Here is a 72,089-nt window from a genome sequence, read left to right as displayed (position 1 = left end):
AGTTTTGTACCGATTCTTAGTGACTTGTTTAGCATCTATCATACTTCAGTACTTGTTATCTGCAAATTATTAATCAACACAGGTATCTTAACGAGTGTCTCAAATGGCTGTATTTAAAACCAAATTCATACATATTTAATAGTCACATTTGTGTGATGCATTTTACATGTTATCAGTGTCTATAATCTCGTAATTCGAATACTTGATACACTGATGAGATAGCTGACAGAATTCTACTTAAGGAACTAAATAAACACGAAGTCTATATGTTGCAAACTACAAAACTAGTTACATATGCGGTGAGCAGTTACAACTATCGCTAACAACTGAGCGATGCTGTCACAAAACAATGAATCGTAAATAGAAGTAAAATGTTAGTGTCACACTATAATATATCAATATCATTTATTTCATAACCTATCAATGATTAACACCGAAGTACACTTGTAAAATAATAATTGAAACTCATATATTTTAAAGTGATAGATACGTTTAATAGTTGAGATCGTGAGTCAATTGAAGCTAGATCATCATGGAAAACCTGATAGCACTGGACGGCCGTCTCGTTCAGTGCTTCCAGGTTTTCCATGGTGATCTAGCTTCAATTGACTCATAATCTCAACTACTGAAATTACTACAATCTCCACAAAACCCCTTCTGATAGATAAGTGTTAAAACAAGCACTTTATTTCAAAAATAACCAATAGAAGCAAAGTATAACATGAGAAACATAATTTTCTACGTAATACCACATTCATTACGTAACCTGTGTTCTAATATATTTATAATAAAGGAAGATATTACATTTCTTTTATGTGAGTAGATTTATTTCGTTTGTTAACTGTACTTTCCTGTTTTTCTAACGATTTTGTAGAAACAACTAGACAAACGGAAACAACATCAACACCGACCGACCAATCAGGTTCATTATATGATTTTTCTAACGTATTTTATGTTAAAGTATTGTTTCAGGCCATTAGTGTATCATTTTCAGGTTTCTATGAATCTATCTAGTTGCAAGTTTATTTTATATTTTTGAAATATGTTAATCCAACTGCAAAACTGACACTATTTCCTGTCATATAAATCAGGACATAATATAGGAATCAATTGATAAATAACGTTGTTGGGTGCCAAGTTGAAATATTATTGGTTCCCAATAATTTACATGATACCAGTTCCAATAGTCTATATGAATTTCATTCCTGCATATCTATCAATATGATCGTCAAGTTTCACCTATTATGGTTGAATAGTTGACACTTCAATATATCTTATGCTCAAATATAAATACAGAGGATTCCATTTTTGTTGTAAATGGTATTGTAGAGATATTTAGTTAGATATTATAAAATGGATAACTAATGTCATTTGGGAATACAATTTCAGTACTTATGGTGCACTAAAAATCACCTTCCCTTCAGGATTCCAAGTTAGGGCTTGCCTTGTGATGCAGTTTGATGATTTGCGTAGTGTATGTCCTATCCATTTCCATCGTGTTTTCCTAATTTCTTCCTCAGATGGAAGCTGGTTTGTCCTCTCCCACAGAAGGCTGTTGCTGATGGTATCCGGCCAATGGATGTTGAGTATCTTGCGTAGACAACCATTTACAAATACTTGCACCTTTTGGATGGTGGTTGTTGTAGTTCTCGAACTTTCAGCTCCGTACAGTAAAACCGCCTTGACGTTCGTATTGAAGATTCTCACTTTGATATTGGTTGAAAGTTGTTTTGAGTTCCATATGTTCTTCAACTGAAGGAATGCGGCCCTTGCTTTGCCAATCCTTGTCTGTACGTCTGCACCTGATCCTCCTTGTTCATCGATGATGCTTCACAGGTATGTGAAGGACTCTACATCTTCCAGAGTTTCACCATCAATAGTGATTGGATTGCTGTTCTACGCTTTGATTTTGAGGACCTTGGTTTTCCCCTTGTGTATACTGAGGCCTACTGATGCAGAGACTGCTGCTACACTGGCTGTCTTTATCTGTATTTGTTCATGTGTATGCGATAGGAGGGCTAGGTTATCTGCGAAGTCCAAATAGTCTAATTGATTCTGAGTTGTCCATTGTATTCCGTGTTTCCCTCAGATGTCGAGGTCTTCATAATCCAGTCGACCACCGAAATAAAGGGGAAGGGAGAGAGTAGACAGCCTTGTCTGACTCCGGTCCTTACTTAGAATGCATCTGTCAGCTGTCATTTAAATGTAACAATAATTGATAAAAATATATTTTCTAATGTGCAGCTAATATTTGTACTAATGTCATGAAAAATGTTCAAATTATTCGACCGAAATCAAAATTACCATTCTTACTTTCATTTTTGATTATCTATTGATAGAACTAATTGTCTTAGTGTTTATAGATAAGTAACTCAATCCTAATTACAAATGATTGATACATAGATCCAACTTACCTAATCGATTCTCAGATGTGATACTATGTAACGTTTGTAAACAACTTAAAACAACTTCAGTCTAATACTATTTACCATAACTCAATGATGAACATGAAAGGGTACATTCTTTTCATGAATGTTATCTTGTACAGTAGGTTTTGTAAACTTGTAATTAATAATCTAGTTAATATCAATAATACTTAATTCTATCATTGATTTTTAATCAATTTCAGATAGTACTGAAGCAACAACCCCTACTCAGAAACCACTTGGAGTTGGTGCTAAAATATTCTTAGGTATTCTGGATATAAAAAACGGACTGTCCAACTTATTCAACAAAGTCAAAGGTGGTAAATAACATGAATATCCTCAATAATAACATATTGTATTCTTTTTTTTAACAAGTAACTAAATCATTCTATATAACAAGAATATTAGATAGATTATAATTTGATATACATGAGATCATCAAAGGAACTGAAACCACTAAATTGTAGCAATTTTCATAATAAACATGTTGAATGTCCAATAATCACCATGAAGTAATTGAACATCTTTATTGATCAATACAAATTCGGAAGTGAAAACTTTTAGAAAGAGACTAAAATTAGTGATTCATTATTGATTATTTGTAGAAGTCTTAATTGATTAAATGTTTTGATAAAACTTATCTTTTGATTATTCTTTTAGATCTAACATAATCAGTAGTCTCCAGATCTTCATAGAATATTCTAAAAATCAAAGAATATTTGAAAGAAAAGTTGTTCTCAATAACCTCATCATTAGGTTCTACAGTTTTAAGTTAATAACTATGACAAAATAAGTCATTCATAAATGAATTTGACAATGTGACATACTATCATTGATGAACGTTTCCATCTGTTACGAAATAAACACTTCAAAATACATATTAGTTGAGGTAATAATGATACCAATAATAATAATAATGACATTGTGTCAGTCAGTTAGTCGGTAACATCGTGGAACTTTGTACGTAAGTACATCAGTTCGAGTTGCCATACCACATTAGCAAAGAGATACAAGTCTCAATTCAAATTCCGTAGTGGTAGAGGTTGAAAGACTATGAGCAGTAATCAGAAACATAAGGGTTTGAAGATGTTATTCAAGCAGTATAATCCAATGAGATATATTTAGAAAGAGAAAAAAGGGACATTAAGAATTCAGAAGATTAGAATTTGTGAGAACACAAAGAGTGGATGCACCTGCGCCATTGACACAACTGACGTTGTGTCAATATATTATATAATAATAGAAGTGTTTCCAACGTAATTACGATAGAAAGAAACGTTTATGTGAATTGGGAAAGAAGAATGTGTAGATTATGTAAGAAAGGAATTGAGAATTAAATAAGTTGTTTATAATTTCAAGTTTAGGTATCTGGCGTTCCAATCTTTGATCAATGTCAATATAGAGGCTGGATATACATCTTCTGAACAAGTAAATTAAGCTTTCTGGAGTTGATTCAGTTAGCGTCAGCTAATTAGAAAAGTAGTAATGTGGCTCCTTTAGGTATTTTGTTTGGAACTTGATATATAAAACAGAGAAAGCTTCATCTATTTTATTATGGTGCTTATGACTGACTATGTGAGAAAGAATGGTGCTGTTATTCGATCTAATAACTCCTTTTCCCAATCATGTGGGCACTTGTTCACGAACACCCAATGATTAAACCATTTGAGTACGTCCTATGTAACTAGCTTCATAGAAACTGATGAATTAATATACTCACATGAAGTAGCCACCATCGGTCACCTACCATTGAATTGTTGTGTAAGTGCTGGTTTGGTTGCGAGAAAATGTTGGCTTGAAATTTTGATTATACATATTAGCATAAAGTTGAAGAGCAATTTATATTACGAAATACTATTAGATGCAATAAAAGCCCAGTATTCGGATTCGTATGATTTTTGTACTTCACGGAATTTATCAATTATCACTAACCATAACAAGTATCATTTATAACACGATTATTTTTGTATTTTACTGTGATAAAAATGTTTTGTCTCATCTTTAAATCTCCCCGGTTTGTTCAATGAAATCATTAGTTTTAAAATGGTAATTATTGGTTACATATTTCTAAAAAGTAATATATAGGGTAAATATTCCTCCATTAATCACCTTTCCGTCAAACTATGAACGTAAATAACCTACAAAGTATTCACTCTATTGTTTCGAACGTTGTCATGGCTACTGACCACGTATTCTTGAGCACGTTGTATCTGGTAATGTTCTAATCATTTGAAGCTTTGAAGAGCACCATCATAAATTATAAAAGGGTGACATACTTCCATTATGCCGTTCTTAACTCTGATTTCCATAAGAATCAGAGGCCTTACATAAAAATCATTCGCAATGTCATAAAAAGCGTAATTTATTAATTGAGTGAGATTAACCTTAAATTGTAGTTTTAAAAGCTGCGATTTATAATTATAAAACCAATCTTCCGTCTGATATTCACTCGAAATGTGGACGGGCAAAAAGAAATATTCAGGAATAACAGTCTTTGGTAGGTTCCAAAGTTATCTTATAGTTGTTGCCAGGTGGTTGCCATCAGACAACAAACTCTCCAGAGTCGCTAGTGATAACCATTTACCTATTCAACTCATACAGCGAAGCATTAAAATAACTGCATTCCTTTGTTCGGCATATATCAGAGTAATAATGTAGTACTGTTTATAGTTTCACGCGTAACATGGTGTACAGAAGGATGTCTTAAACTACGTTGGCATCATCCGCAGCATATGAGTTTCAGATCGAAGTCTTCAATTGCATGAATAAGTAAATGTCAGTAGACAAACAGTCTCAACTATCGAACAAATGTTGATTTGGATGTCACGCTAAGTCATGAGGAATATGATGTTTCAATACACCCGGAGAAATCCAATGACAGAAACAAAAAAGACTAAGATGATCATGAAAACACACCGTGTGACATAGCATCTTGCTCAGTCGGAATGATTAAGTAGTTGGAACGAAGAGACCAAGCGAAGCCTGTTTTTAGGGCCACGCAAAGTTTGATTTCAATCGCTAATTTTAATTAAATCAATAAATTACTGTCGTTTTCATTGCATATACGTTTTCTGTATTTTCAATGACAGTTCGGCCGTTATTGCATGTGATGTTAAGTATCCATGGTCTATTTTTACTGTTGAATCTTTTCCTTTTCTTATATTATCGATATCCGAATTGACATCGCTCTTATGTATTCAAAAACAGTCGGCATGAAAAATTCTGTGACTGCGCGAAACCGATTACACTGTAACAATTACATTTTGAGAATAACAAATCGTAACACTTGTATGACATAGTTAAATGCTTGACGATGTTATCGCAATTTGTCTGTTGGTATTATCTGGACATAATACTCGGCAGATTAATCATATCTGTTTAGCGTAATGTGAAAAATAACAACACAGTCATTTGAAAGTACTCATTTTTTTTATGTCTTATACACGTGCAACTATATGCTTTTCACGTATGAAGACATAAGAATACTTTCAGCCGTATAATTACAGAACATTTTTATCAGCGCTCAGGCTAATTTGTATTAGTAATGGTTTTGAAAATAAATGTATTGTTTGATTGAGTTATCTTCTCGTCTACTCAGAAGTACATCTAGGAAGGGAAGCTGATCGTTCTTCTCCTCTTCACATGAGAAACTAATATGGTTATGAAGAGTGTTAAATTTATTCAATAAACAATACATATCCTCATTTTATTCACAAACAACGAAGATATAATCCACATATCTTTAATAAAGTGACATGTTTTCGATTAGATCATTAGCTTAATATAACACATAGTTCTAATAGTCTTCCTCTTATTACATTCTCGAAATTTATCAAAGGAACTAATTGTTTTGAATACTGATCCATTTTAGTAGTAGTGTGGTGTGTGCTACTTATATTGACATAAATAGTATATGATGTTAGTCGTGAACAGAAGGTCTGACAGCAGAGAGACAAGAGGATCAAGCATTAGAGAATGGGAACAGAATGCAATTTGTATGAAAGTGCAAGAACAATGACGTCTGAGTCATTTTAAATACATTGAATTGTCCCCACTGGTGTTCTTTTTCATTACAATAGTAGTAGTAGTAGTAGTAGTAGTAGTAGTAGTAGTACATGTAAAATTTAATAACAGTTAATCTAGAAACTATGGATTTTTCATGATCATATCAAAATTAAACTTTAATACAACCAAAAAACTATTTCTAAAGTTAACATCATTCATATTTATCAGTTTAATTGTCGAACAACAACAACAACAACAACAAAAGAAGTCATTAATATGTGAGACATAAACCTGTTTAGTTACGATTAATACTATCTGTATTGTTCATTGTCTATCAAAGATAGTTATTATTGTAATGTTTAACTGTTACAGATCTTATATTCAATTATTCATATATGATTACAATTATGTACATAGAATATGTAAATGTCCCTTGAAATAATGTTTAACATTATAAAACAGATGACTGAAAGAAAAGGAAAAAAAATTGATTCCCGACGTCAATAATAGAAATTTATGAAATACACTACATGTCATTATAATGTTGAATATGTCTACTTTACAATAAACTGTATATGACGTAAAGTAGACAGTAATGATTTAGCCATATTCGAATATATTTTTTTCTCTTCATATTTCAAATATTATGAATGTTTGAGTTGTCATGTAGAAATAAAATTGAAAAACAAAACAAAATTAAGGTAGTGATTTTGTCTGATTGTATATTTACAAAACATTTGTTATTGACAATACATATAAATAAACATAATTATACACTTCCTAAATACAATAACTGATTTACATTGTTGCATATACAATGATGTTTTCTTATCAATAATTGTATATTGGCCAACTACATAGGTTGAACGATTTGTAGTTGAAAGCAACTTTTTTTATGTTAGAAGGGATTTTTTGTGGATATTATTAGTAATTTCAATGGTTAAGATCATGTGTCAATTGAAGCTAGACCACCGTGGAAAATCTGATAGCACTGGATGGCTGTTTCGTCCTATTGTGGGATTCACTGAAGACAATGATGGATGTGTCGGTCAATTTCGTGGATTGGCTGAAGTTAGATGTTAACACCGTTGAATGCCGAATCAGTTAAGCGCTCATTCGCGAGACTGATAGGTTCTGTGTTCGAATCTTGCGGGGCGCGGGATTGTGGATCCGCACTGCTGAGGAAAAAATGCACGTCAAGTGGTTCCACGTTTTCCATAGTGGTCTAGCTTCAATTGACACATGATTTCAACCGTTTAAACAATTTTTATGTCAATGAATTCGTGAAATTTTACAACAACTATATATTTAGCTATAGACTATTGAGATTATTGTTGATACCTTGTCAAAGCGAAACAAAATGACTTTATTGTATTAAGATTTACTGTTTGTAAATATCAAGTAGGTATTAATATTATTCGCCTTTTTCTCTTAAATCATTGTTCATTTGCGAAAGCGTAAACTTTTATTCTTTCATCAATCTTTAACGTCTTACGTTAATATTATCTACCCTATTCATTATCTTATCACGATGATTTATCCACATGTTTGCATACATATTACGATAATTATAAGCTCAGAGAAAATATTAAAATATTTCATAGAAATAATAAAATGGAAATCACTTTTCTCCTTGTGCATTAATCATTTTATCAGCTTTCTCCTCCTAAATGCCTTGTATGGCTAAGGGTGGGGGATGGAGTCCACTCTCCCTCTCGAAGCGCTCTCACATGGCCACGTGCATACAACCACTGCCAGGGCACTCCCAGTTACTGCCTTCTCGTGGCAGGGGTATTGTTTACGAAACTAAAAGGACAAAAAGCGAATGTCCGATGCTTTACCTGGGTTGCTGGATACGGAGGGTCCACATATAAGAGTTGAAAACACTAATTTCTAACTGATGGTGCTCATGAGTCTCAAGATCCTAAGGAGACAAATGGCGTATGAACCAGTCATTGGTCACCAGCTACAACGGGACTATCTCTTTTAACCTTGCTCTACTACCTTGTGGATCAGACCTTTGCATAGAAGGCTCTGGGTGTGGCACCCTAAGAAAATCACGTGATTCGGTCTGGGCATCCTAGTAGTATCACAGCGCACAAACGGATCAAGTGACCCGTATGGTGCACATGTATTTGTTGCCTCTATGTACCAATATTCATGTGTTTAAATAAATAGATAGTAAATAATTATCAGAAGGGTTTTATGGATATTTTAGTAATTTCAATGGTTGAGATCATCAGTCAATTGATGCTAGACCACTATAGAAAACCTCGAAGCACTGAACAGCCCTTTCGTCTTATTGTGGTACTTCTCAACAGTGCGCTAACACGACCTCGCCTCGCGAGGTTCGAACACAGGACCTATCAGTTTCGCTCGCGAGCGCTTAACCACTAGACTAATGAGTCGGCATCCAACGGTGTTAATACCTAACTTCAACCAATCCACGAAATTGACCGACATATCCACTATCCAGTGCTACCAGGCTTTTCATGGTGGTCTAGCTTCAATTGACACATGATCTCAAACATCGAAATAAATTATTAGCTTTCAGCTTCAGTAATTACTATTATAATTGAAAATGTTTCACATTCGACAAATAGTTATCAGATTTTATTAGTTTACTTACAATGACATGCATAGTCTGATGCTTGTCACAATATCTCACAACTTCAGTTCCATTTCTAAATGATCAAAAAGAAATTAAATTATACATATCATCTCAATATCTATTCAAAGACAGGAGTATAATTTGGTGATCGAATAAAATTGATACCCTTCTTTTGGAATTTACAACTTTATATCAAACATAAATGGAATAGTAAAAATGTAGATTTTAATCTGCAACCAAACTAATTTACAATATTTTGATTTTAACTAATCACATTACAAAGATGCACAACTTATTGAGATTTAGATGGTGGTTGGAGGTAGTCAACAGGAAACCCTGGACCTGGGTTTCGTGCTACTTGGCACTTGTCAGCAAGGTGTACCTGTAATCTTGAGGTAACTGGTGCTCCCTGGCGGACTCGATCTCGTGTCACCCAGCTTCACAGTCAGAGACGTTACCACTGAGCTATCCAGGCCTCGACCGACCCCCTGTAGGACTGAAATGAAATCACAATTTATTGATCACTGGGTGGTGATCAATGTCATGCGTGTCTAGTCCTTATTAGTGCAGATCGAATGCTATCGATCATGTTGCAATCCACCAGGGAGCACCAGTTCCCTCAAGATTACAGATACACCTTACTGACGAGTGCCAAGTAGCACGAAACCCGGGTCCAGGGTTTCCTGTCGACTACCTCCAACCAACATCTAAGTCTCAATATATAGTGTCCTCAGTGTCGAGTCACCTAGACTGGTGGACACATTGCAACATGATCGATAGCATTCGATCTGCACTAATAAGGACTAGGCAAGCATGAGATTGATCACCACCCAGTGATCAATCAATAATGATGCACAATTTATAGTTAATTAACTGATAAGTCTTGTCGATTGAACGCTATATTCGTCTCCTAAGCTATTCTGCAACCCCCAAATTAGAACTATACAGCGACCTGAATACGAAAGAGAAGACGCAAAGTATATGATTAGCACTTTACTCCCAGGTTCATTTCAATACAGAAAATATAGTGTTTTTATAATTTTTAAATGTCCTTGGGTTGCTAGAAGATTCTGAAATGCTACTAAACATAGTAGCAGTGTAGCAGCCAACCAATCAGAGCCTCTGCATGTGACGTTTCGCTTCCTTGATATTTTTTGGCAAAAACTACAAGTGAACGCTGATTGGATGAAACGCATCTTAGTGTTTCCTGATACTTGCTTGTCTTTTGCAAGCAATTTTCTGGATCACCCCAACATTAACAAAAATATGTTTATTCTTTAATACATGAGTACACACTTTCAAAAACAAATTAACCAATCACTTATTTTGTTGTTGTTTTCTCATCACACCTAGATAATGTTCATCACTAAGGGGGAAGAGATCAGGAATCATAACCGTGCAATAAATGTCAGCCTGAAAGTTTAAATGAAGTTCTTAATGTTTAGGATGAATTCAGACATCATAATGGGTGTATTTATTTAAATATATCCAAGTTACAAATAAATAGGATTAGTATTGTTAACATAAGTGATATGACTGTATGTGGTATTTTAAAATTATCCCCAAAAATATAATGAATGCTTCTAGTATTTAGAAATCATCTACATACCCGAACATAAGGGAATAAGTAGAAATGAGAAATTATTTATAATCAACTTGTGAATTCAGAGATTATTTGGAATAAATGTATTCTATGAAGTGTAATGTAAATTGCACTATGAAAACTTACGGAAACAGATTATTCAAAAATACATAACTTGTATCCATCTTTGGAGAAGACTGTGACTTATACACTGGCACCCCTACTAACTTCATTAACAATCAATTTATTCTGGTTTTATAAAACGCTGAAATGTTTAAATTAATGAGTATTCCATATAATTAAATAAAAAGCATTAAAACTTTCTTGATCGGTCTTGTATGATTTATCTTTTTGATGTTTTCGATTTACCCTTCAATTTACCTGATCTAAAACATCTAGTTCGAGTTATATACTGTGACATTTCTAAAGTTTACCACATGGGTAACTATCAGCTTCTTATCAACAAACTCACATACAACAGAAATGGAAAACTACTGCCTGTTTGTCTTAATTCATTTGTAGATCATTAACAATGATGATCTCTGTCAAATGATTAGGGGTCTACTCGAGTTAGACGAGAATGGTGTGACCAGCAGGTGAGGTTGGAGTCAAACCCCACGGTCAGCACCTGACGTGGATTACACCTTCGTCTTATCAAGGTACTATGTATGCTTTGAAGACCGTACAACAAAAAGGATGTTATTACAGAAATATATTAGTTAAAGTAGGCACAAGCGAAACTGTGACCACCACCACATGGGCCAATCTATGGCGTAAAAGTAACCGATGTGCATCGGTTGTCCTTGACCTTGACAGGGATAGATAATCCGTTCGAAATTTAATGAAGCAACTGTCGCATGATTTGGTTAGGCTTAGTGAAATTTCACTGGCCCTACACATTTTTCAGTCAGGGACACCAAATAGTTAAAATAAACTCCTTGTCAAGCATTTTTCTGGACTCAAGTAAGGTAATGCAAAGTAGTGTCTGGTGTGCTTTACTGTTTATCAGTACCATTCTTCAGACCAGAATACATAATTATATTAAGGAGCCTGAGGCAAATAAACAGTTTGAAAAATAACAATGATTGACGTGTAAAACGTAATATTTTGGTTCAGCCATTATGTGTATAAGACAAATAAAGATTAATCCTTAAAACTATTGATTTAAAAGAGGACTCTCTTCCTATTACTTGTTACCAATTGAATACCTCTATTTTTTATAGCATCGAACATTTTCGTAGTAACCTCGATTTTACTTCGTGACAACAATAACAGATTGTTTGACACTCATCATGATCTTTTCTCTTACATTTTATTATTTAGCATCACAGCTGTCTATATTGGCTGCCACAGTTTATTTTGGGATAGTTACTCCTGACTGAACTCGAATGAATAACAAGATTCATTTTCAGTTCGTCGACATCAAGAATTTGAGCTCATAGTTAGACATTAATTCTTCATCGTGATTCACCACCAGTTTCATTCTATTCAATAATGTTTAGTTCACTTGCGCCTGACATAATAATTACCAGACTCATCACTACCAACAGATGAATAACTAACAAACACAACTAGTAAATGTAATGTAAATTTGGTTTACTAGTACACTCGAGCATGTTGTTCTGCCAGTTCGGTGTACGTACGTAGATCATATGAAACAAGAGTTCAGCTAATAATATTTCTCTGAATATAACAGCAGAAATCATGAAATACAGTATGCTCTCAATGAAATTGTACTGAGATTCAATTGACCTTCAACAGATTCATCGTATTACCATGGTTCACATAAAATATTTATTAGTATCGACTTTATGAATAAAGTAAACTCCCACTGTGAGTGGATTATTAATCATTAAGTTGATCTAAATGTAATATGTTGATATTATTTCGTGACAAAATATAGAATTAGTCATTGAAAGAAAAAATGATATTTTTCCTAGACTAGGAAAATCTGTTTTATTATTCCGTTAACTTGATATATTCGACTAAACAAAGTGGTCTTTTAACATCTGTCAACTTTCTCAACAACTACTAGCACATTTCAAAACAACATTAAATTTGAATGAAGATCAATGTGAAAATAACAAATTTTGCCTCAGATAAACATTACTCCCATTTGTTACACAATGACCAATTTATTTTAAAAACAAACATGACCAATCACCGTCAGTTAATCAACGGTTAACAAATTATAAATTGTTCAGCATTACATTCATGTAGACAACAAGAGACAGTATTCTCAAATAAACAGATGAATATCAAAACCTTTTTCCTTTTTGTGTTGGTTGTTATTTGCGAGAGGATAGACTGCGGACGTCATCGAGGTAAATGAATAAGACGTACTTCATACGTCACTGTTTTGTATACATTTGTTTTAAATATGATTGAATAAAACAAGTATATGTACATCTCTTTTTTTTATTTTTACCAGTTCTAATTGTAACTTTTCTTAAGTAGAATGATATCGATGATTGATTTATTTTAAAAGGTGACAATTTATACAGTTACTTAAAAATCCACCTAAATGGTGAACAGCCACAAACCTGTACTCTGTGATGAGAAACAAAGTTACGGAGCGAAAATGAACGATTATAGGAAATGAAGCGATGGGGATTCGTTTCCACTTGTAAAATGGCATGTGATTGGATCGGTCATCACATAATTTCACAAACATGTGAGACAATAAATTCCACAATGTATCAGTGTTGTCACTTACATCGTTTGGTCTGGATGTAGAATAGGAACACTCTATATTATGAAACCTGATACAGAGAAACAACGGTGTTGATAGAGTAGTAGTCGACTGTAAATACTATCTCACATGAAGCTTTGGGGGAATGGATGCTTCCTGCAGGTATTATATCAGAGAGACACATCTCTACAATCCGAGGTTTCGCCACTCAACTATTCGTGAAGCAAGTGACATTATGAAGAACTGACGTGTCCTCTTGATTTGGTCATTGACTCTAATTGTCTAATCTTTAGTATTGATCAAATTCTTCATTCTAAAATAAAGAACTGTCATTGAATTGATGTAAATTCCCACACTGCACACGAGACTGAGCACAAAGCAATGGAACTAAATCCCGTGTTAGATATTATCACCTGGTACACTCAAACAAAATCCATGTTTGGTTGCTGAAAACACTAGTTGGCATGTTCATGTAAAAATGATTGCAAGTGAGACACGATTATCTTTCAGTAACATACCAGTTATTTCGATTATCATACATACTATATCATTTCGACCTATTCTGTTTACATACCACATGAACTATTATTCATCTCTTAACTATTAATTGTAGAAACTCACGAAAGTATCTGTGCTCAACCGATGAGAGAAGGCCACGGATCGGAGACTATAGACAGATTCTACTATAATTCATCCGAAAACAAATGTCTACCGTTCACATTCAGAGGACGTGGTGGCAATAAAAACAGATTCCGAACCATAGATGAATGCCAGAATGTGTGCATGTAAAGTAGAAACAACAGAAGTTGAAAGCGAATTTCTGATCAAACCATCATCAAACAAGAGACGTGAACAACGATCATTCAAAATATCTGCAATACAATTGAACATTATACAATTTCATTTGTCTTCATAACCTGATTCATTTATATGTTAATTTGTGTTTGTAATAGAAATAATGATTATTTTCCTAGTTCTGAACTGAAGAGATGAATTAGGCACGGTTGGGTTCAGTTTTCTAATTTCAGGAAAAGTATCCAGTATTAAACTTAGTGACGTCTAAATTATCGTATCATAACACGAACAAGTCAAATGACGATTCCCTAATTTACACGTGTGTCGATCATCGAATCAGATCTCAAATGCATAATTAGCTTTATGAACCGAATTCGAAAACATATATTGTGTTAAGAGTTTAACATTTGTACTTAAAGATTAGACAATATCTTCGGAAAAGAATATTTTGTCAACAAAATTACCAAAAATAGATCTTCAGAACAATCTACATATTTCAGTGGTGATTCACTCATCGTCCACATTTAAGATGCAGATATTAATGTGATTTAAAAACAAACTGTTCTCTTCACAAATTTTACTAAATAAAACATGACATAAATTTGGAATATAATGATTTCACTGTGTTCTTTGCTCACTCATCACCTACATACAAGCTGATAATCAGCATGATTCGAAATGCGCAAAAATAGCTTATCCAAAAATAATTACTAAGGTATGTAGATTTAAAACGTGATTACAGTTTTAAACTAGATATTTCTATCAGGCTTTATCGATGCTACAAATGTTAGCTCGTTAATTTTCAGGACTATTCTTACTAAGCAACACAACGGAAAACTAAGAGGTTTGGAGTGAAATATGTGAGTTAGACTAACTTGTTTATTATTATAATTGACTGAGAAGAGAATGTAAGAAATGAGGCAAAGTATATTTGGTTATCAAGTCAAATAAAACTTAACCACTGAAACTAATTGAGTACAGAATTTAAGTTCAATCCTACTGATTTTCGTACCATCCGAAAATGTTAATAGTATATAAAGATATTCTTTGCTGATTATTTCGAATGTATTCGTAGCTTTGAAATTCATAAGACTTTTAAAGCTTTGCATGTGATTCCAATACTTTACGTAAAAGCCATCTTTACCTTATTAAATCGTTTTGTTGTTGGAGAGTATTCACTTTTTGCAGGATTTAATAATTTCTCATAAAGTCAATTTCCGACAATCAATTTATCTAGGAATATCTACCTTCGGTTTTATTTAAAAGAAGCATATGATTATTACTGTTGCAAAATGCATCCAATAAATACTGAACTCCTATTAATTACGTTGAATTCATATAATTTTTCAAGTATAGGTGTACAGTTACTTACTTACTTATGCCTGTTACTCCCAATGGAGCATAGGCCGCCGACCAGCATTCTCCAACCCACTCTGTCCTGGACCTTCTTTTCTAGTTCCATCCAATTCTTGTTCATTTCTCTCATGTCTATCTCCATTTCTCGGCGTAATGTGTTCTTTGGTCTTCCTCTTTTCCTTTGGCCTTGAGGATTCCATGTGAGGGCTTGTCTTGAGATGCAGTTCGGTGCTTTTCTCAATGTGTGTCATATCCACTTCGAGCACTTCTTCCTGACTTCTCCCTCCACTGGGATCTGGTTTGTTGTCTCCCACAGTACGTTGTTGCTAATAGTGTCCGGCCAACGGATCTGAAGTATTTTGCGTAGACAACTGTTAATAAACACCTGTATCTTCCGGATTATGGCTTTCGCAGTTGTACAAGTTTCCGTTCTATACAGTAGAACTGTCTTGACATTTGTATTGAAAATCCTGACCTTGGTGTTGGTTGACAGTTGCTTTGAGTTCCAGATGTTCCTCAGTTGTAAATATGCTGCTCTTGCTTTGCCGATCCGCTCCTTCACATCTGCATCAGATCCACCCTGTTCATCAATGATGCTGCCCAAATACGTAAAGGTGTTTACATCTTCCAAATCTTCTCCGTCAATTGTGATTGAATTGGTGCATTCTGTGTTGTATCGGAGAATCCTGCTTTTCCCTTTGTGTATATTGAGACCTACTGCTGCTGAGGCTGCTGCCACACTGTTCGTCTTCTCCTGCATCTGTTGTTGCGTTTGGGATAGAAGGGCCAGATCGTCTGCGAAGTCTAGATCATCCAACTGCATCTTAGATGTCCATTGTATCCCGCGCTTCCCTTCAGACATTGACGTCTTCATGATCCAGTCGATCACCAGGAGAAAGAGAAAGGGTGAGAGTAAGCAACCTTGCCTAACACCGGTCTTCACTTCGAACGACTTTGTTAGCTGTCCTCCATGCACGATTTTGCAGTGCAATCCATCATATGAGTTCTGTATGATATTGACTATCTTCTGAGGCACGCCGTAGTATCGAAGAAGTTTCCATAGTGTTGTTCTGTCCACGCTATCAAATGCCTTTTCGTAGTCAATGAAGTTGATGTAGAGTGATGAATTCCATTCAATTGATTGTTCCACAATGATCCGTAGGGTTGCGATTTGGTCTGTACACGATCTATCCTTACGGAATCCTGCTTGTTGGTCACGAAGTTGGGCGTCTACACAGTCCTTCATCCTGTTTAACAATACCCTGTTGAAGACTTTTCCCGGTATTGAGAGAAGAGTGATGCCCCTGTAGTTATCACAGTTGCTGAGATCTCCTTTCTTAGGTATTTTGATCAGAAGTCCTTCTTTCCAGTTTGTTGGTACTTGTTCCTCATCCCAAATCTTATTGAAGAGAATGTGGAGTATGCTTGCAGTTGCCGCTACGTCTGCTTTCAGTGCCTCTGCTGGGATGTTGTCTGGTCCTGCTGCTTTTCCACTCTTGATTTGTCTGATGGCCATGCTGATTTCTTCAATTGTTGGTGGGCCAACATTGATTGGGAGGTCCGTGGGTGCTGCTTCGATGTTGGGTGGGTTCAGTGGAGCTGGTCGATTCAAGAGTTCTTTGAAGTGTTCTACCCACCTGTTTTGTTGCTCTTCAATGTTGGTGATTACCTCGCCTTCCTTGCTTTTCACTGGTCGTTCTGGTTTGCGGCGATTTCCAGAGAGTTTCTTTGTCGTGTCATACAGTTTTCTCATGTTTCCTTCTATTGCAGCCTTTTCCGCCGTCGTTGGTAAATCTTCCACATATTTACGTTTGTCGGTTCTGATGCTCCTCTTCACTTGGTTGTTTACTTCTGTGTATTCAGCTTGTGCCTTGGCTTTTTCTGCTCTTGTTCGGCTGGTATTGATTGCTGCCTTCTTGTTCCTCCTTTCTTGAATCTTATCCAGTGTATCAACAGTGATCCATTCCTTGTGATGGTGCTTCTTGTGACCCAAGACCTCATGGAATGTTGAAGTGATTGCCTCTTTGATCCCCTTCCAGTTGCTCTCCATATTAGTTCCTTCTCCATTGAGTAGATCATGAAAGGCTTGGAAATTATTGCTGAGGGCTATCTTGAATTCGTTGAGTTTGTCAGTATCCCGGAGAAAGGCCGTATTGAACTTTTGTGATATTGTCCGCCCCATTGTCCAGTGCTTCTTGAGTTTCAATTTCATCTTGGTGACCAGCAAGTGATGATCTGATGCTATATCAGCTCCTCTCTTCGTTCTTTCGTCTTCCATCGTCCTCCTGAACTTTTTTTGATGCAGATATGGTCGATTTAGTTTTGTGTAGTGTGATCCGGTGAAGTTCATATGGTTTTATGAATGCGTTTATGTGGGAATATGGTGCCGCCTATGACCAGCTTATTGAAGGCACATAGATTTGCAAATCTCCCAACGTTTTCCTTTGTTTCTCCCAGTCCGTGTCGTCCCATGATGTCATCATATCCAGTGTTGTCCGGTCCAACCTTGGCGTTGAAATCTCCCATTAGAATGGTCAGGTCCTTTGTTGGGCACTTCTCGACGATTGACTGCAACCTATTGTAGAATTGATCTTTAGCGTCTTCATTGTAGTCGTTGGTAGGCGCATAGCATTGGATGATGTTCATTGAAATCCCCTCTTTCTTTGTTTTGAACGAGGCTTTGATGATCCTTGGTCCATGAGATTCCCATCCTATAAGCGCATTTTGCGCTTGTTTGGACAGCATCAATGCAACTCCTTATGTATGTGGGGCATTTTCTTTTTCATGGCCGGAGTATAGCAGAAGCTCTCCTGAAGTTAGTCGTTGTTGTCCAACTTGCATCCAATGTGTTTCACTGATCCCAAGCACCTCTAGGTTGTATCTCCTCATTTCTGCAGCAATTTGGAAGGCTCTCCCGGTATCCCACATTGTACGAACATTCCATGTACCTAAATAAATGGTTGGTCTGGTTGTCAGAAGGGGCATCGGCTCGTGACTTCCGAAGGAATTCGGCTTTCATCATGAGGCGTCATAGTTCTTCTAAATGAAGACCTTCTGACTCCCAGGGGAGAGTTTAAAAGGTTTGAATAATTTTTTCTGGTTAGCGTTTTTTTTAGCGAGTTAGCTTTCTACGAGATGGGGTCGCCAACCCCATGCCCAACCCTCCTCCTTTATCCGGGCTCGGGACATGCAGTAGCCCCCGGAGAGACTCCAGGAGGAGTTATAGGTGTAAAGTAATTATCTTCAACTGTTTATCATCGAAATCTATAATGTGATTCAAGTAGTAGACAAATAAGAGACGTGATTTCTCCAACAAACAAATGCAAGCGTTTAATGATATGGTTATGTCATTGAATAAACACATTGACGTATAATAATTAGAACGTTAAATGTTTTTTTATTTTTGAGAGCATTCCAGAGGAGATCTAACTATTTGGTTACATTGTTGAATGGATAAAGCATAAATCCTGCAAATCTCTGTTCTGAATCTCAGTTTATTCAGTCTTGTATTTCAGTGGTTCCTGGCATGACATGAAAACTTAAAATGATATGTTACACTCGAATTTCTGTCATCAACGTGTTTTTCTAAATGGGATGAAGAAATATTCTTGAATAATGTTTCCCAGTTTTATTTTCTCTTACAATCGATCTCAAATTGATGTATTAGTTCAGTTTAATGCTTTAGACATGTTTACGTTTCCCTACCTTATGTAAAATCTAAATCAACAAGAGACTATTAACTAGCTAGTTCTTTGTCAATCAATAAAGTATTCTAGGGCACTACATGCGAAAAATGTGTTTCATTCACTTAGTTTTCGCTCATACTTGTTACTAATTATTCACCATGATTGAAATATGGCCCAGTATCAAAAAACTGTAGTGGATTTTATTTCTGGTCACGTCTTGCAGTTCTCTCATTATATACTGTAATTTTACAAAATAACTATGTATGATCTTACATAATTTGACACTTTCAGATACAAACACTAAACGTTTTCAAGACATTCGTAATCTTCTTGGGTAGGTATTTCCGAATGCTCTCAGATCTGTTTTCAATCATTCAGTCACAACGTCACACGTTATAATTTTAAGGTAAATTGTTGTTTATTGATTAAAGTTTTGTTCATTAAGGCGTTTTCCCGAGTGGTTGTTTTAAAACATTGAATCCCATAGTAGAAATCAAAGGGAATTTAGTCTCCGATACTTATCGTCATTGACCTGTCAATCACATTCATTGAGTAGTTCACTTGGTCACTATTTATTATCAGAAATCTTAAAACCACGAAAGGCGAAATACTTAATTTGATGTTGTACAAGATGAAGGGTTGTCGCAGTGAAAACAGATTATTCAGAAATCGATATATCGAAATAAAGAGGTGATGATGGAAGCTAATTCTAAAATGTGGAAACAAATATTCTTGTCATTTATCATGAGGCAGTTAGTTAACTGGTTGTAAATATATAACTACCTGATCAAATGTGACGAATTTTAGTTTGCATCCAATCACTACGAAAAGGCATTTGATAGCGTGGACAGAACAACACTATGGAAACTTCTTCGAAACCTGGAGAACTACGAAATCCATCATCCAGAAAATACAGGTGTTTATTAACAGTTGTCTACGCAAAATACTTCAGATCCGTTGGCCGGACACTATTAGCAACAACGTACTGTGGGAGACAACAAACCAGATCCCAGTGGAGGGAGAAGTCAGGAAGAAGTGCTCGAAGTGGATATGACACACATTGAGAAAAGCACCGAACTGCATCTCAAGACAAGCCCTCACATGGAATCCTCAAGGCCAAAGGAAAAGAGGAAGACCAAAGAACACATTACGCCGAGAAATGGAGATAGACATGAGAGAAATGAACAAGAATTGGATGGAACTAGAAAAGAAGGTCCAGGACAGAGTGGGTTGGAGAATGCTGGTCGGCGGCCTATGCTCCATTGGGAGTAACAGGCGTAAGCAAGTAAGCATCCAGTCACTTCACATGTTCAGTTTGCAATAGTTGGATCGAAATTTCGACCATAATGTCAAACTGTTTAGAAAACTAATGTTGTTATTCTAAGTTAACAACTTCATGTTCAGTGAATAATAACGAATGAAAGACAAGCTTTCGAATTACAAACAAACAGAAAATCAGGATATTATCAATATCTGATTTGCTTATAACTGTGTATGGTACATAAGTAATCCCTAACGTCTACTACAAGTAGGAACTCTTACACTGACAACGTTAGCTGAATGGATCGTAATTCAATGCAATACAGAAACACTAAGAAACTAATTAATAACAACAAATTTAGCATTGTATCTCGAACATTAAAAGATATGTCAAATATGGTACTGATTAATTTGACATCCAGACACAGCTTGTTTTCTCAGTTCGTTAGAGGATGTTTCAGTTGCTTAGACAACTGTTTTAGTATCAGTCCCGGAATAGAGTGAACTATCCGTGCACTTCCACGCGGAAATTCATCATAAGCTTTGAATTTGAAACCAAACGTGTTTCCCACGACTTATGGTGACAACAAACATAAGTCTAATTTAAGCACAAAATATGACAATTATTAACGAGTCTCAAACAATTACCATGAATGATTTATTGTTCATTTTGATAGACTATAAATTGTATTCGAGAATGAAAGATTATTTTGAATAGAACAAATAGAATTGAGCATAAATCAATGGACATAACCGATATTCTTGTAACTGGGTTAATTCACATTATTTCAATTATAGGGAGTGACCTACAAGTTCTATTAGATTTTAAAACATATAAAGACCCCTGTTAGTAAGATCATATTCAATAGCTAAATAAATAGTCATAGGTGATTTTACCATTTTGTAAGTATACTTTATTTTACATGAGATGTTATTAAACTAAAGACGGAAATATAATCACAATAGATGAATCTAAAAATCTATCTTTTTATACCTCTGGTGATTATTTTCGGAACTGTCCATTCTAAAACTCATCCAAGTAAGTGACTTTGTTTAACTGTAATATTGTCTTTATTATTAATAATTTGTAAATATTGTTGAATAGAATAACCCTTTATTGAATAATGTTTAGTATGATAAGATTTTTATGAGTGTATTCAAATGAAAAATACAGACCACTGAGTGAGACTATAATTTGTAGAAGATATTACGATAACAGGTATATGATTTTGGCACAAAATTCACTCACTAATTTGGATAAATAGAATTTTGGCATTGTAACTGACGTCAGTTCATGATGTAAAACAGTAAATCTAATTCCTAACCTTAACCATCAACTATAAATCATAATTCGAATTTCTCACTAAGGTTTATAACCCTCATCACATCCTAATCATTAGATGGACACTCTCAAGGTCAGTTTTGTGTCACTCAAATGTTGTCCACAAATTATAGTTTCACCGACTGTTGTTTTTTATAGATAGTTAATATCTTGGCCACTTAGTTCCAATTAAAACGGTTATGTAATTGGTTGGTGAACGACAAGCTTGTACATAAAGTAGTGAAATAAAACCGTCTAATAAAAGCTTTGAGTAATATTCGAAATCATATGATAATAATTCATGCCATCGTGCAACCCATTATTTTTGAATAGACTTCTCCACAATCATCATAGATTTTTTATTTATGAAGCATTTAAGAGAAAAATATGTCTGATAAATGTTATACATAATTCATAGTTATTTATAGATATAAAACGATTTTCCATCAACTAGATGAACAAGATTCGAATAGAGAAAAACTTAAATTCACTTGTAATATCAAGTGTTTGCCGGCTTCCTAAACAAAATTACTTATGCAATGCTTTTATTTCTATCATCTACAACATCATAATAATTCTGATACAAGAAGAGTTTTGATCAGGAACTTGATGAAGCAAACTGGAAACCTCTATCAAACTAAATTAATGCCATATTGTGTGATTACATGAGTTTCCATGCTCATATGAAACAAATAGGTTTGTAGCATTTCGTATCATTCATATACTGAATAGTTTTCTACAAACTATCAAATATTGTAAAGAATTCTCTTCTTTTTTTTCAATATTTACTTCAGAAACTCCAGATGAAATATGTGCTTTACCATTGAAAAAAGGTTATTGTCTACAAAATATACCACGTTTCTATTATAATTCACTTGAAAATAAATGTCTACCATTCATTTATAAAGGATGTGGTGGAAATGAAAATAGATTTAAAACTAAAGAAGCCTGTGAAAGTATGTGTATGAAAAAGACAACAATGAAATCTATAAATAATCAATCAAGAACAACATCATCATGGCAAAAAGTTAATGAGACAACGACACGAATCATTAATTTAACAAAATCAACTTTACAGAAAAAATAGAATGATTTAAACATATCTAAAAGTATTACAAATGTCTTTTTCAAATGTTGTATGTCATAGAAATAATAAAATTTTTGTCAAGTTTTATACTTCCAATGTGACTTTATCAGAAGTAGATGGGAATCCATTCTGTATTGAAATATGTCTTTTATTTTCTGTACCAGACGTATTTAATTTCAGTTGTTAAGATCATGCATCAGTTGAAGATAGACCACCATGGAAAACCTGGAAGCATTGGACGGCCGTTTCGTCCGATTGTGGGACTCACTAAAGACAATAATGGGTGTGTCGGTCAATTTTATGGGTTGGTTGAAATTATATAATAACACCGTTGGATGCCGATTCAGTGGTCTAGAGGTTAAGCGCTCACTCGCGAGACTGATAGTTCTTGTGTTCGAATCTCGCTGGGGGGGTGCGGTATTGTGGATTCGCACTGCTAAGGACGAAACGGTCATCAAGTCCTTCTAGGTTTTCCATAGTGGTCTAGCTTCAACTGACTTATGATCGTAACCATCGAAATTACTATAATTTCCACAAAACCCATCTGATATTAATTATTTAATTCTTAATCTCATAGACAAAGTAAGTTCATCTGAGACGTTTCATCATTTGTGTACCATTGGTTGAATAAACGTCTTCAAATCAATGTTAATAACTCACTTCACAAACTGATGTATATGCTCACCAAGTTCTCAAAAAATGAGAATTTTGACATTCTCTATTTTAGTCGCATCATTAACTAACCACATTTTAAGAATGTCTCATCTATAATAATATAGTCATTTACAATGGGATTTAAAATTATCTGAGATTCTTAACGTCATCTTTTCTGAGCAATATAATTCACATGGAACTTTATGATTAAAATATTCATCTTTGTACAAGTCGAATTCAGAAACCATCTTTGGCTACTTAGAAAGATAACAATGTTTGATGAAAAACAACCTTTTCAATAGTGTATCCTTAATCAATACTAAAGATAATTCACTTTAGCTAGTGACTATTTTGTTTTCAGGAGTGAAACAGAATTGTCATCAAATTACTGTCTGACGTTTGTATCATAAACATAATCAGAATAAGCAATAAAAAAATATCTTTTAGGATTGTCTAAAATAAGTGCCATTAATGGGAGGTACCATCACTGTATCCCTTCTCCATGTGATAAAAGAATCTATTATGTAACAACGACGTCATCTAACTATTCTAACTAAATATGATAAACGACGTTAGATATTGTGTTGATGTCAACATACGTAATACTGACATCTTAATAGATTTACCAACTAAACACTGTTAAATTGAACGAGACAGATAGTGATGAAATCGGTCATCACTGATCACATGAGTGCTATTTTTATCACACATAAGTTGATGAAAATCATTGGATTTCTCATGGTTTACATCATGAACTAATTTTAGCCAGCCTATCACTGAGGATGTTTACGGGATACAGCAAAGTGATTGAAGTTAGACATCCACATCATTAAACGACGATTCACTGATATGGAAGTTAAGAAGTTGTCAAGAAATCAAAGATTTTGGATTCAGCATCCATTGTCGTCTTGGGTCCACTTGTTAATGAGTTTCATACTAAGATGAAACAAATACCTGGGAGATTTTGGATTACACTGTAGCCATAACCAAGATTAGTTAATGATGTGAACTATATAAATCTCCAAAAATCCATCTATACTACTAAAATAATTTTTTCCCAACATTTAACAACTACATAGTAAAACTAATATGGCAATCTTTTTGCGAAGTTTCAACACCTACTGTTTTAATTTTTAGTATCAATAAATAATACCATAGATGCCTGTAAAAGTGTGTTGTTCTGGCGAAAGTACGAAATAATGTAAGCGTTATTCTCAAATTAGTCAGTTTATTTTTAATGTAACTGCCTTCATAGTGTATTGTTTCCGTGACTTCGATGATGTGTTAAATCAACATAATAATTATGAGGTCACAGAAAAAGAACCCAGGATAATATTTGGTCGTCTCACAACATAGATGAATAAAAAGGTTCTCGTTTAGCGCAAATTATGCAATCTATTTATTTCGTAATTATCTGATTATTAAATGTTTCATTAGTTTATTAGTTTGAGTATCAAATAGAAGACTTCTATCTAATTGATCAAAATTAAACTACTCATATAATAAACAGTTGTATTGGTCTTGGAGTGGTCGTTCTGTTTTTAAACAAATACGTTTGTCTCTAGTGAAGCCATAGTATATTTTTATTTGCAAAGTAGGTGTTCGACCACTTCTAAGATCCTGTTCGTTCATTCTTAGCGCTGTTCGCATAAAGGATAAATTAAAGCTGGAATCCGTTCACAGATGATTTACATTGATCATTCAAGCGATTGATTGTAGCTTAAATTATAAGTTCAGATGTATTAGAATTGAATTCGACACTTTATGAAAGAGGAGACTAAAACTAAATATAATCTTCTTCAAATTACTTCATACCCAATGCAACAATTCAGTATGCAGAAACTCCTAGTTACAGCATCTGCAACTCTTTGTCATTGGTGAAATACTCTCATTCTAAATCTCCTTTCTTTAGGAATTACATGATCAGCTTATTTTCCACACTCTGGAATAACCTACCACAATTTGTCCACAAAATAAAACTACTCCCACTCTTTGTTTGTAGTATCAATGCTTACTTCCCCCTCTGAAATTGCTTTAAATGTTCTTACATATCTAAGTATATCCCATTCCACAAGTGAGATTAAAGGAACTTTAAATGTTTAATCTTTTCTATTACTGAGACCAACAACTAAACTTCCCCACCTGCTGATGCTTTATATTGACACCGCCTATGGTCACCTTAGCTGATTTTGAATAATATCTAACATGAACATTATATCATTGAATCACCTGACACATGTATTATGGTAGATCTGACTGACATATTTTAGTAATTATTGCTTTGTTCTTCAGTGCTCTTTTTTTCGTTTTATTTTCGCTAGTTACAGATTATTCTAATTAATTCGTTATGGCTCAGGAAATGACCTTAATACACCGTCCATACATTGCTAGGACGTCCACATAAAAAGAATTAAATTTTCCCAGCTCACGTTTTCATTTCCATAAAACATATGAAGAACGTAGTACCTAAACAATTTTTGAATTAGAACACGTTAAACAGTCCAATAGTTCGAATATCATCCACATTTATTATTACTATCTATATCAAGTTGGTCATTTCTATAAACTGGCATGAATACTGTACTTATTAATCCTAGAATATATTACTAATCTTATATCATCCATTCGTTATCACAAACTTGGTTTAAAGCTTACTGAAGTTTATACTGAATCACTACACTCAATAGAATCATAAAACAGAATTTATTTCAAATGAGCGTGTATCATTCAAAACATTTTTGGATCTTTGAAATAAAGACCAACTTTCAAACTTCACTTATATATGAGCAAATTTAAATAATATAAATCCATGTACACTTTATACGTTATAGTTAATAATTCTGAATTACATAGAACCGATTAGCTAATTATTATTTTTGGTTGTATAGTTAATTGTCTTTTGATTCATACAATACTAATTTATGAATGTCATTCCGTTCCGTCCTAGTATGAGACTCCTCAGAAGTGTGCATTCATTATCCTGCTCACGAGATTCGAACCCAGAACCTATCGTTTTCACTCACGAACGTTTAACCTCTAAACCACTGAGCCAATATCCAACGGTGTTCGCGCGCAAGACCGATAGGTTCTGGGTTCGAATCTCACGGGGTTGGATCATAGATGTGCACTGTTGAAGAGTCTAATATTAGGACTAAACGGCCGTCCAGTACTTCCAGATTGTTCATAATGGTCTAGCTTCTATCGACTCATGAATTCAACTATTAAATAAATATTATCGATTGATTTTTAAGGAAAATATTGTTACTACAGTGACTATTTCATTTCACCAACAAGAAAGCATACCATTAATAAAAATTAAACTAAACAGATACAATGAAAAATTGTTACTATGAAGGATTCAAAAATAAAAACCATTGAAAAGTGTTCATGATTACAATTTGTAAAAGAAAGCCAAATTAAAAAAATATATTCATGTCTGTGTGAAAACAAACAAACTTTCTACAGTGACAACACTTAACTGTTGCATAGATTTTTATAGTTTGGTTGGATTTCATCACTTACATAACCTAATACTTTTAAAAGTGAACTATTTGTAGTCATTAATTTGAAAAATTCTGTCAGAATAGGTGAATCATTATTTGACCATGCATCCAACGAATTATTATGGATTGATTTGACTATTTGAATTGAACTTGCTTCATATCTAATAAAAAGGAAGTAATAAAGAAAATGCGAAAATTTCTCATCTGTTATATTATTTCACTGATTGAAATCGTGAGTCATTTGAAACTAGACCACCATGGAAAACCTGGAAGCGCTGGATGGCCGTTTCTTCCCCTAGTATGGGACTCCTCGACAGTGCGCATCCACGATCCCGCACTCCGCGAGATTCTAGTGCTTCCAGGTTTGCCATGGTGGTCTAGCTTCAATTGACTCATGATTTCAATCAGTGAAATTTCTAAAAATCTCCACAAAACCCCTTCTGAAATATTATATTATTATCAGTGAGATACCCCATCTATTTACATACACATAGACTGTTTCATCCCTTTAGATATATTTGAAACTCACAGAACTAACTTATAAGGGAAGATGGATGGTGGTTAGCAGTAGAATCGAGAATGCGTGTTTTATCCTATTTGGGACTCATCAACTGAATATCTCAGTGTGAACATCAACCTTGAGATGCAAGTACATCCAGCTGAAGAGTCCCAAATATAACGAAACGCGCGTCCTGGATTCCACCACCAATCATCATCCATCTCTGCCTTAAAATCTTGTGATTTAAGACAATATTGAGGCAATCCGAAAATGTTGTATATATGCCAATAAGATATTGATCAATTCCAGTTCTAATTATCATTGGGAAGATTTTAACAACCAATACAAAAATGAATAAAGCAATTACAGTTTGTTGAAGAATTTATTCTTTACTATCATTGACATTTTCCAGATATCATGTTTCCATTGCCATATATATGCCCATATTTATCTGACTTACTCGGAAAATATGTTTGAAAGTTTGATTATGCAAATTTGATATCGATTGTTAGATTTAATATTAGATGTCTACGCAATATATAATCGTTAACATTGTTTGTAATGTAACTTCTATTCTGTTGGTTGTCAAAAATACTAACATTTTAATGATGGCTTCAAAACAAAATGAGTATAGTTTTTAAACATATGTATATTGGTTGTTTGGATCGTACCACTGATGTTTATGACTGTGATTGATCCATCTCTTTTGGTAATATGTGCATCTTGTACTGATTGCCTCGATATTGCCAAGCCGATAAGCAATATATGTATGAATTAAAATTGAAATTCACCCCCCCCTGCACGCACAAGTGACTATATGGACTCAGTAGTTAAGTAAATAATGCGAAATAGTTTGAAGCGAAGGGTACGGGGTTCGAGTCCCGGACATCAACTCTATGGTGTAGATGCATCCAGCCGACGAGTCCCAAATGACATGAAACACATTTCCTGGAGTTCACTGCTAGTGACCATACATCTTTGCTTGAAATGGGTATAGGCTTCTATCAATATGCTCACTTGGTACTTTTGTTTGGAAACGATTTATAAAAACTGGTATGGACTCAAATGTTAAAAGAAATGTGTTCATTCAGAGCACTGTTCTTGGAATCATAGTTGACAAATATGTTCTGGGAATTGTATTATTCTTCACTCTATGGAGTTATCATTCATCGTCGAAATTCGACAAATTTTTGTACTTCAACAGATGTATTTTATCTTCGCCAGTGATTTTCAATGTTGTCTTACCTCTAATAACGAATTACTTTAATAACTAAAGAGAATGAAAGTATTTACATTTCAAATATCAGAAAACTACATTTTAAATTAATTTTAGCTTAAAGGTGTATATAAACAAGTGGATAGTATGTTATCAAACAGTTTGTTATCAATATACATATTGTATTTGTATTTGTTAACTATAATAAACTATGAAGTTGATAATGAATCTAAAATTCCAGGTGGTTTGTTTGAGTATCTGAGTTACCTGTTCCTGTCATCTGGATATTTCAACAAGTCATCTGTTTTCTTATTTGTTTTAATACATCATTATACCCATTAGTCGCATAACCTATTCAGTAGCGTTTGTAACATGTTTACGACATTTTGCTCAACAAGTTACAAAAGAGGCCCAATCAAATACATCATGGTTGCTGATAATATGCATCGAAAAAAAAGCATATTATTCAAATGTCTATTCCTCAACTGCTAACATCTAACTGGTGACCACTAAACATTCATCGCAAAAGTCGATCAAGAAATAAGGCAAGGAAACTTGTTGAAATACTTTATGCTGAGGATCCTATATTGTACTAAAACTATAATATTGAATAAAGCCAATAATAATATACTTGTATATATAGTATTTAGCTTTCTATTTAACGTATATAGTACATAAGTATTTAATAAAACATTAGTTTACTTGTTTAATTTCGATGTATTATGAACAAACTTTTCATGTTCCAATAACTTATCATCCCATGGTAATTCAAGAAAATCTAATAAATATAAAATAAAAAATTGGCATCATTGTTCGAATATCTCACAAGGATATATAGATGATATAAAGATATTACGTAACAGAATATTCAATCTTATATTAGAACTGAATAAAAAGTAAATAAATCTATCTATATTTCTATTAAGATTCAATCTTAGTAATTATCACTTTGAATGGATTTTTGAGATCCAAGAATCATTCTCATGTTTAATCGGGTAAGATATTTAAAATGGTTGAAGAATTTGGTAATAATCATTAACATTCTTGTCTAGTTCTTATTACTGAGTGAAATCTATTGATCAAGTAGCAATATGATCACTTTAATAAGAGATTCACTAGTTCGTATTTTTATATTAGTTAGTTGTAGGAAGTATTTGACATAGGTAATATTAAACATGTTAATCAAATTTTCTTTTTTCTATAGGTAATCGATTTCGAAATTGTTCATGATAAGTCATGCAAATTGAATGCTATATTCGTTTCCTAAGCTGTTCTGTAACCCCCAAACTAGAACTATACAGCGACCTGAACACGAGAGAGAAGATGCAAAATATGCGAGAAGTACTTTACTCCAAGGTTCATTTCAATACGGAAAATACAGGGTTTTTATAATATTTTAAATGTCCTTGGGCCGCTCGAAGATTCTGAAATGCTACTAAACATAGTAGCAGTATAGAAATCAGCCAATCAGAACCTCTACATGTGACGTTTCAATTCCTTGATGTTTCTGGCTAAAACTTCAAGTGAACGCTGATTGGATGAAACGTTTCTTAGTGTTTCCTTATCTTTGCTGAATCACCCTAGCAGTTCAGAGAAAAAATGTACTTTCTTTTTAATTCCATATATATGATCTTAAAATTCTTTATGTATTTAGAATAGTCAGTAATGACTTTATATATCAACTGAAAATGTTACCAGTTCGATAAAGTAATTTTTATTTCCCTTTGCCTGAATCATGGATTAAAACTTGATAACTTTCTAAATGAAAAAATTCGAGAGAAATAAATATCAGTATGGGGTTATGGAGATTGTTGAGTTGAGATTGAGATCATGAATGGATCAGTAACAGATCACCAGTGAAAAGACTAGAAGCACTGAACAACCGTTTTGTCCTAGTAGTGTGCTTACACGACTCAAACCTAAGACTTTCGGTCTCGCGCGCGAAAAAATAATCTGAGGTATCCCATACAAGGACGAAACAACCGTCCAGTGTTTCCAGCTTTTCAATAGTGGTCTAATATTGATCCATTCATTATCTCAGTTAGGAATAAATATCCTATGTTTAATATTTTGCACATTCACAATCTATTAACCTGACAATAGGTGAATAAAAACAAATACCATTTCGGGTACATTAAGGAGTGAACAAAGAAAGAAATCTTTTACTAATCTAAAGGATCAGACACCATAATTCTAAACATGACAGATTACATAGATAAGATGAATTCCCTACTGAGTGTTCAAACTAAATTTCAAAAGCTTGAGTCATGTAAAGACCTCAATGAAAAGACCGAACGTCAACTAACTGCAGTATTAAAAGTTTTAAAACAACATCAATACATACATATAATGCGCTCAAGCCTTCTGGAACACATACTCCTCAATTATATGGTCTGCCTAAGATTCATAAACCTGATGTTCCTTTACGCCCGATTCTGGATATGTCAAACTCACTATACCATTCAAAAACAAAATGGTTGGTTAAATTATTAGAACCATCGCACCAAGAACTGGTTGAGTATAGTATTAAAGACGTCTTTGAATTTGTGGATACAATTAAAAATATGAACATAAATGGCAAAACCATGTTATCACTAGACATAACATCTCTGTTCACTAACATCTCTCTGACTGAAACTATCGATTACATATGCGAACAATTGCTAGAAAAGAAAATAGAGATGCAGATCCCAGTAAGCAAAATGAAAGAACTTCTGTTGAAATGCACTATGAATACCTACTTTAAGTTTAGCAATGAATTTTTCAGACAAGTAGATGGGGTAGCAATGGGATCACCTTTAGGCCCGATCCTTGCTAATATTTTTCTGGCCACACTAAAAAATGGACCGTTTAAAGACATCCTAAGTAGGCTTGATTATTACTGTCGATACATAGATGACACAATAATCGCATGTGACGAAAATATCGACAAACAGGAAATGTTGAACGCTTTCAATAACGTCCACCCAGCCATTAAATTCACCAATATGGCGGAGAAAGACAATAGTATAGCTTTTCTAGATTTCCTACTTTCTAGAAGGAAGAAATTGTGACACAGTCAGTAAAAAAACCCTATATCTGAGACTAGACTTTAAAGGGGAAATAGCGGGTGATATTTTAACACGTCGACTCAAATGATCTGTCGAAAGGACGTTTCACACCGCCAAGCTACGCATAATTTTATCCACTGAACCAGTACTCACACAACTAATCAAGGATAGGTTGCCGAAGAAGGGCTCCTCCATGTATGTATACCAATCCAACTGCTCCTGTGGAGCTAGGTACATAAGCCGTACTCAGAGGGATTTATCCTTGCGTGTTCGTGAACATGTACCAGCATCCTTGGGAAAAGGAGTCACTAAATCGATTAACAGCACTATCCTTTCTCACTTGGTAGATAGTGAACATCATATCTAAATAAAGGAAGCTTTCTCTGTTTTATATCAAGTTCCAAAATATCTACCTCAAGGAGCTAGATTACGATTGTTCTACATAGCCGAAGCCATCTGAATCAACTCCAGAAAACCAAACTTATGTATCCAGAAAAAGTTTATCCAGCCTTTTTGTTTACCTTGGCCTATGACAGGAACACCGGATACCTAAACTGAATACTGTAAACATTTTACCCCCTCTTTTTTTGATTACCTCTATCTTACTCTTCACATCCATCATTCCCAATTCGTTTATCGTAATTGCCTTGATAACATCCCCCTTATTACATATTATATTCACACAACAATATTATTATTATTATCTCAATTGACAAGATGAAATTCTCCTACTATGCATTTTATTCACACAATTTTTTTTGCATTTTCATTTTTGCTATAATACTATTCTACTTATTGTGAATGGACACTTTACTCCAAATCATTCTGACCTTTATTGAATGACCTAATTTGCAAATAATACAATTTTGAAGTATATATATGTCGTAACAGATGCAAACGTTTACCATTTTTAACACACAACATTGCCTTATTTTTGGCCTTTGTAAAATATAATTATGGACATCCACGATCTCTCATGCAGGACATTAACCGAGGACCAATAATCGAATGAAGTTGCACAGATAACACGGTCAGATGTCAGCCCAATGGTCTAGAGGTTAAGCGTTCGCGCACGAGATCGAATGTCCTGGATTTGAGTTCTACGTGAGGGATCGTGACTTCGCCCTCTAGTGCTTTCAGGTTTTTAATGGTGGTCTAGCTCAAATCAACACGCAAATTCAACTGTCAAAAATAATTTTCATCAGAATGATAAAAATTTCACATTCAATCACAACTAAATGCTTCCTATATAATTCAACTAATCAGATCTCACAAAACTGTTCCAAATGTCAATCATATCGGTGCGACTATAATTTATGGACGACATTTCAGCGACGCTGAACTGACCTTGAGAGTGTCCACCTTATAGCTAGGACCAAATGAGGGTTATAAAACTGTATGAAGAATAAGAATCATGATTTCCAGTTGATGGTTAAGGTTAGGAATTAGATTTAGGGTTTTCACCATTATCTTTAATGGTAAAATTCTATTCATACAAATGGATGAATGAATTTCGCACCAAAATCCGAGACCTGTTATTTTATACCTGATTAGTTCGTTCATACATTATTGTCTCGCCATCATATCTCTTATAAAAGTTTACATACAGCATTATATTAGCGAATTATTACATTTGGATAAAATTAATTACGACAATGTATATACTTTCTTTTACGACAGAACAAGAATTTCAATCTTCCACTAGTAAACAGATATTCCAATGATCTTTAGGAATATTTCTATAATTTTGTACAATAAACTAATGATTATTTAAATAATTGAAATATATTAACCTACCAAGAACCTTTTTAATCTCTTCACGTGGATTTAATATAAGACATTCATAACGGATAGATAAACACCGAAATATTCCAATGTATTGACAATCTTCCAACATTTGTGATGTTGTTCTTTCCCAAGATAAAATTGCTGTAGTGATATTTTCTAATGTGTAAAATGGATGTATACCACGTCTTCAATAAAGTATTAAAGGTAAAGAAAAATATATGGAATAGATTTATTTCAAATGTCAAGTAAATACAGTTTCAATGGTTGAGATAATGTGTCAATTGAAGTTAGACCATAACGGGAAACCGGGAAGCAGTGCTCATCCACGACCCCGCCTCGCGGGATCCAAACCCAGGACCTCCAGTCTCGCGCACAAGCGCTTAACCACTAGACCACTGAGCTAGCCGGCATCCAGCGTTATTAATGTCTAACTTCAACTAATCCACGAATACAGTTTCTTTAACAAATGCATATTAACATCAGAGAAGGTTGTCAAAAAAATTGGGTTTTATTTCAAAGACAATTTGATACATATTATTAAAACATCTTATATACTAAAGTAATAAATACGTTAAACAAACTACCTGTCAATAGTTCCTTTAACGTTTTTTTTTGTGCGAGACTATAATTTATGAACGAACTAAGCAGGTATAAAATAACAGGTCTCGGATTTTGGTGCGAAATTCATTCATCCATTTGTATGAATAGAATTTTACCATTAAAGATAATGGTGAAAACCCTAAATCTAATTCCTAACCTTAACCATCAACTGGAAATCATGATTCTTATTCTTCATACAGTTTTATAACCCTCATTTGGTCCTAGCTATAAGGTGGACACTCTCAAGGTCAGTTCAGCGTCGCTGAAATGTCGTCCATAAATTATAGTCTCACCGCTTTTTGTTTTTTTCTTATTCACTAGTTTTTATCATAATCATTTCTATATTTTAGTGGCCCAGGATCTGGCTCCAGTGAGATCGTTTCTGATTGCTATTGAGATATCGTCAATCCTCGTATATAATTATCGACTTAGATCACGTTAGTGAATAACGGAATAGATATTCCAATACATATATTTTGTACAATCGATGACCGGAACAGATAATCAGAGAGATGTAGCGAAGGGACTGAAGAAGAGAGAGCGAAACGACGTACAATGGAGAAGGCATGTGAACCAACTCCACTTAGCCAAGCGTTAATTAATATTTATAGTTACACAAAAATAAGTTACAGACATGTGATAAATAGGATAAAGTGTGTACACATAAATACGCTCATGTAAAATCAGTCAAGGCTGATAAGTGAATAATTAATAAGGTCAAAATGTGACTCAAGAAGAATGAATAGAATGAGCCGTCCGAATGCTAGAATAAGATATATGGGCTTAACATAATTACCGACACTATCGTATATTTATTGACCAACCCTCTCATCTTTATCAACTGGACATTTATATTTAACATAAATTTTGTTTTTCCTTGTTATCCCTTTTTAAATTTAACGATCGTTAAGGTATCCTTTTTTGATAGTTAAACTTTTCGGACAATTGTTCATTTATATCAGAAGGGCTTTTGTGGATATTATGGTAATTTCAATGGTTGAGATCATGAGTCAATTGAAGCTAGACCACCAATGAACCTTTGTAATGCTGTTTATCCAGTTGTCCAGTGTTTCTTTAGCTTCATCTTCATCTTGGCAACCACTAAGTGGTGATCTGAATCTATATCAGCTCCTTTCCTGATTCTCACGTTTTGCATTGTCCTTCTGAATTTTTTATTGATACAAACGTGATCTATCTGATTCTCCGTGGTGTGACCCGGTGAGACACATATAGCTTAGTGAATGAGTTTGTGTGAAAATATTGTGCCGCCTACGACCATGTTTCTGAGCATGTTCCAAAGAACCTGAGGCTGCGAGGGACTAGGACTCTCAACAGTGCAATAGCCCGGCACTTACTCGACACCAGGCATACCATCGACATCCCTCACGCCTTTAAAACTATCAACAGACAAAGAAGTCCGACTGCTCTCCGTTTCGCTGAAGCAATCCTGATAAAAAAAACTTAAACCGGATCTATGTATTCAAAAGGAGACATTAATAAACTTATTATTACCCTGGTAATCCATATTTTTGTTATTTGGGTTATTTTATTCATTTATTTATTTTAAAATATTTACTTTGTGTTATATCCCTCCCCCATTACCTAATTCTTAAACCAACTTTTCATTCACACATTTCCGCTCACTTGATCCCCTTAAATTAAGTTAACTTTTCAAATTCTATTTACTCATTATGTAACCTATCTTATCAGTTGTTAATTCCATGAATCCTTTATTACCTCTAAAATTATCACACAATTTATCTTATCGGTCCCTGAACTCCACTCAACTATTACACCATCCATCCTTAATGTTTCCTTGATTATAACACCTAATAACCTCTTATATATATATATATATATATATATATATATATATATATATATATATATATATATATTCATAAAGGGGACTAATTGCATGAAATTTATGACCATATTGTTGATTGCAAGTAAATTTGTAAATCTCTCAACATTCTCGTTCCTTTCTCGCAGTTCATGCCGTTCCATGATATCCGGTGTTTTCCATTCCAACTTTGGCGTTTAGATCTCCCATCAAGATAGTCAGGCCGTTTTCAGAGAACTTCACTATGGTCGAGTGATTCCTCCTGTAAAACTTGTTTTTTTCGTCGTCGTAGATTGAATTTTTAAGTTTTATAATAATGAACGTCAAATTATATATGTTTATTAATGAACTGACAATACATTTTTAAATCTACATAGACATACTTACTGTATTGTAGACGCAATAGCAGCCCTTCCGTCCCTAATCATATGAATAAATTTTGCTTTCGGAAACATATCAGCCAGTTCCTCAAGATATATAAATGATGAGGGATCCTTGTGACAAAGTCTTGGAGCTTTGGGGCCCATTTCTTGAATAACTGTTGCAATAAATGCTGCACTGGCATCATCCAACACATTTTCAGTAATCCCAGACTGTGACAATAGATCACTCATGGTCTCCAGATGTCTTCTATACCTTAATAGCTCCCTAGTCACGATTGGTTCAGGTCCACAACGAACTAATGGATGAATGTCCAGAAGAATGCGCATTAATCCGGTACCTGAAATGAGACGAAATATTAATATGGTGAATACTTTCCTACAGCACATTATACTGTAAACTGAGATATGACACAGATCAAATATAATACTTTTACATCAGCAGTTATACAAACATTTTGCTACTAATTATTGCTTTTATCTTGATCTACATAAAGTAATTTAAGGTGTTTAAAGGAAATTGAACAATCTTTAATTGATACCATACGGCCGATGAAATTGAATTAGCATGTAACACCACCTTTTTATTTACAACGTTCTGTACATTCATTTGTATGGGAAATTGCATTTGAAACTTATAACTTACGTAGTGATAAACTGACAACAAGTATACAATAGTGACTGGACACTCAAATGCAAGACGATTCCTCAGTAGTGAATTTGAGTAGATAATAGATAATTACTAGATCTAAATACCATGTGCTGAGAATTCTATATTGTACCAAAATGCAATATTGAATAAAGCCATTAATAATAATAATAATAATAATAATAAATAGTCGCGATTTAATTTGTATGGTGTTGTAGACAGTCCTCGGTACAAATAGTTGTGAAGATCACATCATAACCATTGAAAACTCGGAAGCACTGGACGGCCATTAACGTCATAGCATGGGAATCCTCCACGATCCCGCACGCCGGACTCGAACCTATAACCCTCGGTTTCGTGCGCGAACTTTAAACCTTAAGACTACTGAGCCGTCATCCGACAGATGTTATTATCTAACTTCAAACGATTCATGATCTTGAGCAACCCTTCATTCATTGTCTAAAATGGATAACTGTCTCCACCCGACACGGATTGGATTTCACTAATCATGACTTCTCACTAGAATTTCAAGAGTTTCATCTTAAGGCTAATCGCTAATAAGTATATGATTACTATTAGAATGGATATCTTAGATCAACTCATGAATTCAACTAATAAAAAAAATTATTACAATCTCCACAAACCACATTTTGAAATAAACTATCATCATTACTTCCATCATTTCATGTTATTGGAAAATCTAGTTTACCTGTACTTTGATGTCCTCCAATAAATATGAAAGATGAATCATTTGGATCATATTGGTTGATATTGTTTTTTTGTAATTCATATAATACTTGAAATTGATACTTAATAGAGTTGATTCGATTAAATATATTTACTCCCAATAGCATAATACTGAACCATCCAATAGCATAGAGCAATATTTTAAACTGTCCATAGCATATCCTTAATGTATATTCTGAAAAATTTGTATGATAAAACAAAGTATTATTCTGAGCTGTTTTATGACCAATACCATTTAAGAAGTAAATTCTAAATAGTTTTTTCCAAAGAGAAAATGGAATTCTGAATTCCAATTTTTTACATACACTTAATATCTTTATTGAAAACTTATTCTATCTTTAGATTGATGATGATTTCATTTCATAGACATGTATGCAATTGATACTATTACATTAGGTAAATGTTTAAACTTAAACTACTGAAATTTATTTATTTATTTTAACACATAGATATTGGTACAAGGAGGCATCAAACACATATGCGCTACACATATCACATTTGATATTTGTGAGGGTTGTGATACTGACCGGGTGCCCAAACCAAAGCAGGTGGTTTTCTTAGGGGGCCACACTCGGAGCTTTTAACCTGAAAGTCTGATCCACAAGGCAGTGAAGCATCGTAAGGAGATGCAGTCCCATGGAAACCGGTGACCAACAATTGGTTCATACGCCATTTGTTCCTTCAGGATCCTGGAGCTCATGTGCACCATTGGTTTGGAATCAGGGTTTTCCAGCTTCCCTAGGTGAACTCTCCATATCCACCAACCTGGTTAAAGCGCCGGACATTCTCTTTTCGTCCTCTCAATTTGGTAAACAACACCACCGTCACGAGAAGGCAATGAGTGGGACTTTCCTAGCAGAGGCTATATATGCGTGGCCATGTAAGAGCATTTCGAGGGGCAGGGCGGAATCTCCCCACTCTCGGCCGTACCAAGGCATTTGGGGGTAAAAATAATATTTTTCCATTTGATTTTGCTCAATGAAAAGAATTAATAGTGTGAAGTAAACCTACCTCACGAAAGTGGAAACTATTTATATAGAAGTATGCCTTTTAATACCTTATCTTAATAAAATCTCATAAAGTTTACTAGAGTATTTCAATAGCGTAATAGAGTACGGTAGTGAACTAGAACACAAGTGGGGACGACCGATTATATTTGTATACAAAATATCAGAACGTCTTAGTAAAATCTAAGAACTATACAGTAAATACTTCATTTACAAAATGTCATTTAATTGTCTTAGACTTGATAGTTAATTTGTTTGTACATCAACCACTCTCCACTTATGTTCTCTTCTCTTCAATCTTCTTGACCTTCTGCCGCCAGATATTTCACTTCCAACTGATGATACATACTACTGATATCTATCAATATCAGTAGCACACACTACAGTACCGTTAACTCATATTGTTTGACTATCATAAAAATTAAACCTGAAAATTAATAAACCAACAGAAAAAAGTAGGAAACTACATATTGCCATACAACCTACATATCGACATTCTCATATTTATTTGCATTTGTCTAATAACACCGAAATTCAACAATGTTCTAGTGAAGAAATTTTCTATAACAATCGAAATAAGTATTAAAAATTAGCCGTTAAAATGAGTTCAGTGAAACAGTGCAAGTGCTGAATAGAAACTTTGTTACAGAGTCATATATTTAAACCCAATTGATGCTGCTTGGAGGTAGTCGACAGGAAACCCTGGACCCAGGTTTCGTGCTACTTAGCACTCGTCAGCAAGGTGTACCTGTAATCTTGAGGTAACTGGTGCTCCCTGACGGATTCGATCCCGTGTCACCCAGCTTCACAGTTAGAGACGTTATCACTGAGCTATCCAGGCCTCGACCAACCTCCTGTAGGACTGAGATGTAATCACGATTGATTGATCACTGGGTGGTGACCAATGTCATGTGTGTCCACCATAGTCGATAGCATTCGATCTGCATAAATAAGGACTTGACACACATGACATTGGTCACCACCCAGTGATCAATCAATTGTGATTTAAACCTAGTGATAATTTTCTTCTTAATTGGATTCGCTTAAAAATAAAAAAATCACCGATATTACATTTAACTTGAATTCACTGTATATAGAGAGATTGGAAAAAATATTTTCAACCGTTTAAATCAAATTCACTATGACATGATGTTAGAAGAAAAACATACTATGCTGATTAAATAAGGAGGTTATTTACAATAAAATAAGTTAAGCAATGTTGGATGGTGGTTAGCAGTAGAATCCAGGAAGAGAGTTTCGTCCTGTTTGGGACTCGTCAGCTGGAGGTATCTGTATCTCAGAGTTCATGTCCACTCTAAGGATCGAACCCAGAACCACTAGCCTCAGACGCTATCGCATTATCCAATTAGCTACTGAGTCCCGATAACCACTTGCTTGTGCAATGGAGTGAAGTTTAATTTCACTTGGTATGAAGCGAACAGTATCGGGTTCGAGTCACATAGTGAACATCAAATCTGAGATAAAGGTACATCCAGCTAGCGAGTCCCAAATAGGACAAAATGCGCTTTCTGGATTCTATTGCTAGTCACTACTCATCTTTGTTAATAATACTTGTGAATTAAGGCAATATCGAGGGAGTCCGTACAGGATGAACACATGTTAATAAGAGACTGATCAATTGCAGTTCTAAACATCAATGGGAAGATTGAAGTAGAACAATACCAAGTGAATTTAAAATAGATTAAGATGTTCAAAACATTTTAAGCATCAATGAATCTTTTCTAGGTTTGTATAAAGTATTGTAATAAATATGATGAAATTACCAGACTTCTGTTCTATTAATACAAAATAATGCACTTTATATAGAAACAATATATTCAAACTAAGATTTAAACCACATTCTATATAACATTAATAAGATTCCATATTTATATTGAAACTTATTGTTGTCTACGGATTCATTTCAATGAGTACATCAAATATAGTTACTCCAACAACATGATCAGATATTTCTGTTGTCATACAAGGTATTGCTCAACTTTTCATTAGTTATTCTCATTTTATAATGAATATATTGTTGAAGTGTATTTCACTTTATGTCTATAGTTAACATTATTGAAATAACCTTAAATATCTTTCTACTTATAATGAAATGATAAACCATTAAAATAGTCCTTCATTTAATCGAATTTTGTCATTCATCAAAACAGATAATTTATCAATTAAAAACATGAAGTTCAGTGAACGGATCTCTTTTTTTCAACGAATTTATCATCAAGCTGTACAATCGTATATATATATATGACAATTTTTTTTTGTTAAAGTACCAATTCCGTGAGGAAATGTGAAGACAAATAACCAAGATAACGTAATAGAAAGATTACAATACTAGATTGCGTAAATACAAATATTAACAATAGATTTAGTGAATATAATATGATGAAAATGATTAGAATGTTTTTTGAAATCAGAAGGGTTTCGTGGATATTATAGTAATTTCAGTGGTTGAGATCATGTGTCAATTGAAGCTAGATCACCATGGAAAACCTGGAAGTACTAGACGGCCGTTTCGTCTCATTACGGGACTCGTCAGATAGTTACTCACTGAAGACATTGGTGGATGTGTCGCTCAATTTCGTGGACTGATTGAAGTTAGATCTTAACACTGTTGGATGCCGGCTAGCTCAATAGTCTAGTGGTCAAGCACTCGTGCGCGAGACTAAAGGCCCTGGGTTCAAATCCGGAGAGCGGGATTGTGGATGCGCGCTGTTGAGGAATCCCACAATGGGACGAAACGGCTGTCTAGTGCTTCCAGGTTTTTTCATGGTGGTCTAGCTTCAATTGACTCATGATCTCAACCACTGAAATTAAAATGTTTTTGTTAAAATAATTAAAGTTCATAGGGGTGTCAAATAATCAATTACAAACTAAAAACGTTTCTTAAAAAAAACCGATAACCATCATTTACTATATCTTGTTAGTCAGTATAAATATTCAGATAAAATAAATAAGAAGAAACAATGTATATCTTATAGTGAATATATTACATTATCAGAAGGGGGTTTTATGGAGGTTTTAGTAATTTTTATAGTTAGATTTATGAGTTGATTAAAGGTAGACTACCATGGTAAACCTGGAAGCACGAAATCGATAGTTCCTGTGTTCGAATTCTACGAATGGGATCGTGAATACACAGTCCAGTGCTTCCAGATTTTCCATGATGTTCTAACTTTAATGAACTCATCAATTCAATAACAGAATATGATACAGTTTATTAACTTACTTTTCATTTATATTTATTCGTTTACTGGATATATGACAATACGTTTTAAGAGTAAAACTAATGAAAAAAACAATTTTTTATGCCGAATAATATTTCGTTAAAAAAGAAAAAAAATAGAAGAAAAAAGAAAAGAAAAAGAAAATCATTCCAATCATATTGTATAAATTTACTATTCAATAGGTTTGAATGTTCTTCCAATTCTAACCAATCAAAATTATTTATTTTTATTTTTTTAATTTTTTAATTTTTGTTTATAATTGATATTTTAGTTCACTTGGTATTGCTTTGCTTGAATCTTCCCAAATAGGATGAAACTCGTGTCCTAAATTCTACTGTTAGTCACTATCCATAATATTTGACAAGTAAGACCACACCTTTTATTTGAATAATTATACTTTATATTGATTAAAATAAATTAAAAGAACATATTCAGACGAAATAGCTTTCCAGTGTTCCCAGGTATTCTATGATTGTCTAGGTCATGAATAATATATAATTGATAAGGATTAATTTTTTTTTTCTAGTTTCATTCTAATTGTTATGGTGATTTCATTAAACTATTTGAACATTCGACAGGTAATCAAAAATAAAAACAAAACAACAAGACAAAATGTCACCTAATTAATTCGTTGTAAATACACATAAATATTTGATCAGAAGGGGTTTTGTAGAGATTTTAGTAATTTCCCAAGTTTTCCATAGTGGTCTAACTTCAATTGACTTATGATTTCAATGAATATTTGAATTTATTTATTTTTCAACTATGTAGAAGAAGAAAAAATTTTTAAAAAAATTTATTGAAATGACCCTGTTTTATGGATAAATATTAAGTGATTGGTTAAAAAATAATACCCTGTAGTAGTTGTTAAGAGAAAAATTAAAAAAACATACGCATTGTGTTAGATATACAGTGGAAATTTATTATCATTAATTAGTAGTTAAGTAAATTTACATGAAAAGTAAGTCATGTAATGTATTATACTTGATTTTAAATGAACTTTATATCGTTTCTTTTTTTCTTTTTGTTTTATTACAATAACTAACTTGATAGGATGATGATATCGCATTTCTTTTGTTAAGTATGTCTTAATGTAGATTTCAGTTCATTGTTGTTACTTGATAAATATATAATTTAATAGTTCAGATTATGTGTCAATTGAAGTTAGACCACCATGGAAAACCTGGGAGTAATAGACGGTCGTTTCGTCTTATTGTGGGACTTCTCAGCAGAGCATATCCACGATTCTGCCTAGCGAGATTCGAACCCGAGACCTTACTTACTTACTTCTACTTACTTACTTACTTACTTACTACTTACTTACCACTTACTTACTTACTTACTTACTTACTTACTTCACTTACATACTTACTTACCTTACTTACTTGCTTACTTACTTACTTACTTACTTACTTACTTACTTACTTGCTTACTTACTTACTTACTTACTTACTTACTTAATTACTTACTTACTTACTTACTTACTTACTTACTTACTTACTTACTTACTTACTTACTTACTTACTTACGCCTGTAACCCTCCCCCATTTGGAGCGTAGGCCACCGACTAGTTTTCTACAAGCCACCCTGACCTGAGGATTCCTTTCTGGTTCTATCCAATTCTTGTTCATTTTTCTCATGCCTATCTTTATTTCCCGGCGTAATGGGTACTTTGGTCTTTCTCTTGTCCTTTGACCTTGAGGATTCCATGTAGGGGCTTGTCTCGTGACGCAGTTGGGTGCTTTCCTCAATGTGTATCCTATCCACCTCCAGCGCTTCTTCCTGATTTCTTCCCCCACTGGGATCGGGTTTGTTCTCTCCCATAGTAGGTTGTTGCTGATTGTGTCTGGCCAACGGATCTGAAGTATTTTGTGTAGATAGCTGTTAATAAGCACTTGTATCCTGTGGGTGATGGCTATCGTAGTTCTCCAAGTTTCAGCCCCATACAGTAGAACTGCTCTGACATTTGTGTTGAAAATTCTGACCTTGCTGTTGGTTGACAGGTGTTATGAGTTCCAGATGTTCTTCAGTTGTAGATAAGCTCCTCTTGCTCTGTCGATCCTGGCCTCCATGTCTGCATCAGATCCACCGTGTACATTAATGATGCTGTCCAGTTATGTAGAAGTTTTAACATCTTCCAAAGCTTCTCTGTCAAGTGTGATTCCATTGCATGCTGTGTTGTATCAGAGAATCTTTCTTTTCACTTTGTGTATATTGAGACATACTGCTGCTGACCTATACCTATATATTGAATTGGTGTTAATAATCACTCGTTAACGAATAGGTTAATTTGGACGCCGCCTTGTGTAAAACGCTATATAAACACGGTTATTTTTAAATACTTATCTTTTTTTATAGGTAAGCAGTAAAATCCAACATAAGGCCCCGTCGTGGCGCTGCAAGATAGTAGGGACAAACGTGCTAGCCAACTTAAGCGGTCGACTGAGATAGGACTAATTATCCACTCCGTTTTATCCTTGATTAAATCAGTTTCCAAGTCGGGGCTCACTTAACTTCATCTGGCTATGCGATATGTATATTTATGTATAAGAACTGCAGACGTTCTTTGTTCTATGTAATTCATGTACGCAGATATATGCAAAGGGTATATGCGTGGTGTCGTACAAAAGAAACGTTAGCTGAAATACTGTTTGCCCTATATCTAATAAAATCAGAGGCCTAATCTGTCAGGTCCAAGACAAAGTAAAAGGATATGGTAGCAAATACTAGGAAGCGACGACCAAATACCTCCCTTGAAAGAATTCTTATTCTTATGTGTGTATCAGGAAGTACTAGAGCAATAGCCACAAGATGAATGACATAATTCATAAATGAAATCCTAATACTGAATTTCTCATCTATAATATATGAAAGTCTTTTCCGTGCGATTAAAATGATCAGTAATATATACCAAACATAAAATTATCATCAGATGGGTTTTGTGGATATTATAGTAACTTCAATGGTTAAGATCATGAGTCGGTTGAAGCTAGACCACCATGGAAAATCTGGAAGAACTGGACGGCCGTTTTGTGACTGGCTTCACGAGGTATATCCTGGAGTTCTAGTGAGAAGTAGTGACCAGTGGAGTTCAACCGGGTCTGTTGTGAGATAGTAACTCACTGAAGACAATGGTGGATGTATTGCTCAATTTCGTGGACTAGTTGGAGTTAGACATAAACACCGTTGAATGCCGGCTCAGTGGTCTAGTGGTTAAGTGCTCGCGCGCGAAACCAGTAGGTCCTGGGTTCGAGGTCGTGGATGCACACTGCTTGAAGAGTCCCACAATAGGACGAAATGGCCGTCCAGTGCTTCCAGGTTTCCCATGGTGGTCTAGCTTCAACTGACACATGATCTTAACCATTGATAAAATTATCATTTTATTGTATAGATCTATAATATTCATGAATATTTCTCTTATTTGTTTGAAAACAATTTTCATAGAGTTCATATCTAATCCATGTCAAATTCATTATACTATATTATATTGGATTACTGGATATATAATTATGATAATATTAGGATTTTTTATGTTGAATCAACTCAATTCCATTGAACATCATTGTCAAACTTTATATAAAAGGATAGAAAAGAAAAGTAATCTATATAATGTTTCTGATTTACCATTTATATTTATTGGAGGTCATACAAATACAGGTAGATTAGTTTTATTCATTATGTTATTGATAAAAGTGTAAATACTGCCATACTATTTTATTTGTTAATATATCAATTCAATAATGACATGCATTGATTTAACTAGTTATGACCAATATGATAATATTTGAAATTCATTAGTTACTCCTCTTACTCCTCATGGAGAAGCATAGACACTCACCAGCATTCTCTGCCCAACTTTGTTCTGAGCAATCCTTCATTCATCTGGTTAGTGTTTTTGGCGAGTTAGTTTTCTATGGAATGAGGTCGCTAACTTTATGTTCAACCCTCCTCCTTTATCCGAGCTTGAGACCGGCAGTAACCCCAGATGGGCTCCAGGCGAAGGACCGATAGTTATTTGCTAAAAAACGTTTAAATGTCAGTACCATTAAGAAATTACAAGCCTTGGGAAATCAGACGTTAATCTGATCACTTCCCTATAATATTTTTCCAGGTACTGATCTAATGGGAAATATTCTAGATACTCATTCAATGGTTCGTTGCAGACCTAAACCAATTATAACAAAATTCTTATTGCGATACAGAAAGAACAGACTACATTCAATGGAGCGATTAGTAGAATCTGGTATCACTGCAGCCGTGTTAAACAATGCTGTGGCTGCATTTATTGCAACAATAATCAAAGAAATGGGTCCAAGGACACCTAGATTATGCCACAGTGATCTAGAATCATTTGATTATCTTGAAGACTTAAATATCTTGTTTCCAAAAGGAAAGTTTATTCACATCGTCCAAGATGGAAGAGCCACTATTGCTTCAGAAATAGCGTAAGTTCTCAAGTAAATTTAATTTGCTTTATATATATTTAAAATGACCAATTGTAACGCAGTGGTGATTAATCTCATATAGCTGATCAATTTTACAGAGTTATGAGTTTACATTAGTGACGTTCCATTTTCTATAAGTTGAGTTACACATTCTACACAATGGGATTCAGCCCTGATTTTAATATTCCTTTGGGGTTCGTTATGAATAACATGCAATGTTCAAGAATATAACACAGCACAACTTATAAAAACATGCTTATGATAAAATGTCATTGTATCTTGAAATGGTGGAGAAGATTTGTAGCTCAGGTGGGTGATTTTGTTGGTCTTGACCAAAACCATCCAGTTCAGAGAACAAAGCTCCATCAAAGTGATTGTATCATTTAGGTATGATATATTACATAATTAACAGCTTCATTAGCTGTTAATCTAAAGAGTTTAGTCATTGCAAATTCATAATTATATTTATTATAATTACATATTAATGGAATTATTTTATCCACTAATATTCCCCATTATTATCAATCTAATGATAATGTTTAATAAAGACAAATCTACAAATAAAATCTACATTCATCCCTTCATTGTTTATTTTTCAGTAGAAACATCAATTCTAATTATACATCTGAAAATATCACAGAAGCAATTTTAACTTGGGATGATGTAACAACACAAACATTAGAGGATTGTGAAAACATTGGTAGTGAAAAATGTTTAACTGTATGTTATGAATGTTTAGTATTGAATCCACTCAGAGAAATCCAGAAAGTTCTCCGTAAGTACATATTTGTATTTCGTAACTTTACTAAGTATACACAAAAACAATCACCAACTATATATATATATATATATATATATATATATATATATATATATATTCTGCTTAGAATCCCACCAATTTAATTTGGGCATCTGATTACTTAATCCAAAGTACATTATTAAGTGTATGTCATTAATATTTACAGCTTTCAGTATTCATGAGTCTATTAAAGCCACACCAATATTGAGAACCTGGAAAGCTGGACAGCCATTTCGTCTTGGTATGGGACTCTTCAGAACTGCTCATCAACGATCCCGCACTACAAGATGCTACAAATGGGGCATTCGGTCTCGCTCACGAACGATTAACATCTAGTCTACTGAACCGGCATCTAATAGTGTTTATCTATAACTTCAACCAATCAAAGAAATTAAGCCACTATCCATGAGTTTAACTATTAAACTACTACAATCTCCACATAACACGCTATCCGATAACACTGATCATATGCTCACTAGTGACTGTCTTCAAGATTTATTTCATGGTGTTCTAGTGAGAAAACGTGACCAGAAGATTTCAACCGCGTCTATTGTAAAGGAAGTTGTCTACAAAAAGCAATAGTGGACGGGCGCACAATATCATGGATTGATCGAAATTATACACTGAAAAAATTAGACGCCGGCACAGTGCTTTGGAATTCAAACGTTTGCGAGCGCGACCGAATGTAGTGACTTGCAGTCACGTCTGCGGGTTATGGATGCTCAATACTGAGAAGGTACATGATAAAAAGAAACGGCTATTCAGTGCATTCCGGTTTATCATAGAAGTCCAGATTCAATCGACTCATGAATTCAAATATTAAATCACAGCAATCTCCACAAAACACCCCTCATCATAACATTCGATATCTCAATTGAGAATTATCGTTTCATCAGCAGATAATCAGGAAAGACATTTCAATAAATAGATTCCATAGTTTATAGTAGCCAGAAATATAATTTGTGTATCACAATTTAAGGTATAACAACTTATTACAATCACATTTAATCTCCTCTCTGTCGATGAATACATTGTATTTATCTACAAAATCAGAGAAAGCAACAATGATTACATTCAATTATTAAAGTAAATCCAACTGATAAACCTGCTCAATATCCACCTAATTACAGAAAAATACAGCCAAACTGCAAACTGGACATTTTGGAAGAGTATAATGATGAGATCATCAAATTTTCAACAAACAAACACGTTTAGCATTAATCATAACATTGAGGATTTGGACATCAGATTTAGGCAAAATGAATTATATGAGTAATTCAAACCAAAAATGCCAATGAAAAACACACCTATAAATACGAATCACTTTCATATTGAACAGTTCCATCCCAAAATAAATCAATCTTCCTAACAATGTTTTTCAATTTCCCTCTTCGAAAATTATTTCCCGTACTTATTTCTGTTTCATCGATATTCTACTTATTATAAATCAGTAGTCTCAGTTGTATTTATCAATTTGTGTCATTTGGAAATCTTAACGAGTTACTTCTTCAAAATAAACGAAAGTACGTTAAGATTTACTTCACTACTTTTAATTTTTACGAACAGATTTCTGAATAATTGCTAGGCTAAATCTCCCTCATATTCTTCAATTCAAACTTGATTTGATTTGAACCACCTTCCCATGTTCTTTTAATAGTAGATTATTTTCCATTAAGTAATTCATAAACACTTGACTCATCTTTTCATCACTTCTATAATTCTAGTCAGTCCTGCATTTATAACCATAAATCCGTGTTTATTATTAAAACTTTCCCATGACAATAGTTCCAGCTATGTTTGCTTAATCTGAATAGTTCACACTTGAGTGTCTTCGTATTCCGACTACAATATACATTTGGCAATAAATCTCCCCACATTCACATAAACATATAAAAACATGACGACATTTTCTAATGTTTCACTCAATCAATCACTCACCAGTTCAAAATCTCTTCAGCCTTGTATCATTTACGATTGCTTATACATTAATTAACAATTACACTTTTTCATTTTTAGACTTTCTCGAATTGCCATGGGATGAAAAACTACTTAAGTATGTAAAATATTCTCTTGATAAGTTCATATTAAAATGATAGGTCAGCAGAACGATTTTTGCATATGAGAAATTATACTGAAGCAAATAAGATAGAAACTTTCTAAGTAGGAAATAAAATTGTTACATGGATATCTCAAACATTGAAGAATAGGGAGAAGATATTGTTCAACATCACATTCAGCTATATTAAACAAGAAATTTCCAGTTTCAATGATTCATGAAATGCTTAGAAGATGAGGCGATAAAGGTACTAATCAATAAATCGAATGGACTGAAATAGGTAGTTGTGAAATTTGCAGACGACATGACAACCAGTTAGAAAGTTCACTTAATATTGATGAGAATTCCAATAAACTAACAGTTACTGATTAATGTAGAAAGGAATGTTTTTATTAATATGTAAAAGCAAAAGTAAAAGAAATACCGTAAAATTTAGAAATCGATGAAGAAGAGGGAAAAACATGTCATTTGTATCACACATACGTCACAGCCATGATGATGACGAACTTAGGGTGAGCAAACATATAAATAATCAGAGCTTTCACAAGTCATGTTTCACACCATAGCTTTCGTTACATTAACGTGTATGTGGAAGAAATGCACGTAAAAAATTAGGTTATTTTAGTAAAATATAGAAAAGCATCATTCATATTTATGTCCAACCAGTTTTCAAATCCAACATTCGTTTTTCTATGTCATTTGATAAATCATTTCATGATGTCCATTTTCACTAAACACGGTTAAGTGGTTTACAATCCAGTAGCTATTCACCACAGTTTCATCACTACTTCAATCATGGATATGCGATATCACTTGTGCAGACTGGCACCATCCTACGAATATGAATGTGATTTTAACACACAATCATACTATCAAACTAACTTCTAGAAACTCAAGTCACGTTATGCAAACTCTCCTCCTTCCATCATGGATAGTTGCAATAAATAGATAGTTGTTCATAATACGTCCTTCATTTTGAAAACAACATCAAATCAGACTCAAATGAATCATTACAAAGCAATCAGGTGCCACGTGTATGGGAGAAACTACTTATGAAACAGGAATATTCAAGGCAAAACAGTTTAGTTTAGACATGATTTACTTTGAACATATTTAATTTGTTCTTGCATTACAATTTAATTTGTTTCACGTTATTTCACATATCGAATCCGCAGATATGGAACTGACTCCAGTCGAACAGATCAACTAGTTCACAACAATTCTCTAGATGCATGGTCAAAAGCAAATTCACTCCTATCAGAAGAACACATCGAATTCATGAATGAAAATTGTTTGGCACTAAAACAGTTGGGTTATCTTACAGATGAAATCCCACCGAATTATGCTACAATCTGCAACATCTAAACTATTCTCAAAAAAACAAATAGTCAGTAACAAGTTGAAATATGATACCTTGAATTTGTATCTATGAGAAAACATCTCTATTCATTAGTGTGCATTGTGTGTATTGTGTTTATTGTGTTTACGTAGAAACTGTATTTTTGTACACATTGATGTAATAAATATGTGATTTCATGGGAAGAAATAGTCGTTTGACATGTTACAACACAGGGTTATTTTCTAAGATAAACAATAAATAAATTGTATTGATTTACCAGTATTGTCACTAAGCGAAATCATTTTCGTTTCGGTGAAATAAACGACAAACCGACTCACATGAAAAGCTTCCTTCAACAATCTTCCTTCAAACATGAATGGAATAACGAATTAATAGATTGAGAATTTACAGTTATTACTGAAATAATAACAGAAATCTGGAACATTAATGCCAAAAAGAACAAGTATTCACTGCCCTTTCTAATGATCACAAGAAACAGGAAAGATTCATTAAAATCATTCTGAAAATCAACCCTTCAATCAAGAGGAAAAGCAGAGAATTAATCTGTTTATATAATTTCAAATTAGAATGAGATGTAGCAATTACTATGAGTATACAACATGAACTTGGTTAAAAGTTAATTTGGATACACATAACAAATATTGTTGAGTCAATGACCCAGGAAACTCCAAAATAATTGAATAGGAGATGATAGGTTATCAATTCACAGTGAAGACATTTCTCGATAACTAAGATTATAAATAATCTCTAATGATCAGTAAGCAACTAGACACTTCAGTGATGAAGAATAACGTGAGTTTACAATCAAGCTACATATAGAACGAAGAATTGTGAAAAAATTAATTCGAAAAACTACTGATGCTATCGAACAGACGTAATAAGGGAAAAGTAATTTGACACTGTGATAGTGAACACTCGAGTATTTAGTGATAATTCGCTTTCGTTACATAAGAGATTACTGGGAATCGATAGGGCAATGACAAATAAGATTGACATAATTAATGCATGACATGCAATACGACCATATTCAATATTTGAATACGTCAACTTACTGACCTGTTACAGAAACGTGTTTCGAATAGTTCACTAATGTAAGGACATTATACTGTACATATTACAGTATAGAGGATATTAAATGAAATCAAAGGTAGGTTTAAATATTTCGTGTACGAATTGAAGTACAATGGTAAAAATAAATCAATCCACTTAAAATATATAAAAGTTAAATGGTCTTCCAATTCATAATAAAATCACAGTACCTGATGAGAAACAAACCGCTCAAATACGAACTAAATTGTCTGCAATGCAACATCAACCTTCATAAAATATTTCCATTTTCCAACGTCAAAAATAATACGAACTAATGTAAACTAAGAAAACTACGCGAAACATCTAGGTGAAAATACGCAACATACACTTTATAATATTCTGTTGTCATTTCATCCATACATTACATGATGGATATCAACAATTCAAAAGTAAATAAAATCACACAATGTCGAGCACGTCTCACACATAATATCAATCCATGAAATGAATTAAAACGGTCTAACCGGTTACAACTATGTACCTGAAAATCATATCCAGATATGATTTCAATGCCAGAATATTCAGTGGAACAATCGTTTTATTCACTAAATCCAGATCAGGAAGATAAAACAATGCAAGTAACAGTATATGTATATTTATTGACTAGGGTACAGACATTTAGCTGTAGTCATCAATAGCTGAATCAGTGTAGAAGTATTACAGAGCCTAACAGCAGTCATAATTCGTCACATAACACTCATCTCAGCATCATTTTTCGTAATGTTCACATCGTCTACAACAGGCTCGTCCACCACTTCCACATCCTCCGTTTTCTTTTCACTCTTCGCTCCTACCGGATGAACCTTAAGATCGTCCTCCTCATCCTCATCCTTTTCATCATCATGATTATCTTTGTCTGCATTCTTCACTGATTTATCAACCTTCGCATGCTTCTCCTTTTCAGCAGTAGCGGTAGTAGTGTCATTTGCAGCAGCACAAACATCATCATATAACACAGTCATGCAGAGTAGAAACAGTGCCAACTTGAGGAACATGATAGAATAGTTGAACAGATTGAACGTTAACTACAAACGAAATGATTTCACCACTACACATAAGCATATATATGTACGTGTATATCATATGGACACACCGAATCGATGGTAAATCGAACCAACTAATGTTAGTGTATGAAACGTGCAATTGAGCATTTTTGATCAAAATATCTGAAAACATTTATTGGAAAACATAGTTGTCATTCTCATGAATCGATTTGACAATCAAAAATATTTTTCACCCTACAATGATTTTCTATTGTTTTTCCACTAGTAAGTTCAGTCTTTTGTTCTGAATAGAAATCGCCATGGTAAGGCGTGCTGAAAAGACTTTTGGCGTCAGTATTTTATGCTGAATATTTGATGTTTAGTTTATGTCTACGGTTTCTTCAGATTAGACGATTGTGCTTGTGGTTAGTTGGTTGAGGTTCGTTCAACGTTACTGTAGAATGTAATTTAACATATTACACATTGTTCAATGGAGTACTTTGAAAATCTTTTTAACAGAACACCCAACCACAGACATTAATGTTCTAGTGTTGAAACGAAAAATATCGTCTTCGAACTTGTTTCTAAATATACTGGATCACGAGAGGTCGATGAACCACATAACCGATCAAAAATTTTCAAGAAGTTTCTTTCCTTTGAATTACTTAATTAAAGTGATATTAAAAAATCTTAGTCCCCATTGGTAAGCTGACCAACAATGTGTAGACATCAATATGATTATGTAACAGAAAGTCATAAGAAAGCGAAATAGAGAAGAAAGAGCGTTGAAAAATTATTAAGGATTATTTATCAAACATTTATCATCATGTCAGAGAAGAGCTAGTCACGCTTTTCTTCTGCTTACATCGGTCTGGTGGAAAACATATAATGCCTTGCACTTGAACTTGTGAAGACTTTTCTTTCTTGTAATCGTAAGTTCCGAGAAATATGTTCAGAAAAGCTAATAGAAACTATTTCAGTTCTTCCCACATACTTGCTACTTGAGGTACATTCGCATTCATATCTGTAATTGAAGTTGACTTTGGATTTATATTTGTCATATTCATTTTGTTTAATGATATTTTACATGCCTCTCGATTGCTTTGCTACTTCAGCCGCTCTCATCCAGTCAAGACGATCACACTGAAGTATGAAAGAATTAATTAATTTGGATTTTTATAAACCTTAATATATAGTGGAAAAACGATGAAACTTGGATATATATATAGGGAAACACCTCATAAAAATTAGGTGCCCCAAATTATCAAACAAAATGAATATGACATAAACTAAACATCAAATATTCAGCATAAAATACTGACGCCAAAAGTCTTTTCAGCACGCCTTACCATGGCGATTTCTATTCAGAACAAAAGACTGAACTTACTAGTGGAAAAACAATAGAAAATCATTGTAGGGTGAAAAATATTTTTGATTGTCAAATCGATTCATGAGAATGACAACTATGTTTTCCAATAAATGTTTTCAGATATTTTGATCAAAAATGCTCAATTGCACGTTTCATACACTAACATTAGTTGGTTCGATTTACCATCGATTCGGTGTGTCCATATGATATACACGTACATATATATGCTTATGTGTAGTGGTGAAATCATTTCGTTTGTAGTTAACGTTCAATCTGTTCAACTATTCTATCATGTTCCTCAAGTTGGCACTGTTTCTACTCTGCATGACTGTGTTATATGATGATGTTTGTGCTGCTGCAAATGACACTACTACCGCTACTGCTGAAAAGGAGAAGCATGCGAAGGTTGATAAATCAGTGAAGAATGCAGACAAAGATAATCATGATGATGAAAAGGATGAGGATGAGGAGGACGATCTTAAGGTTCATCCGGTAGGAGCGAAGAGTGAAAAGAAAACGGAGGATGTGGAAGTGGTGGACGAGCCTGTTGTAGACGATGTGAACATTACGAAAAAATGATGCTGAGATGAGTGTTATGTGACGAATTATGACTGCTGTTAGGCTCTGTAATACTTCTACACTGATTCAGCTATTGATGACTACAGCTAAATGTCTGTACCCTAGTCAATAAATATACATATACTGTTACTTGCATTGTTTTATCTTCCTGATCTGGATTTAGTGAATAAAACGATTGTTCCACTGAATATTCTGGCATTGAAATCATATCTGGATATGATTTTCAGGTACATAGTTGTAACCGGTTAGACCGTTTTAATTCATTTCATGGATTGATATTATGTGTGAGACGTGCTCGACATTGTGTGATTTTATTTACTTTTGAATTGTTGATATCCATCATGTAATGTATGGATGAAATGACAACAGAATATTATAAAGTGTATGTTGCGTATTTTCACCTAGATGTTTCGCGTAGTTTTCTTAGTTTACATTAGTTCGTATTATTTTTGACGTTGGAAAATGGAAATATTTTATGAAGGTTGATGTTGCATTGCAGACAATTTAGTTCGTATTTGAGCGGTTTGTTTCTCATCAGGTACTGTGATTTTATTATGAATTGGAAGACCATTTAACTTTTATATATTTTAAGTGGATTGATTTATTTTTACCATTGTACTTCAATTCGTACACGAAATATTTAAACCTACCTTTGATTTCATTTAATATCCTCTATACTGTAATATGTACAGTATAATGTCCTTACATTAGTGAACTATTCGAAACACGTTTCTGTAACAGGTCAGTAAGTTGACGTATTCAAATATTGAATATGGTCGTATTGCATGTCATGCATTAATTATGTCAATCTTATTTGTCATTGCCCTATCGATTCCCAGTAATCTCTTATGTAACGAAAGCGAATTATCACTAAATACTCGAGTGTTCACTATCACAGTGTCAAATTACTTTTCCCTTATTACGTCTGTTCGATAGCATCAGTAGTTTTTCGAATTAATTTTTCACAATTCTTCGTTCTATATGTAGCTTGATTGTAAACTCACGTTATTCTTCATCACTGAAGTGTCTAGTTGCTTACTGATCATTAGAGATTATTTATAATCTTAGTTATCGAGAAATGTCTTCACTGTGAATTGATAACCTATCATCTCCTATTCAATTATTTTGGAGTTTCCTGGGTCATTGACTCAACAATATTTGTTATGTGTATCCAAATTAACTTTTAACCAAGTTCATGTTGTATACTCATAGTAATTGCTACATCTCATTCTAATTTGAAATTATATAAACAGATTAATTCTCTGCTTTTCCTCTTGATTGAAGGGTTGATTTTCAGAATGATTTTAATGAATCTTTCCTGTTTCTTGTGATCATTAGAAAGGGCAGTGAATACTTGTTCTTTTTGGCATTAATGTTCCAGATTTCTGTTATTATTTCAGTAATAACTGTAAATTCTCAATCTATTAATTCGTTATTCCATTCATGTTTGAAGGAAGATTGTTGAAGGAAGCTTTTCATGTGAGTCGGTTTGTCGTTTATTTCACCGAAACGAAAATGATTTCGCTTAGTGACAATACTGGTAAATCAATACAATTTATTTATTGTTTATCTTAGAAAATAACCCTGTGTTGTAACATGTCAAACGACTATTTCTTCCCATGAAATCACATATTTATTACATCAATGTGTACAAAAATACAGTTTCTACGTAAACACAATAAACACAATACACACAATGCACACTAATGAATAGAGATGTTTTCTCATAGATACAAATTCAAGGTATCATATTTCAACTTGTTACTGACTATTTGTTTTTTTGAGAATAGTTTAGATGTTGCAGATTGTAGCATAATTCGGTGGGATTTCATCTGTAAGATAACCCAACTGTTTTAGTGCCAAACAATTTTCATTCATGAATTCGATGTGTTCTTCTGATAGGAGTGAATTTGCTTTTGACCATGCATCTAGAGAATTGTTGTGAACTAGTTGATCTGTTCGACTGGAGTCAGTTCCATATCTGCGGATTCGATATGTGAAATAACGTGAAACAAATTAAATTGTAATGCAAGAACAAATTAAATATGTTCAAAGTAAATCATGTCTAAACTAAACTGTTTTGCCTTGAATATTCCTGTTTCATAAGTAGTTTCTCCCATACACGTGGCACCTGATTGCTTTGTAATGATTCATTTGAGTCTGATTTGATGTTGTTTTCAAAATGAAGGACGTATTATGAACAACTATCTATTTATTGCAACTATCCATGATGGAAGGAGGAGAGTTTGCATAACGTGACTTGAGTTTCTAGAAGTTAGTTTGATAGTATGATTGTGTGTTAAAATCACATTCATATTCGTAGGATGGTGCCAGTCTGCACAAGTGATATCGCATATCCATGATTGAAGTAGTGATGAAACTGTGGTGAATAGCTACTGGATTGTAAACCACTTAACCGTGTTTAGTGAAAATGGACATCATGAAATGATTTATCAAATGACATAGAAAAACGAATGTTGGATTTGAAAACTGGTTGGACATAAATATGAATGATGCTTTTCTATATTTTACTAAAATAACCTAATTTTTTACGTGCATTTCTTCCACATACACGTTAATGTAACGAAAGCTATGGTGTGAAACATGACTTGTGAAAGCTCTGATTATTTATATGTTTGCTCACCCTAAGTTCGTCATCATCATGGCTGTGACGTATGTGTGATACAAATGACATGTTTTTTCCCTCTTCTTCATCGATTTCTAAATTTTACGGTATTTCTTTTACTTTTTGCTTTTACATATTAATAAAAACATTCCTTTCTACATTAATCAGTAACTGTTAGTTTATTGGAATTCTCATCAATATTAAGTGAACTTTCTAACTGGTTGTCATGTCGTCTGCAAATTTCACAACTACCTATTTCAGTCCATTCGATTTATTGATTAGTACCTTTATCGCCTCATCTTCTAAGCATTTCATGAATCATTGAAACTGGAAATTTCTTGTTTAATATAGCTGAATGTGATGTTGAACAATATCTTCTCCCTATTCTTCAATGTTTGAGATATCCATGTAACAATTTTATTTCCTACTTAGAAAGTTTCTATCTTATTTGCTTCAGTATAATTTCTCATATGCAAAAATCGTTCTGCTGACCTATCATTTTAATATGAACTTATCAAGAGAATATTTTACATACTTAAGTAGTTTTTCATCCCATGGCAATTCGAGAAAGTCTAAAAATGAAAAAGTGTAATTGTTAATTAATGTATAAGCAATCGTAAATGATACAAGGCTGAAGAGATTTTGAACTGGTGAGTGATTGATTGAGTGAAACATTAGAAAATGTCGTCATGTTTTTATATGTTTATGTGAATGTGGGGAGATTTATTGCCAAATGTATATTGTAGTCGGAATACGAAGACACTCAAGTGTGAACTATTCAGATTAAGCAAACATAGCTGGAACTATTGTCATGGGAAAGTTTTAATAATAAACACGGATTTATGGTTATAAATGCAGGACTGACTAGAATTATAGAAGTGATGAAAAGATGAGTCAAGTGTTTATGAATTACTTAATGGAAAATAATCTACTATTAAAAGAACATGGGAAGGTGGTTCAAATCAAATCAAGTTTGAATTGAAGAATATGAGGGAGATTTAGCCTAGCAATTATTCAGAAATCTGTTCGTAAAAATTAAAAGTAGTGAAGTAAATCTTAACGTACTTTCGTTTATTTTGAAGAAGTAACTCGTTAAGATTTCCAAATGACACAAATTGATAAATACAACTGAGACTACTGATTTATAATAAGTAGAATATCGATGAAACAGAAATAAGTACGGGAAATAATTTTCGAAGAGGGAAATTGAAAAACATTGTTAGGAAGATTGATTTATTTTGGGATGGAACTGTTCAATATGAAAGTGATTCGTATTTATAGGTGTGTTTTTCATTGGCATTTTTTGGTTTGAATTACTCATATAATTCATTTTGCCTAAATCTGATGTCCAAATCCTCAATGTTATGATTAATGCTAAACGTGTTTGTTTGTTGAAAATTTGATGATCTCATCATTATACTCTTCCAAAATGTCCAGTTTGCAGTTTGGCTGTATTTTTCTGTAATTAGGTGGATATTGAGCAGGTTTATCAGTTGGATTTACTTTAATAATTGAATGTAATCATTGTTGCTTTCTCTGATTTTGTAGATAAATACAATGTATTCATCGACAGAGAGGAGATTAAATGTGATTGTAATAAGTTGTTATACCTTAAATTGTGATACACAAATTATATTTCTGGCTACTATAAACTATGGAATCTATTTATTGAAATGTCTTTCCTGATTATCTGCTGATGAAACGATAATTCTCAATTGAGATATCGAATGTTATGATGAGGGGTGTTTTGTGGAGATTGCTGTGATTTAATATTTGAATTCACTATTTGAATAAAGTGCTAGGGTTTACCATTGCATTCAGTAATTAACTGTCTCCCAACAGACTCATTGAATACCTACTGATCACGGCTTCTCACTGGAACTCCATGAAATAACTTATGGAGATATTCACTAGTGAGCACATGATTATTATTGTTATCGGATAGCGTGTTATGTGGAGATTGTAGTAATTTAATAGCTTAATTTATAGACGGTGACACAATTTCGCTGATTTGTCGAAGGTATACATTAACACCATTTGATGCCGGTTCAGTAGTCTAGATGGTAACTGTCCACGTGCGAGATCGTCCATTTCTTCCAGGTTTTCAATGGTTGTCTAGCTTTAATCGATACATGAATTCAACTATTAAATTAATAAAATCTCCACAAAATCTTATTTTGATCAATATTATTTTTCTTATATTTTTATTCCGTATTTCTATCGCTTTTTTCGTTCTTTTTTTGCAACATTTTTCTTTTAGTTTATGAATAATTTCCCTCATGTCGTTCGAAAAATTAATACTTTTACTTTGTTGAATTTATCTTCTTTCCGTCTGGATGAATTTGAATATATTCTTTTTCTATTCGCATTATTGATTTAGCAGCTTCCTTGTTCCCCTTTGAATTTTCACGATGTAGACTTGGCTCTATGATTAGTTCAAAATTTAGAACAACATATATAAGCGAACAAAATTGTTTTCGATTAGATCTTCATCGAGCTTTACTTTAATATACAGTAATATTTATATGCATATACGAAATTATTAAACCAATTTTCACGATGTAGACTTGGCTCTATGATTGATTCAAAGTTTTCAATGAGGAGTTTTTACAAGATATTATTCAGTTTATTTCTAGAATTTACCAACTAATAATATTTATTTATTAGGTATTGTTCTCCTGTGAATAAGTTTTATTGGGACAAATCAGTTGTCAGTTTCATTGTTGAACTATACTCTCTACGACTTCACTATGGACTTTACTCAAGGGTGTCTGTAGCATGGCAAAATAGTTTAAGCTGTTTTTTCGTCTAGAAACAAATCGCCCATATTCGTTTTACTTGTGCTCAAATTCTCAAAGTATACACAGCCCATCAAAGCTGGTATTAATAAGCAATATTAATTCATCGATAAATGTTTAAAATTCTGTTCATTATGTTACATATTCAAAGTATACATTAAAAGATGATCACTACAATGAAATAAGTTCTTGTAACAGCCTTTGTTGAGTCATAACTATTACTCATAAGACTGGTATGTTTCTATACAATTACTCAGTTCAATTGAAATCTTATTTCGAAACTATGAATATTGATCAAAATGATGCAATGATACATTAACTTGAGACACAATAATCAAACATTGCCGATGAACACACATAAGCTTATACGATAACAACAGCATATATAATACTGCAGATTTAGTGACGTTACTTCTTGTAACATGTATTTGAAAACTATCATACTGTGATATCATAATTATTCATAGACAGAGAGCCATATGTGATATAATCTAATGAATTAAGAATTGATTCAAAACAATTGTCTATCAATGTTATATAATCTGTAGGTAGTTGACTGGCAACAATCTATCAGAAAAACAACAAGTAATTATGACGAAGAATTTACAAGTGATAAACTGTAGAAAAATGTAGAGTATGCAGATTGCTTTTTAGTCGAATATTTACGATTAATTTGAACAAAAATTATTGGATACTTTATTTCTTAAAAGTTTCTAAAATTTCATTATTCAGTGAGATGCATTAATTCCTCAAATTGAAACTATAATTTATGGACGACCTTTGAGCGACGCTAGACTGACCTTGAGAGTGTCTCCACCTGATAACTAAGAGCAAATGAAGGTTATAAAACCAATGTGAGGAATAAGAATTATGATTTCCAGTTGATGGTTAATGTTACGAACTGATTTCAACTATAATGGCAAAACTCTGTTTAGCCAAATTGGTGAGTGAATTTCGCACTAAAATCCGAAACCTCTTATCTTACACCTGATTGGTTCTTCAATGATAACCCAATAAGTTGACCTACATGAAATTTCAACTTTAATCGATCACTTACAAACTAAATATTCTTTATATCACAATATAATTTTTAATGTTTTCAATGTCTATTTTCCCAATACACAAAGAAATATGCATATAATCCTATGAAAGTGAATAAATCGAACATATTTCAAAATCATTACATTTATCGCATTCTAATTGAACTTCCAATCATCTTTTAAGGTCAATAGAATTTTTTTATTATTTAACCAATCAAAATAATTGTGTATTTCAATTTTTCACTAAATTTATGTGCCAACATTAAAAATATTAACCAATCAAATTGTAATAAATTTTCATTTATTTAAATTAAGATAAATAATCATTTATACATATATTGAATTGCTTGTATACCCTGTTTTTTACCTTTAATGTTGATGATGAAGATGATGGTATTATCCTTCAATAGATATATAATTTTATTAATTCTTATACATTATACTTATACAAAACCACATTTAGAAACAGTGGTATGTTGTTAAATATTATAATTATTATTATATACAATAATCAAAATATAATAGAGTCGACGTGATACAGAACATTTTATTGATGATCCAGATCGTCATGATATTGAATTTGATCATAATGCATTTTTAGGTGAAGAGACTGCTAAAGAATTTTCCCAACTTACACCAAATGAAAGTGAAGAAAAATTAAAGTAAGTTAATGAGTAAAACAAAAAATTATAAAAAAAACAACTTTGTAATTTCTTGCTTTATTAGGATTATTATTAGAAAAATTGATAAAGATAATGATGAAAAAATTACGGAATACGAATTAAAATCTTGGATTGAATATGTAGCTAGTAAATCGAAACAAAACAGTACAGATCGTCAATGGAATGATATAAATCCAACTAATCAGTCTTCAATTAAATGGACAGAATATCTTATAAAAACATATGGTCCAGAAGAAGGTAAACTTTAAAAGTTTGTAAATTAATTTTCATTTGAGTGTAATATTGAGTGTGAATTGATAAGTGAAACAGTTTATCTCAGTCCTACAGGAGGTTGGTAGCGGCCTGGATAGCTCAGTAGTAACGTCTTTGACTGTGAAGCTGGGTGACACGGGATCGAATCCGTTAGTAAGGACCAGTTCCCTTAAGATTACTGGTACACCTTGCTGATGAGTGCCAAGAAGCACGAAACCTGGGTCCAGGGTTTCCTGTCGACTACCTCCAACCACCATCTAATCACAGTTTATGAAGTTATAATATGGATATAGGTTGGATTTGTCACAGAAGGATCTGAGTTTGATTACGTTTGAAGATCAAAGAAACCTAGTTAATTATTTCATCGTAGCATAAGACTTTTCGACGATGAGCAATCACGGCCTCGTCAGAAGTCAGTGTCTAATAGTACTATTTAAATTTATGTATATAAATGAGTATGTATACAAAAATTAGGTTCTGAATTGACCATTTTTCTTTGATATAAACTGTTGCCAGTTCTAAAAAGGAAACCTTGTTATGTCTGTGTTTAAAAATAGTCAAGCTTATCACTTTAGGCAATTGTTGTCAGCCATACTTACTACTCAACTGCTCGTGAATTGGTTGAAGTTATACATTAACACCGTTGGATGTCGGTTCTATGATCTAATGCTTAAGCGCTTGCGCACGAGGCTGATATGTCCTGGGTTCGATTCTTGCGAGGGGAGTCATATACTAGGACGAAACGGCTTTCCAGTGCTTCAACGTTTTCCACGGTGGTCTAGTTTCAATTGAATCATGATTTCAACTATTGAAATCTCATTCAATTGATATTGCATTACAATATGAAAAACCTAGAAGCACTGATCGGCCGTTTCGTCCTAGTACGGGACTCCTCAGCAGTGCGTATCCAGGAACTAATTCATATATTTTGAAACTGATTTCGAGACTTTAATTGAATGTTGTATCATTTGGATCAGTATTGAGCAGCATTTTATAAAACTTAGCGAATATGTCTGATAAGGCTTAGTTTATTAATGTGCGGGATCATTGGAAGATATTTTAACGAGATATTAATTAAGCATTTCTTCACTATAACTAAGAGGACAATCATAAACCTTATAGATTGAAATCAGGAAAAGGTTATAAGGTTTACTACGTGATTTAGAGTTTTCCAAAATTTTGCCTTAGTCATTCATGACGATTCGATCTCATCGTGATAAGAATAGATTAAATTCAATGAATGACTTTACAAAAACTAAATCAGTGAAAATAAAGACTATTTTAATTTTGATGGAGTTTTGTTCTCTGAGTTAGATGATTTGGTCATCAGCAAAACTTCAGAATTCTATCTGAAGTCTGTGCCGATGATGTCGTTCAGAAGAACGATGAAAGCTCTACGACCAAACCATCCAGCTCAGAGAACAAAACTCCATCAAAATCATCCACTTGAGCTACTATATTTTAATACTTGACTTCCTTTAAAAATCTAATGGGATAGATAAGGGAGAATGGAGTTAGGAAACAGTCTTTTTGAAATATATCATATATTTTTAGAGACTATTCTATGAAAGGTTAGATAGTCAATTGTTACTTTTACATATGAATAGGTTGTCTGTTTAGGTAGGCAGTAAAGGAACAATAAATTCATATGCTGTATTTAAATCGATAGACTGACAAGCTAATCGTTTTAAACACTGATAAAATACATTAGGATAAGCCAATAAAATGTACACCATTTGTTTTTTGCCTATGAAATAGCATTATTATCAATAAATGAATTAGTCTACATGTATATAGATACAAATGAAACAATAATACATTTCAATGATTTTCATCCCTTGGAATAATTCCAAAGTCAAATATGACTAAACTGGCATAAAAGATAAAGGTGTATATGATTCATATCTCGTATTTAATCAAATCAGTATATGGTTAAACTGTTGTTAAATTCAAAATGACATGAGAATCATTATTATATTTGTTCAGTGGAATAGTTGATCAAATAATATGATACAATCTCTGTATAAAATGTCTTACATTTCTCAGCGTTCATTTCAGTTGGTAACATTTATGACTCAAGTATATCATTTGATCATTGACGATAAAACACAAATAAATATTCAGATCATGAATGTTGAAAAGCTAGAAGCACTAAATGGCCGTTTCGTTCCAGTATGAAACTCCTCAATAGTGCTCATCCATGATTCTGCACGCGAGACTCAAACCCAGGACATTCGGTTTCACGAGTGAATGCTTAACCTTTGAATCACTGAGCCAGTATCCCGAGTGAAGGGTTGTGGGTTTACACTGTTGAGGAGTCCCATACTAGGATGAAACGGCCGTCTAATGCTTCCAGTTTTTCAATGGTGCTCTATCATTCATCAACTCATCATCTCAATCAAAGACTCAACAACCTTCCTAACCCCATACTGACAACTAAATATGCTTTGGATATTATGGTTTGGTTTGACTGTTATGTATACGTCTACGTACTCTCTAATTTCAGACTTTACTGTATCATGTTATACTAGTTATTAGTTAACCACAACATATAATTTGTATAACTTCATTAACTTACATTGAGACCGTGTAGAATTTTAACTGGATCATTGTAAGTATTGACTGGGCTCTTATCTTTATAAGTGGAAAATATAGTTTTAGATAATTATTTTAAATGAGGCTTATATTCTGCCTGTAGAGACGTATGCTCCAGAGTGAACATCAAATCTGAGATGCAGGTACATCCATCTGACGAGCCCCGAATAGAAAGGAACGCGCGTCATGGATTCCACTGCCAGCCACTATCCATCTTTGTTTATATTTTGAATTGCTTTTAAAACTATATAAGACAGTGAATACTTTAAACCAACATTATGTAATTAAATATTTATTATTTATCCCTAAAGAACGATTGAAAGATACAGCTACATCTGAATCATATAAAAAAGCTGTACAGCATGATCGACGACGATGGGTTGCTGCTGATTTAGATAAAGATGACAGTTTAAATAAAACTGAGTTTACTGATTTCGTACATCCTGAAGACAGGCCAAATATGAGAGATGCTGTTATTGATGTAAGTGTTACAGTTTTTAACTAATAAATAAATTCTTTGTGTTAATATTTAAAGAACAATAGATTATCATGAAACTTTAGCAATGATCACGCTTACATCTAAATAGTAATTATATGGGTTAAAGAACTTCACTACAAAAGCTAAATTCCACTGATCTATTGGTGTAAATATGTCGGCGACATTCTTTGTTTACTAGTTACAGTGGTTGTAGTTTCAAGCATTTCATATACTAATATACAGCCTGTCTGAATAGTTTCGATCAATAATTTACTTCTAATCAATTTAGCCCAACTTGTTCGTTCCATTGACGCTCATTTTCATCAACCTGTTAGTGCATAGCAAAGTGCATATGTATTGCAACTTTTAGAATCTCCTATCACATAGACGTTTATTAGTTAGTGTGAACTTCTCCCAAATAACCAGTCCATAGTGTTGTTTATTCGCAGGGCTAAAAGAGTAGCGTACGAAAAACAGATTTTGAAATTTTAGTTAATGTGTTTCTTGGCTAACAGTAGGGTCCAGAACCCTTGACTCACCTAATTTATGACTCTTCCGTTTTATTTCCTTGTACCTTATTATTGAACTTGAAACCTGAACCCAATATTCTTAGTTTCAAATGGCCACTGATGGGTTAAATTCAGTTAGTCACCAACTTAATCAAACCCTTATGCATATTTGTTTTTTTGAAAACTGAACTAACTTAATGTGAAAGGATTTTACCATAAAAAGTGGGTTTCGACCCTATATCGTTTATCCTCAGTTTTAAAAGAATTGTAAATTCTTTCATACTTGAGTATATTTCTCAAATTGTATAAACGATGGAAGGGTGGAATCTATGGGAATTCCTTGATGATGAAACTGTGATATGAGAACGGTTTTGTATAATAGCGAGAATGAATATAAAATTGTAGACATATTTCGACCTACGGATAGGATATATTTGTTTATTTATTTATTTGGTACAAGAGTGCGCTAAATATAGATGCGCCACACAAAACAATGAGAATTTAAGGGGAAGGAAAAAAAAGAGAGAATAATAACGAAGAGATTGATGTAAGGTGGTGTAATAATAATTATGGTAAAAATGGGGGAACGAAAAGGTACAATCGGAAGAAATCTTTCAGTTAAGGAAGACACAACCACTTTTTACGAAGAAAGTAAAAGAAGGTTACAGCAGGATCGCCACTGGCTTCTATTCTGAGCCATATCTGATAACGTCTCTAGACACTGTGTAGCACCATCTCTCGGACCCCAACCAGGGAGTCGTGAAGGACCAACAGAAGCCAGTCCTTTGCAGCTTTCTCTCATACCACGACACCATGTCATACACTAACCACCTCTCCGCTTCTTCCAACCAGTCCCAGAGTTGGCAAATAATGCACGACGTGGAATTCTCTGGGACGACATTCGTAGAACATGTCCAAGCCACCGAAATCGGTGTTTCAAGATGGTGAAACCAATTAGATTATCGTCTCTGTGCCCGAACACACGATGCCGAACCTCTGCATTACTAACATGGTGTTGCCACTGGATGTCAGCAATCCTTCGGAGACAGTGATGATTGAACGTAGAGAGCCGTCTAACGTCCTCAACTCGGAGAGACCAGGTTTCACAAGCATAGAGCAAAACTGTTCTTACCGACGCGTTGTAGATCCGACCTTTTACAGCCAGACTAACATCACGAAGGCGCCAAAGATGGTTCAGATTAACATAAGCCACTCTGGCTTTTACTATACGTGCCTTGATCTCATCACTCACACCACCACCAGCATTTATGCAGCTACCCAGATACACGAACTTCTCGACTACTTCTATCTGCTCACCATCCAGGGTGAGTACAGGATTGGAATCCTGCCAGTCTTGTAGAAGTACTTTGCACTTTGAAGGTGTAAAGCTAAACCAAACCATCCAACTCAGAGAACAAAACTCCATCAAAAACTATAAGATAACATTTAATGAATATTACTGAATTTGGGTAGTTTGTTTTCCATCAATCCTATAAAATTTAGGCATTAAATGTGAACACTTCATACAAAGCTATTCATAAACTGAATATCAATATTGAATTTCCCTAACATAATAATTCAAGACCACTACTTTAATTTTGATTGGTTAAAGGATATAAATTTAATATTTGTTCTTCTATTTACCTTTTGATAGGAATTACTGGAATATGTGGATAAGGATAATGATGGATATGTATCTGAGAGAGAGTATTTAGGTAAAACAAAAATTTAATATATTTGGTTATTATTTCAGCTTACTGAACACCACCCTTATCTATCACATTATTATTTTAGGGGGAAAAGAAAACGACAAAAAGCTGGTAACCGAAACTGAAAACTTGTCTCCAAAATTGCTCACACATAGTTTCTACAAATGTATAACACTTAAACATTATTCATTATATTCTTATTGTTTTCTCCACATTTTATTTGAATTAAGAGAGAAATATTCCATTGTGTTTCGTAAAAACTTGGAATCATATTCAACACCGATTTCGAATACAGTTACAAATGAGTAATTTAGTTTGTACTATCAACTAAAAGTTGTAGTGGTATCAGAAAATATCTACTCAATATACTAAGAACTATCAGCATTGAATGAATTCCTAAGGTATTACAGATCATATTCTCAGGATATAAACTGAAGAAAATGAATCGGCTAATAATTTTATCTGATGTGAATAAATATCAGTTATTGCTGTTTCTACTCAGTTTTGGGTTTCAGTCTTGTACTCTTTTTCATTTAAAAACACCAAGTAAATTTTGGATTCAGAACAGTTATGTGAAAAGTCGTTCTTGCTATTTTTTGCATTCTTACAATGTAGTATTAATCTCTAAATTAAAGAGAATCATTATACTACTAATCTAACTCTATGTAAAAATAAATGTTGAGATTAGATTTCTATTTTTATTTTGACATTTATTTTATGTTTTAAAAGTTGATTTAGCTCGTGCTTATCAAAGTACACCATTTGATGAAAATGAACCTGAAGCAGAATGGGTTGAACGTGAAAGAAGTCAATTTCGTCGATTCAGAGATACAAATCAAGATGGTAGAATGGATAGAGCAGAAGTTGGTGAATGGATAATGCCATCAAATTATGATCCAATAGATGCAGAAACAAAACATTTATTTTATCATGCTGATACTAATAAGGTAAGTAAATCAAGTTTTTTTTTAAGTCACCATTTACTCTACATGTGTACGTGTAGTTTGAAAATCAGAACGATCGGATGATTAATTGCAGTTATGATTCTGTTCTATGTTAATTTGAATAGTCATTTAACTTAAACACTGTGAAAGATAGAAAAAATAAGACATTTTATTTGGGTTCGTAGATGGTTATACCGTGCTCTATAATAATAGCAAACTATTTAGCTTTTAAAATATTAATGTAACTTTTAACTTCTAACCCCCAAATGGCCGAGAGTGGGGTGGGCCCGCCCTCCCTACCGAAATGCTCTCACACGGCCACGTGTATACAGCCTCTGCCAGGGAAGTCCTACTCACTTCATTCTCGTGGCAGGGGTGTTGTTTACGAAAATGAGAGAACGAAAAGCGAGTGTCCGGGGCTTTAACCGGATACCAAACCAATGGTGCATATGGGCTCCAGTACCCCAAGGGAACAAATGGCGTATGAACCAATCGTTGGTCATCGGCTACCATGGGACTGCATCTCCTCACAATGCCCCATTGCCTTGTGGGTTAGACCTTGAGGTCAAAGGCTCGGGGAGTGGCTCCCTAAGAAAACCACCTGCTTCGGTCTGAGCACCCAGGCAGTATCACAGCCCACACAAAAACAGAATGAAATGACAATACTTACGGAAAATACTATACTTGCTTTATCACACTATCTAGTTCATCTTATAATTCGACATTCAGTAGCTGACAAAAACAAAAAGGTCCATCCTGCATCTAGTCAATAGTGAGAGTATGATTATTATCAGTGTGGGGAATTGTGAAGATTGTAATATTTAAATTAACTTTTAAACTAGTGATCTCAATGTAATGTCATTGAACAAAAATGAGGAATGCCTCGGTTTGACTCTCAAGGATAAATAAGTTTCCAGTGCTACCTGTGTAAAAGACGACAATAGGCAGGAGGAATGTATGATGTTTACTAGGTTACAAAGTATTTACATAATACATATACATAGCCCTCAATTGTTTATTTGCATCTTTTGGTGTGTTCTGAAGTTTTAACCATGTTCTAGTCTGGTTTTCATGTGTTATGCTAACTCCATGCTTTCAACGCAGTGAAACTTTTCATCTCTTCTGGCAACCGTAGCAACTTTGACTTCACGTTCGGTTACACACTACTTACAAACTTGTGGATAATATCCACAACACCTGGATTTCTGTGATTTTCTGGTCGACATCAATCTATTTATAAGTTTCACAAATCTCAATGCCTTAATAAATGTAAATGAAGCTAGAAGAACAGTATTTCTAGAATAAAATGAATTCATTGTATTTTAACGCTTCTCATCAGCTACAAACAGAATAAATTTGCATTAGAAATATTACTATAAAAAATACCATTACATACCATAATTGACTAACTTTAGTTTGAAACGACTTCAGAAACACGAGGAAACAACATACATAACTTAATGGTTAAGATTGACTAGTATTTATATGTTGAGAAATGAAATCATAAAAAGGGGAGAAGGAGGTAAATTTGTAAGTGATAATAAAGAGATGGTAATTAAAAACAATTTATTAACAAATGGGTGATAATCAGAGCAGCTATGTAACATGGCATCAAGGTTAATGTCATGAGTGAATGTCATTGGGACTTTTTAAGCTAAGTTATAAACCATAATGAAGAGATTATGTAACTGACATGCGTTAAAATATAACTATAACTAGATTCATGGCAACGATAGGTGTACCACACTTTCATTCTTCATGCAAAGGTTATGTCAAAGGCTCTTGACAGCAACGATCTTTATAAAACGGAGTAAAAATGGTATACGTTCCCTGTCGATTATTCTGAAAGCTTTTGAAACATTCATGTTGTGTCTACTATCCAGCAAACGTTTAGTAATCGCACTTGTGAAAATTTCACTTACTTTCAGGCACAACTTACGAGAAATATGTTCTGAAAACCTTGTTGATACCCTTGTCTCACTCTTTCCTATATACTTATTTCTAAAAGTACATGTAAATTCTTAAATACATTTGATGATGACCTCAATAGAGCTTTGATCTAGTTTTGATTGATTTAAGGGATATCTGGTGTTATAAATTAAAATTAGTTATGTTAAAGAGAAGCATCTCTTTGGCTCTGCTTTGATTCTTTAGTCAATCCTTCTTGAAATCTCTTCACTTTTGAATTCGAGCAGGATAAAGACAGGTTTTCTGGTAACAGTTGTTTGTCCAAGACGTTTTTGATTGTTTTTCCCGTACTTCATTATAAACGTTTTTGGATATCCATTTTCTATAAATCATTCTTCAGTGTATACTATTTTTGCTAGTATTTTGCCTATTGAGCACAATCTTCTGGCCGCATTGAATGGGATTTTGAATAAACAACATTTATAACTAAAAAGACGTGAACTATTATAATTTAAGTATTTCCCTGCCCATGTTTTTTTCTAAATATGGTCTTCTTGATTGTTCGATTGTTCATTCGGTTTATTTTCAGGTTTAAATAGTAAAAGTGATTGTTACGTTTATATTCCATCGTAAATTCCATGTTAATCTATGCTTCATTGAACTGGTAAAGCAACTGTGAGGCACGATTCATATCATTACAAATAACAAATGTTTCGTCAACGCACCTTCTATAGAGTGTTAAATCTTCAACTTCTTGTTTAAGTTTCATTTGTTCAAAATAAGTCATGAAGATATCAGTCAAAATAAGCCCCTAGTAGCAAATTTTGACCGTTTGCAGCTGATGAGAAACCTTGAAATATAATGAATTCGCTTTACTCTCTAAATATTTTTCCTCTCACTCTATTGGTTAGTATTGATTCAACTTAATTCCTATCAATTGAGCAACCAAATATTTTTCTCAATCAGATTATGTAAAGCATAACAACAAGGTAATGAAAATAACAAGGATAGGACAGAACTATGATTAATATGATCTTGATCTTCTTTACTTTTTTTTCACCTATCAGGATGGATTATTAACAGAAGCAGAAATTATCGCTAAACGAGATACTTTTGTCAGTAGCCAGGCCACAAATTACGGAAATGCGCTAAAACAACATGAAGAGCTTTAATTATAATGAAAAATACATTAAAACGAAACATTAAATTGCATGAAAGTGCTTTATTTCATTTGTAACTGGTTGTTTTTTTTTATTCGCTTGATCCTGTTGGTAGTATGAATAAAATAATAATCTTGTTCATCATTCACTTATTACTTCTTATCGTTTATTTGCATTGAGTTGATTAAGTTCATCTTAAGCATGTGTTAACATTATAATTAAAGACCTGGGTAAAATATCATGACACGTAATTTGAAAAAGGTTTGTGTGATAGACGCAATCAGGAAATGTAAATTTTGAGTTATGTGATTTAGATTTATTTACGTAGGAACAGGTGTGTTAGCTCGTCAACTTTCTCTCAATTGTGAATTACACCATTCCTTCACATATAGCTTTCCATTCTGTATTCTCATGCCCTATTCCCAAATGTTCATTGTTTTTTGTCATTATTTTTATTAAATTCATTAGATCTCTTTTTCACTTGTCATCATATCATCTTGATATAGTGGGATAGCAACTTGTGCCAAATCACATAAATCCCAGGCTCCCCGTTGATTGTGCTTCATCGTCTGCTTTCACTGAATGGAATAACTATGAACTAGGAATGAGTTGTAGACAAATACTCGTCATTAGCTGTAATACAATGTTATATATTAAATCACTAGGATATGCAATTATATGATATTTAGAAGTATTCTAATTAATGTA

General features: G+C 33.6%; 6 protein-coding genes across 9 annotated transcripts in view; 4 read left to right on the top strand and 2 right to left on the bottom strand.

The window, feature by feature from the left end:
- Positions 1-3,111, top strand: part of MS3_00006882 (uncharacterized protein) — a 7,037-nt gene extending 3,926 nt beyond the window's left edge. Inside the window, exons 5-7 of the mRNA XM_051215123.1 lie at positions 875-922; positions 2,630-2,800; positions 2,835-3,111. Of these exons, the coding sequence (XP_051068302.1) occupies positions 875-922; positions 2,630-2,754 (173 nt within the window). The 3' untranslated portion in view covers positions 2,755-2,800; positions 2,835-3,111. The remainder of the gene's footprint in view (positions 1-874; positions 923-2,629; positions 2,801-2,834) is intronic.
- Positions 3,112-21,157: 18,046 nt separating this feature from the next.
- On the top strand, positions 21,158-22,933 carry MS3_00006881 (uncharacterized protein). The gene is made up of 2 exons (XM_051215122.1): positions 21,158-21,452; positions 22,529-22,933. Exons 1-2 carry the CDS (start codon positions 21,380-21,382, stop codon positions 22,819-22,821), a joined length of 366 nt encoding a protein of 121 aa, XP_051068301.1. The 5' UTR covers positions 21,158-21,379; the 3' UTR covers positions 22,822-22,933.
- A 4,016-nt stretch (positions 22,934-26,949) lies between these two features.
- On the bottom strand, positions 26,950-37,857 carry TPST1_8 (Protein-tyrosine sulfotransferase 1; the record flags this gene model as incomplete). Its single annotated transcript, XM_051219219.1, has 5 exons — positions 26,950-27,139; positions 29,396-29,471; positions 33,541-33,716; positions 36,362-36,695; positions 37,713-37,857. 5 exons carry the CDS (start codon positions 37,855-37,857, stop codon positions 26,950-26,952), a joined length of 921 nt encoding a protein of 306 aa, XP_051068300.1.
- Positions 37,858-45,529: 7,672 nt separating this feature from the next.
- TPST1_7 (Protein-tyrosine sulfotransferase 1) lies at positions 45,530-54,679 on the top strand (the record flags this gene model as incomplete). Its single annotated transcript, XM_035733105.2, has 4 exons — positions 45,530-45,656; positions 46,111-46,444; positions 47,044-47,164; positions 54,362-54,679. 4 exons carry the CDS (start codon positions 45,530-45,532, stop codon positions 54,677-54,679), a joined length of 900 nt encoding a protein of 299 aa, XP_035589561.2.
- Positions 54,680-56,310: 1,631 nt separating this feature from the next.
- On the bottom strand, positions 56,311-58,497 carry TPST1_1 (Protein-tyrosine sulfotransferase 1). Its single transcript, XM_051208119.1, has 2 exons — positions 57,841-58,497; positions 56,311-56,660 (listed from the first exon to the last, which is right to left on the bottom strand). Exons 1-2 carry the CDS (start codon positions 57,978-57,980, stop codon positions 56,471-56,473), a joined length of 330 nt encoding a protein of 109 aa, XP_051068299.1. The 5' UTR covers positions 57,981-58,497; the 3' UTR covers positions 56,311-56,470.
- A 2,983-nt stretch (positions 58,498-61,480) lies between these two features.
- RCN1_4 (calcineurin inhibitor) lies at positions 61,481-71,529 on the top strand (the record flags this gene model as incomplete). Of its 4 annotated transcripts, XM_012943852.3 has the most annotated exons (7): positions 61,481-61,614; positions 61,669-61,805; positions 61,870-62,063; positions 64,985-65,154; positions 67,315-67,375; positions 68,099-68,316; positions 71,289-71,393. In XM_012943852.3, exons 1-7 carry the CDS (start codon positions 61,516-61,518, stop codon positions 71,391-71,393), a joined length of 984 nt encoding a protein of 327 aa, XP_012799306.2. In that variant the 5' UTR covers positions 61,481-61,515. The 4 variants fall into 4 exon arrangements, with proteins under 4 accessions (XP_012799306.2, XP_051068297.1, XP_051068298.1 ...); XM_051215119.1 differs by having other exon boundaries at positions 67,315-68,316; positions 71,289-71,529; XM_051215120.1 differs by having other exon boundaries at positions 61,669-62,063; positions 71,289-71,529.
- Between the last annotated feature and the right edge of the window lie 560 nt (positions 71,530-72,089).

Source organism: Schistosoma haematobium, chromosome 2, assembly GCF_000699445.3.
Source record: "Schistosoma haematobium chromosome 2, whole genome shotgun sequence".
Classification (NCBI taxonomy): Eukaryota; Metazoa; Platyhelminthes; class Trematoda; order Strigeidida; family Schistosomatidae; genus Schistosoma; species Schistosoma haematobium.
The sequence above is the reverse complement of the archived record's forward strand: the minus strand, read 5'-3'. Positions and strand labels throughout refer to the sequence as shown.

What these genes read in the sequence shown, in the direction of transcription:
- TPST1_1 (XM_051208119.1), bottom strand. Translation starts at nt 57,980, where the DNA reads ATGTTTCACTCAATCAATCACTCACCAGTTCAAAATCTCTTCAGCCTT. An exon ending in TGGGATGAAAAACTACTTAA is followed by an intron (nt 56,661 to 57,840) that starts GTATGTAAAATA and finishes TCGAATCCGCAG; the next exon opens with ATATGGAACTGACTCCAGTC.
- MS3_00006881 (XM_051215122.1), top strand. Translation starts at nt 21,380, where the DNA reads ATGAATCTAAAAATCTATCTTTTTATACCTCTGGTGATTATTTTCGGA. An exon ending in CCATTCTAAAACTCATCCAA is followed by an intron (nt 21,453 to 22,528) that starts GTAAGTGACTTT and finishes TATTTACTTCAG; the next exon opens with AAACTCCAGATGAAATATGT.